We start from the raw sequence: 72,089 nt of genomic DNA on the forward strand, positions 1-72,089 counted from the left end.
AGACCCCCTGAGGAACAGTTCCACTCATTCTCTACTATAGGAGAGGAAGAATTGTATAAACTTGTTAAATCATCTAAACCAACAACATGTATGTTAGACCCTATACCATCTAAGCTTCTAAAAGAGGTGTTTCCAGAAGTCATAGGTCCTCTTCTGACTATTATTAATTCCTCATTGCCATTAGGATATGTCCCCCAAACCTTCAAACTGGCTGTTATTAAGCCTCTCATAAAAAAACACAACTTGACCCCAAAGAACTAGTTAATTATAGACCAATCTCGAATCTCCCTTTTCTGTCCAAGATACTAGAAAAGGTGGTATCCTCACAATTATATTCCTTCTTAGAGAAAAATGGTATATGTGAGGATTTCCAGTCAGGATTTAGACCGTATCATAGTACTGAGACTGCTCTCCTTTTACAGTTACAAATGATCTGCTCTTATCATCTGATCGTGGGTGTATCTGTCTATTAGTTTTATTGGATCTTAGTGATGCGTTTGACGCAATTGATGACAGCATTCTTTTGCATAGACTTGAACACTTTGTTGGCATCAGTGGAAGTGCATTAGCATGGTTTAAATCATACTTATATGACTGCCATCAGTTCGTAGCAGTGAATGAAGAAGTATCATATCGATCACAAGTGCAGTATGGAGTACCTCAAGACTCAGTACTAGGGCCGCTACTCTTCACGCTTTATATGTTACCCTTGGGAGATATCATCAGGAAACATGGTGTTAGCTTTCACTGTTATGCTGATGATACTCAGCTCTATATTTCTTCGCGGCCCGGTGAAACACACCAATTTGAAAAACTAATGGAATGCATAGTCGATATAAAAAATTGGATGACAAGTAATTTCTTATTGCTAAATTCAGAAAAAAAACAGAGGTGTTAATTATAGGACCTAAAAGCTCTGCTTGTAATAACCTAGAACACTGTCTAAGACTTGATGGTTGCTCTGTCAATTCTTCGTCATCAGCTAGGAACCTAGGTGTGCTATTTGATCTTAGAAAGCCACGTTCCTAGCATTTGTAAAACTATATTTTTCGATCTCAAAAATATATCTAAATTACGGCCTATGCTCTCAATGTCAAATGCAGAAATGTTAATCCATGCATTTATTACTTCAAGGTTAGATTATTGTAATGCTTTATTGGGTGGTTGTTCTGCATGCTTAGAAAACAAACTACAGCTAGTCCAAAATGCAGCAGCAAGTGGTTACAGTGGCCACCAGATCCAGTCTGTATCCAGATCAGAGGGTCACTGCAGTCACCCGGATCCAGTACGTATCCAGACCAGATGGTGGATCAGCACCTAGAAAGGATATCTACATCCCTGAAAGACAGCGGAGACTAGGACAACTAGAGCCCCAGATACAGATCCCCTGTAAATTTAGCCTGTCTGAAATCCTGTGCTGACCAGCTGGCCCCCATCTTCACACAGATCTTCAACAGATCGCTGGAGCTGTGCGAAGTCCCTTCATGCCTCAAACATTCCACCATCATCCCCATCCCTAAGAAACCCAAAATTACAGGACTAAATGACTACAGGCCTGTTGCTCTAACGTCTTTAGTCATGAAGTCATTTGAAAAACTGGTGCTGGCCCACCTGAAGGACATCACTGGGCCCTTGCTGGATACTCTTCAGTTTGCCTACAGAGCAAACAGGTCTGTGGACGATGCAGTAAACATTGGACTGCATTATGTTCTGCAACACCTAGACAGACCGGGGACTTATGTGAGGATCCTGTTTGTGGACTTCAGCTCGGCCTTCAACACGATCATCCCAAACCTCCTCCTGCCCAAACTAAATCAGCTCTCCATGCCCACCTCCGTCTGTCAGTGGATCAACAGCTTCCTGACCGACAGGCAGCAGCTAGTGAGGCTGGAAAATACACATCCAGCACCCGTACAATCAGCACCGGAGCTCCCCAGGGCTGTGTTCTCTCCCCACTGCTCTTCTCCCTGTACACCAACGATTGCACATCTAAGGACCCCTCTGTCAAGCTCCTTAAGTTTGCAGATGACACCACACTCATCGGCTTCATTCAGGACGGTGACGAGTCTGCTTACAGACAGGAGGTAAAAGAGCTGGCTGTCTGGTGCAGTCTCAACAACCTGGAGCTTAACACGCTCAAAACAGTGGAGATGATCGTGGACTTCAGGAGAGACCCCTCTGCACTCCCCCCACTCACCATCATGAACAGCACTGTGACTGCAGTGGAGTCATTCAGGTTCCTGGGAACCACCATCTCTCAGGACCTGAAGTGGGACATTCACATTGACTCCATCGTAAAAAAGGCCCAGCAGAGGTTGTACTTTCTCCGCCAGCTGAGGAAGTTTAACCTGCCACAGGAGCTGCTGAAAAAGTTCTACTCCACCATCATTGAATCCATCCTCTGCACTTCAGTAACTGTCTGGTTCAGCTCAGCTTCTAAATCTGACCTCAGAAGACAACAGAGAGTAGTCCGGACTGCTGAGCGAATCATCGGTTCAACTCTCCCATCTATTCAAGAACTGTACTTATCCAGAGTGAGAAAAAGGGCTGTCAAAATCACTCTGGACCCCTCACATCCAGCACACTCCCTCTTTGAACTGTTGCCATCTGGTCGACGCTACAGAGCACTGAGCACTAGAACGACCAGACACAGGACCAGTTTCTTCCCTCAGGCAATAAATCTTATGAACAGCTGATAATAACTGCGAACACACTACACTTTATATTTATATACACACACACTTTATTTATCTAACACACATACTTAGTATACACTTAACTTTTGCACACAATATATATGTACATACATAACTTCATTTTGTAATATACCTGCCTACAATTGTCATTTGTATATTGTCATTCACTATCTACTTATTTGTATTTTTGTAATCTTTTATTATGTGTTTTATGTTCTGTCGCTGTCATTCTGTTGTACTGCGGAGCTTCTGTCACGAAAACAAATTCCTCGTATGTGTAAACATACCTGGCAATAAAGCTCATTCTGATTCTGATTCTGATAAAGACCTTGTCTCAGAGGACCACCAGGACAATACCACAAGAAACAGATGATTCTTTTGCACAATCTGACTTTACTGCAGCCTGGAATTGAACTACTGGTTTCGTCTGGTCAGAGGAGAACTTGCCCCCCAACTGAGCCTGATTTCTCCCAAGCTTTTTTTCACCATTCTGTCACCGATGGAGTTTCGATTCCTTGCCGCTGTCGCCTCTGGCTTGCTTAGTTGGGGTCACTTCATCTACAGCGATATCATTGACTTGATTGCAAATAAATGCATAGACACTATTTAAACTGAACAGAGATGACATCACTGAATTCAATGATGAACTGCCTTTAACTATCATTTTGCATTATTGAGACACTGTTTTCCAAATGAATGTTGTTCAGTGCTTTGACGCAATGTATTTTGTTTAAAGTGCTATATAAATAAAGGTGATTGATTGATTGATTGACACTCGGGTGAAGAGAGGGGCTGAGCTGTCAACTGATCACCACCTGGTGGTGAGCTGGATCCGATGGCGGGGGAGGAAGCTGGACAGACTCGGCAGACCCAAACGTACTGTGAGGGTCTGTTGGGAACGTTTGGCCGAGCCCCCTGTCAGAGAGATCTTCAACTCCAACCTCTGGAAGAGCTTCGACTGGATCCCGAGGGAGTCTGGAGATTTTGAGTCCGAGTGGACCATGTTCTCCACCTCCATTGTCGCTGCGGCTGCTCGGAGCTGTGGCCATAAGGTCTCCGGTGCCTGTCGAGGCGGCAATCCCCAAACCCGGTGGTGGACACCAGAAGTAAGGGATGCTGTCAAGCTGAAGAAGGAGTCCTATCGGGCCTGGATGGCTTGTAGGACTCCAGAGGCAGCTGACAGGTACCAGCAGGCCAAGCGGACTGCAGTCCGGGTAGTCGTGGAGGCAAAAAATCCTGCCTGGGAGGAGTTCGGTGAGGCCATGGAGAAAGGTTGGCCTCGAAGAGATTCTGGCAAACTGTTTGACGCCTCAGGAGGGGGAAGCAGTGCCCTACCAACACCGTTTACAGTGGGGATGGGCACCTGTTGACCTCAACTGGGGATATCGTCGGGCGGTGGAAGGAATACTTCGAGGATCTCCTCAATCCCACTGACTTGTGCTCTGTTGAGGAATCAGTGGCTGGGGACTCACAGGAGCACTCGTCCATCACCCGGACTGAAGTCATCGAGGTAGTTAAAAAGCTCCTCGGTGGCGAGGCACCGGGGGTGGATGAGATCCGCCCGAGTACCTCAAGTCTCTGGATGTTGTGGGGCTGTCTTGGCTGACACGCCTCTGCAACAACCCATGGCTGTTGGGGACAGTACCCCTGGACTGGCAGATTGGGGTGGTGGTCCCTCTTTTCAGAAAGGGGGACCGGAGAGTGTGTTCCAACTATAGGGGGATCACACTTCTCAGCCTCCCCGGGAAAGTCTATGACAGGGTACTGGAGAGGAGAATTCGGCAGATAGTGGAACCTTGGATTCAGGAGGAACAGTGTGGTTTTCGTCCCGGGCGTGGAACATTGGACCAGATCTATACCCTTTCCAGAGTGCTGGAGGGTTCATGGGAGTTTGCCCAACCAGTCCACATGTGTTTTGTAGATTTGGAGAAGGCATTTGACCGTGTTCCTCGTGACATCCTGTGGAGGGTGCTCTGGGAGTATGGGGTCAGCGGCCCCCTACTTAGGGCTGTTTGGTCCCTGTACGACCAGAGCAAGAGCTTGGTTCGCATTGCCGGCAGTAAGTCAGACCTGTTCCCGGTGCATGTTGGACTCCGGCAGGGCTGCCCTTTGTCACCAGTTCTGTTCATAATTTTTATGGACAGAATTTCTAGGCAAGGGCCATAGAGTGTCCGGTTTGGGGACCATATGATTTTGTCGCTGCTTTTTGCGGATGATGTTGTCGTGTTGTCCTCCTCAAACCAGGACCCTCAGCGTGCACTGGGACAGTTTGCAGCTGAGTGTGAATCGGCTGGGATGAGAATCAGCACCTCCAAGTCCGAGGCCATGGTTCTCAGTCAGAAAAGGGTGGATTGCCCATTTCAGGTTGGTGGAGAGTTCCTGCCTCAAGTGGAGGAGTTCAGGTATCTTGGAGTCTTGTTCACGAGTGAAGGATGGAACGTGAGATTGACAAGACAGATCGGTGCAGCTTCTGCAGTAATGCAGTCGCTGTACCGGTCTGTCGTGGTGAAGAAGGAGCTGAGATGTAAGGCAAAGCTCTCGATTTACCGGTCAATCTAAGTTCCTACTCTCACCTATGGTCATGAGCTGTGGGTCATGACCGAAAGGACAAGATCCCGGATACAGGTGGCCGAAATGAGCATTCTCTGTCGGGTGGCTGGGCGCTCCCTTAGAGATAGGGTGAGAAGCTAATAGTTAAAAGGAAAACACATGGAGCACCAACTGATTTTGATTGAGCCACTGTCCGACATCAGCCATACATGCAGAGAGAACATCAGCAGACATGCTGATAGCAGACTGTTGTTAATGTATTACAGTATTAATGTATTAATTAATGTGGTTAAGATCCATAATAGTCTTTTTTTTAAGACATCATGCGCATCGACCCCTGTGACCCAGCATTCTACTGACAAATGTTCAGTCTCTGGACAACAAGCTCTGCGAGTTGAAAGCACAGATCTCTTTATAAGAGAGACGAGGAACTGCTACATTATTTGCCTCACAGAAACATGGATGTCCGTGGAGATTTCAGACTCAACCATCGAACCTGTGGGGTCCGCAGTGCACAGAGCGCACAGAGTGAAATACCTCTTAGGTAAAAGCAGAGGAGGTGGTGTATGTTTTATGATCAAAGAATCCTGGTGTGTGTGTGTGTGTGTGGGGGGGGGTCATGTGATGCCATGCAAGGGTCAGAAGTGTGAACTCTGGTCACTTTGCTTGTTTTCAATTTTTTTTGTGTGTCATGAGCCATTGATGTTTGATACACTGTTTCATAACTGTTCTATAAAGACAATATGTAAAAGATTTAAAAATCCTGAGGCTCTGGAGACGTTTACGTGCTCAAGCTGATACCTCTGACAGGGCCGCATACCAGGGACTAAAATTGCAGGGTACGGTGGGAGAAATTCCAAATTACAACTGTCCAGCATGTCTGTGATGCTGACGAAGGTCGTTACGGACTTAGAGGATCTTCCTGTAATACATCGATCAATTACGGCAATGCAGGCGAAATTCTCTGAGTTTGTTATGAGAATCGGGGACGTCCAGAAATGGATCGATTATCTGGAGTCATCAGAGAGGGAATTAGCCGCTAATCCGCTACAGACCAAGGCAGATTTGCAGTGCGTTTGGAAAGGTGGAAAGCTTTGAGATTCATAATCGGCAAAACAACAGTCGAATTGTTGGAATTCCTGAAAACGAGGAAGGGTGAGATATGCAATTCCTAGATGAGCTCTTTGTGATTCGGCTCGAAATAACAGGCCATAAACTGGAAATTGAGCAAGCTCACAGAGTCCCGGCTCGGAGATCCACAGAGAGAGACAGGCCCTGACCAATTCTGGGCAAATTTCTGAGATCTTCCGATAACGATCTTTTGTTACGTGAGGCGAGGAGTAAAGGAAAGCTTTCTTGGAAGGACCACAACATTTTCCTGTTCCCAGACTTTGCAAATTTGATAACAGAGAACAATGATCTATTCAAACAACACAATAAACACTTACATCAACATAAGGTCGCTTTGCACTGATGTTTCCAGCCAAATTGAGCACAGATACTAAGGATTAACACTCCTTTGGGGCAGTATGTGGATGAATCTACACATTCTTTGTGTTTATCTACCTATTGTCTGGAGTTTGTTTATAGATATTCTTCTGTTATATAATTCTTTCTCACAAAATTTGTATAGAAGCATCAGACTTTAGCAATTGATGGCAAAGTTGTCACGGGGGCTCTCATTGGAGTATCTAAAAAAATTTTCGTTTAGAAGGATGAAACCGGTTAGCACTGTTGTGTGTAGGGTTAATGCACATGTTTTTCTTTTTTCTTTTTTTTTTTTGGTTCAGGGTTTAGTTTGAGGTTTGATTTTTACACACTGTAAAAAAAAAAAAAATCTGTAAACTTCACAGTAACTTACAGCATCTTGGTTGCCAGTGAGAATGATAATTGACAAAAGTTCTGTAAATCAGTAATTACAATTGCTATTTAAAAATAAAGCAAACTCTTGCATGCTGTAAAATTGTTTTGATGGTGTCTAAACATTTGCTTAACTTCTTACATTTGAGTCCACTAAAACAAATATTTCTTAACGTAAAACTGTCATCGCATAATTTGTAATAATAAAACTACTTAAAAATGACAATAACTCAAATCGTTGTAGTTTATCATCAGCTATAGCACACATGTATGTGCTAAATTACTTAACCCTTAAGGCGCCAGGGTTTTTTGGAAAAAAATTATTTTGACATTAAGATTTCAAAAGCTTGTGGCTTGAAAGGGCTTAAAGATAGAGATCTACTGTCAATTAGAAAAATGTTTGGCATTATCGAAAGTGTATGTGGGGTGTAAATATACTAATCGAATTTGCATATTATGACATCACCAGGGGCGGCTATCTCGAATTTCATAATATTCAGGAAATATTAGATATTGAATTGATGTTTGAGCATATTTGCATGTTTGTGTGTGTGTGTGTTTTTATCCTCATTCCAAATTATCAGAAAAGAGGTCTGCCTCCCGTCTAGACCACATTAATTTTTCATTTCTACAGTCGGTGAGGCTTACCCATTCGATGCCGTGAGTATTGAGCTCCCGTCGGATGTTGGTAAGAGTCTCACGGCTAGACAACTTTTTTCATCCTTTGGTCAAAAAAGGCTTACCCATACGATGCCGTCAGTATATAGCTCCCACGGGATGCTGGCATGAGCCTCCAGGCCACAAACCCTTGCCTTTTCCTCCTACAGTCAGCGAGTCTTACCCGTTCGATGCCTTGAGTATTGAGCTCCCATCGGACACCTTTGAGAGCCTCCTGGCAACACAACTTTAACCTTTCCATCTTACGTCCAGAGAGGCTTAGCCGTTCGAGTATTGAGCTCCCCTAATCCCTACCCCGGACAGCACACCAAATATGCATTATAATACTTCAGCTAATTATATGTGAGCGTGAACTCGTGAATCAGCGAACAACATTTGCAACACATCCTCGCAGTACAACTTTGTATTAGCCATCTGGCGATTTTCTCTCCTAATTCTCTCCATTTAAACTCATGCTATGAAATTTATTGCTTCTGCATCAATGACATGAGAGCTCACTTGCTCTGCTATTTCCTCGAACACTTTGAACAGAAACAATGCATTATGTTGGTCTAGAATCAAAGTACTACATGTCTGCCATCTAGTGGAAGGGAATACAAATGAGATATTACACCACATAAGGAACTACAGTCTATTTTATTTAGGATGATGGCAAATTTGGTGCTTAACAAAGAGATCCTCACTGTATCGGCAACTCTATAGTGACTGAGTTTAAATAATTCCATAGAACATTAGTGTTTGCGGCTCATCATTGAGTGACGCACAGGCTCCACTCTCCAGCACAATGGTGACCCACAAAACTAAATTAACAGATCTCTCTTTTGCTAAATAATACAGTTCACTTACATAATTACTCTCCTTATAGATAACACCCACTGTTGTTATTTTTCTTATTTGGGCATAAAACTACTTTCTCAAAAACTTTTCTTTTTCATGATTGTGTAACATGATTGCACAATGGTATCATGCTGCCGTTGCTATTCCTTGGAACTCTCTTACTTTAATGGGTGTGCCACATATTTTTCACTCTCATGAAATAAATTAAAGTGCAAATTGTGCAACTTTACAGGTTACAACAGAACAGTGAACAGATCAGATAATACAACTCAAATAGGCTACAACATCCACAACAAAGACATTTCAAACAACTGTTCAGCAATTAAGGACTTTCTATGCAAAAAAAGCTTTGTACCAAAAGTGATTACAGCCAACTAGTCGAAATGTGTGTGCAATTTACCTAAATTACCTCAAAAACCAGGAAATGAAATGCCTTGAAGGCAAGACAACAATCCTGTGGGAGAGTGGAACTCCCAATGTATATGTATCTATGTATAAATATATACACTGCCGTATAATTATTATAAATATATATAATTTACAGATGTTGCTCCTATGGAAAGAAATTGCTACTTTTATTCACCAAAGTGGTATTCAACTGATCACAATGTATTGTCCGGAAATTAATAATGTGAAAAATTACTATTACAATTTGCAATAGATAGATGTCTTATCGGGCACATCTCACACACCTTACAGTCTAATCTAGTCAAGGCAAGTCTACTTTATTGTTAATTTCCACATGTACAGTACATACATACATACAGAGAATCGAAATAACATTACTCTCAGACCCCGGTGCATACATATAACATTAATATTATAGCCTAAAAATCTAGATCAAATATAAAATAGATACAATTATACAATTAGGGGATGTAAAAAAAAGGCATATAATAAAATTTAAAATAAAGTTCAATAAGGCAGCGCAAGGCAAATGACAGATAGAGAGCAAATCAATGAAGTGAACAACAGTGCAGATAAAAGATGTTTAGTGCAAAAAAAAAAAAAGAAAAGAAAAAAAATTAAGTCTGATTAAAGTGACAAGTGACAAAGGGCTCAAGAGCAATTATTTGGTTTAACTGACTGATGAGGTAATGGAATGACGTCAGTTCCATGCTGAATGAGGTAGTAAGGAGACCAATAATGCACAAAGTGACTGGTGCATGCCATCATATATTAGTGGGGGGGGGGGGGTTCATAGTTCAGTGGTGCCTGGGGCAGAAGAGGGGAGTGGGGGGGAGTTCGGGGGGAGTTTATTTTCCTGACAGCCTGGTGGATGAAGCTGTCCTTCAGTCTGCTGGTCCTCCCTGATGGCAGCAGACTGAAGAAGCTGTGTGACGGGTATGTGGGATCACCTGTGATGCAGAGGGCTTTGAGGGTGAGACGGGTTCAATAAATGTCCTGGAGGGAGGGGAGAGAGACACCAATGATCTTCTCAGCTGCTCTCACTATGCGTTGCAAAGTCTTTTGGCAGGACACGTTGCAGGTGCCATACCACACAGTGATGCAGCTCATCAGGATACTCAAGATGGTGCCTCTGTAGAAGGTGTACATGATGGGGGGTGGGGCTCTGGCTCTCCTCAGTTTGCGGGGAAAGTAGAGACGCTGTTGTGATTTCTTGGCCAGTGCTGCGGTGTTTTCAGTCCAGGAGAGGTCCTCTGTGATGTGCACACCCAGGAACTTGGTGCTGCTCACTCTCTCCACAGTCGCACCGTTGATGGTCAGAGGAACGTGCTGAGTGAGTGCTCTCCTGAAGTCAACAACAATGTTGTCACTGCACCACCTGGCCAGGCGGCTCACCTCCCTCCTGTAGTTTGTCTCATCTTTGTTGCTAATGAGACCTACTACAGTCGTGTCATCTGCAAACTTAATAAAGAGGTTGGAATTGTCTGATGGTGTGCAGTCGTGGGTCAGCAGAGTGAAGAGGAGGGGGCTCAGCACAAATCCTTTGGGGGGCCATAGTGTTCAGTGTGATGGTGCTGGATGTGTTGCTGCCGACCTGTACTGCCTGAGGTCTTCCAGTCAGAAAGTCCAATAGCCAGTTGCACAGCGAAGTGTTGAGCCCCAGCTGGATCAGTTTATCACACAAATGCTCAATGGGGATAAGATCCATAACAGTCTTTTTTAAGACTTGCAAGAAGTCACACGAATCGACCCCTGTGACCCAGCATTTTACTGGCTAATGTTCAGTTTCTGGACAACAAGCTCGGTGAGTTGAAAGCACAGATCTATTTCCAATGAGAGAAGAGGGACTGCTGCATTATCTGCCTTACAGAAACTTGTGGAGATTCCAGACTCAGCCATCGAACTTGTGGGGTTCGCAGTGCACAGAGCAGACAGAGTGAAATACCTCTCAGGTAAAAGCAGAGGTGGTAGTGTATGTTTTATGATCAATGAATTCGTGTGGGGGGGCGTCGTGTGATGCCATGCAAGGGTCAGACATGTGAACTCTGCAATAGTATCCATCTGCAGACCCGCAGCACAGCCGTTTTAGAACCGCCGTTTCAGAACCGCTGTTTCAGAACCGGAAGTGAGGGGCGGAGCTATTAACACCTAGAAATGGCGGAGAGCACGGTGAGTACTTTTGCTGTCATATGGTGAATAATTTTCATTAGTTTTCACAAGTTTTTATTAGGTGTTTATATTTAATTTGTGATTGGCTTCATTGTCTTATTGAATCTTCAATTTGTTGTCGTTTTTAAGGTGTAGAAGTTTTCTGCGGATGTTTTGATTAATCTCGTGTTGTAAATGGGCCTTGCATATGAATAGTTTGTTCTCGTTTCACCTGTTGTATGCATTGTTTGTGAAATAATGTTACTGTATAGTTTAGCTATTTTAATCCCATTTGTCGTGCTTTCATCTCTTATAGAGACATATAACTATTCAGAATGGTGACGCATTACCTGAGCTGCAGCAGTGCAACAAGTGTTGCAGCAATTATCACTGCCCTTTTTGCGCGGCCAGCGTGTTTAAGCCAGCCAAACTGGTCAAATTAAAAACCCATCTTCAAAGCCACTTTAACAAGGCAGTAGTCTGTGGAGGTATCTTGATTTGTTTAATATGTACTTACAATATATTATTGTGTAATAGGTTACCAATTTACTTATTAATTTATTTTAGGCTATACTATACACAGATGTGGACTAGGATGTAGACCAGCTCTACATCACCACTGTCCATACTGTGAAACAACAATTTTAAAGAGAGGTGATTTTGAAAAACATGTACAGGTTTGCAAAAAAAACCCACCTCCAACTTCAGCCACAATTCCATCTCCAACCACTGCAGCATTGACCACACCAGCTGTGAGAGGGACACCATCTTCAACCATTGCAGTGCTGACCACACCAGCTGTGAGAGGGAAACCATCTCCTACCACTGCAGTTCTGACCACGCCATCTCCAACCACTGCAGTGCCAACTACACCAGCAGTCTTCTCAGGAAGGGTTTGTGTAAGGCCTGTGATCAGAAAAAGATGCCCAGTTTGCAACATCCTCATTAATAAAAGAAACCTAAAAAAGCACATTGACCGCAAACACACAGGAGAGCCAATACAGGACATTAATGCCACATCCCATCTTGAGAGCCAGTGCATCGATAGGACAAATGGCATATTTACAGTAAAGTTACAAAGGGTCACAGTGTTCCTCTTCATATTCAGGTCAAGACATGGGGAGAACATCATAAGGTCATTTGTGAATCACATGAATGTCAGGTCAGTATGGAAGTTGCACAGAGAAGTGGCCTGTCATCATACCAGTGCAAACACATCCGCTCTGTAAATTACTGTGCATCCTCTGCAGAACCAGTCTCCCTGAAAGAAGAGATTTTATCCGAGATGGTGAAAGCAAAGTGGTTTAGTAATGAAAAGAAGAAGATTTGCCTTACTCGGCAGCAGCATGCTAACAGCAGTCACATACCACTCTCTGTTCAAACCTCGATCGGCACCCCTGAAACAAAGAAGTTCATTTCAGTATTTGAACCCAGTGTCTCCTATTACAGAAGGTTGGGGCGTGTAATGGTTGTATATGACTCAAAATTAAACACATGGCATTGTCCCTGTGCCATATTGAGGCGCTCATGTGTGCACAAATATATTGCAAAATGGCACCTTTTTCAGACACAACGCGACTTGTTTCGAACAGTCTTCAGCAGAGAAGAATCACCACGCAAAGAACCATATGCACAGTCTGAGAAGGATTTCAGAGAAGACAATCCTGTTTATCCTCCAAAACATCAAGGGTTAAATAATATGGTATGTTACATTCTTCAGCACAAGAAGATTCCTGTTGATCTACCAGATGATGTGCGGGTACCATCACCAGACAAAGATTACCCAAAAATCCTTTGTCCAGATGAATGTGTCTGTCAGATTTGTCCAGGTGTTGTTCCCCTCAGTGAACCCATCCTAATTACGAAGAAGGCTAAAATACTCACAAACTGGTCCATAATTGAAGGTATGATTTGGTGTTATTTAATTGTATATGTGGTATTCAGCTAAATTGTCCTCTGATGTGTTACTTGTTTACATTTTTAGATGTTGCCATTTACTGTAAGCAGTGCCCACTATGTGGAATGTTCTACCGTTATCAGGAGTGGAAAGACCACCTACATAACTTTGATGACCACAACATCCTTGCAATACCCTTATGCCTAACCTTGAGAAGCCTTCTTCAGGTAAGTTTTAACTGAAATCTGTGGTGTATGTGTTTATGTATGTTACTCAAAACTTGTATGTTACTTCCAGGTGCATACATCGGTGAGCAGAGCAGTAAATTATTTGGAAGATTTGACAGGTTTGAAGTTTCCGGCACCAGACACGGTTCTTCATGCCTACTTGCATTTTGAGGCCCTTGTGGAACATGAGTACAGATACTCATGTATTACCTGAGGTGACCATCCCCCAGTGGTGATAATGGATCTACACAAAAAGGGTGTTTTCCATTTTTCTGTTTATTATAATCATGTTCACATCCATGTTTGTTTAATTAATTAATTCATTCATTCATTCATTTTACATGTTTTTTCCACACAGTGTAATACAGATTTTTTTTTTTCAGCAAGTGACACAGAGGAACCCCCTGAAAACTTCCGAGGGGACGTCAATATAGAAACATTCTGGGAGGCACTATCCAAAGAAATGATATGTCGTGGATTTGTTGCAAGTATGTGGAAAATGATTTTTTATGCACTAAAGCACTACAGCTCATTATGTTTTTAATTCTGCTGTTATAGGTGGTGCACAAAATCCATTTGCAGTTAAACCTACGTATCACTTCTGGGCTCCTTGGATTGGCAAGAGGACACGTCGTTCAGACAATGTGCTAAACACAGAGTTTGAAAAGTTCATTCTTCAAAGTCTGCCTCAGAGACTGCAGAAATTACGGTGACAGAGGAGAGGCTGAAAGAAGAACTTCAAAAGCAGAAGGTTTGTTTGTAATGTATTTTTTTTCTGTAATGAATACTACTATTATTTATATTTATATATATATATATATATATATATATATATTTACATATATATATATATATATATATATATATATATATATATATATATATATATATATATATATATATATATATATAACACACACACTATATTAAATAATATACTTTTGTAGGTTATTGTTATTCGGAAACTATGCAAAGAATGTGGTCTGGACTCCACTGGCTCTCGGAGTGACCTCCTCCTCAGATTGTCCAGTGAAGTGAAATCGAGGCAAACATATGATAAAATCTTTGAAAAAATCTGGGGTGCCTCTGGTGAGCTTATCTAACTTTTGATAATACAATTAATATATTGGCAGTACATGGATGTTCAAAACTTTTATTTTATTTATTTTTTCCTTTTAAATTGTTTGGGGTTTTTTTCCCCTTTTTTTTTCTTTCCTATATTAGGAGGCTGGGGAGTCATCATGTGCCCATGTAGTGTAGTTTACAGTTTAAAATGCAATCTTCGAGCAGAAAGCCCTCGAGATTTTGTTGATCTTCTGTTCTCATGGAAGCACATGCCGAACATTATCATTTATGACTTTGCACGCGGTTTAGCAACACATGCCAATCTCAGGGCACCAGAAAGCATTCCTATTCATCCACATGAGGGACGCTTGGCAGAACCCACTCAAGAAAACATAACACTTGCCAGATCTGGAAATCTGAAAGTGTCCTTGCCTTGGCTGGAGGAAAAAAAGAGTGCAAGTGATCCTCAAGGACACCCACTGACAGGATCTTCTGATCATTACATATTATCTGAACGTTTTCACGAGAACAATACCAAAGACAGTAGAGATGTTCCGAGGAAGATCACTATAGTGCCTCAACTAGCTGGCAAAATAAATAGCCAGGTTGCAGAGCAACTGTTCTCAAAGATGAGAAAAAATAACTACTTCTTGAACATGTCTCAGCCATCAACACACCTCTTTCAAATGAGGACCATAATTCACCACTATAACGAAAACAAGAACAACAAAGTGAGGACTAGATTAATGAAGACATTTGGATCAAAGTTGGTGATGAATATGCATGGACAGGCTGTGCTGGGTAAGTTAAAATACCTTTATATTAAATACCTTTTTTTTTTTTTTTAGTGTAAATGCATAAGCCAACAAAAGAAATATGTTTGTGTCTAACTTGTTGCTTGTTTTGTATTGTTAAAGAAAATTCGGACATCTCTATAGACGAGCTAGTCCCCACAGACATTGAGATGGAGCATGTTACCCCGACATCAATGACGGTCCAAACCAGTAGTAAGTGTAAACCTGTATAAGTTTTAATATATCATAAAGCTGTAATGCATAAAGTTGTTGTATGTAATTTTCAAATTTTTATTATTACAGCAGAAACTGAAATGGTGTGTAATTATAAATGCCTGTCTGCCAGTAGAGATTGTTGGGATTGTGTGCCAACTCATAGGCAATCAGTAATGGTATGTGAAAGGTATTCGGTTTTATTTGATGTTGCAATGGAAAACCAAAAATGGTTTTTTAATCATTTTTTTTCTTCTCTCTAAGCTTGAATGGGCTTTGGGGACAGGCGACCAAGATGAGACAATTGCTGAAGTTGGAAACGTGGTTCTGAAAAGAAAAGATTTCTGGACTCTCGGTCTCAATGAGCAGTTGGAGGCAACAGTAAGTTGATACAAAGTAACATACAATAATATTAAGAAATGACTGTGACTCTTTACAATTTTCTTTTTAAAAAATTCATATTGCAAACAGCTGTCTTGAAGTAATTACTTTGGTCTCTATGGAACGAGTAAGTATTTGTATAAAGCTGCAAATAACCTGAGACATAGTTTTCTAGCTTGTTTATAGTCTTACATAAGTACGTTATGTTGTAGGGAATGGATGTGTGGACAGCTAATGCATATGTTGTGGTGACCTGGTTGCCTCCAAATAATCTGGACCCATCCTTGTCATTTCCGGTGAGGCCACAAGGTTACATACCATTTACAGCAGTGACCAATTTTATTTTAACCATCTGAATGTTTTTTTTTGTTTGTTTTTATATATATGTATTGTTTACAGGATAACATTGCACTAAAAGACTGCATTATCTTCCCTGCTTGGAAGCCAGGACACTGGATGTTGTGTGTATGTCATTTGTGATCTAGCTATTTAACTTTCAAAAAAAAATAACTGTCAAAATTTTTTTACTGTGTTTGTCTTATCACAATTCAGAAATACAATTTCTTGATTTGGAAGAACTAACATTTTTTTGCAGGTCATGAAGCCAAAAGATAGACACATGTTCTTCCTAGATTCAACCAATCCATATGGGTTGGGTGATGGGAGATATATGAAAGCTTTCAGGTTGCAAAAATAAAATAGTGAAAATGTTCAAGGTTCTAAGTTCAGGCTTGCTGTTCAAGGTTCGCTGTTCAATGTTTGTGTTCAAGTTTTGCTGTGTTCTGTGCAAGAGTTTAATAAGCTTGCTTAATGGTTACTTGCATGATGTTCTGTCTTTGCATGGTGTGACAGTTTTTACAAGAAAGACCCAAATACTGTTGACTGCTATGGTTTCAGAGCATCAAACTGTATGTAATTTTGCATATTAGCAAATATGTTTATTATGTGTATTTTTGTTGCAGCAAGATGACAGCCAAAATTGCACCTGGAACATGGATGCTAATAAAAAACAAGGTTGGTTATAGGAAGTATGCTAAAGTTGGGATAGTGGGAAGTGTCAAACATTGTAAAAGTTTTTTTTATATATATATTATTATTTTTTTTTTTAGGATATCCCCCAACAGATTGGTGGTGTGGACTGTGGAGTCTTCATGTTGATGGTATTGTTTTATTTATAACTAAATAATTACACCATAATTGGTTTATTTATGAGGAACAAGGCAGGTTTTTTTATTATTGTTTTGCATTTACAGAGAGAGTGTGTGTGTGTGTGTGTGTGTGTGTGTGTGTGTGTGTGTGTGTGTGTGTATAATTTGTTTTCTTTTTTTTTATTCCAGTATGCTCTACATCTTGCCTTGGGAGCACCCTTTGATTTTACATCTGTAAGTAATTATAAAGGTAAATGTGTTTAACTGATGTTGTTGTAGCTGTTAATATTTTAATATTTCAGTTATTTTTTTTCCTTTTTCTTCCAGTGTGACATGCCAAAGATTCGGAGATGGTGGACTCTAATTCTTTTAGAGAACTTTGGGGTTTTCTCTGAAAGGTAAATACTGGACATTTCCTCCAGCCCACCATTACATTTGCACCCCCTTCTGATCATTTTTAAATGAACCAAAATATGTATATTACAGTGCAGATACCCTTCAAGAGGCTCTTCCACACAGAGAACCAGCTGAGCTTAGCAGCAGTGAGGTATGTCTCAGATATAAAGCCCATATATACACACATATGTACAGTTGAAGTGGATAAAAACCTTTCATCAAAGTTGTATTAAAATCAAAACAATAACCATTCTTGTCTTAGGACAACTTACTGATTAACTCTTTTGATCCACTTCAAATGTTGACTAATCACACACAAATACATATGTAAATACATAAATGCATACATATATAAACATCTATAAGAAATGTAAAAATAAATTTTTTCTTTAATATTCTGTAATCAAGGAGCTACCAGTAATCCGAGACATGGCAGAAGCTGTGAAATGGATTGATTCCAATAACCATCTGCTCAGAGGGCCGTTGGAAGAGCCTCTTTTCCTCACCATGACTGAGGAGGAAAAGGAAAAGGCCCTCAATGATCTCAGTGAAAGCACAGACTCTTCGAGGGAGCCCTTTACGTTTCTTTTTCAGTTCAGGGATGACATGGAATTAGTTATACAAGAATGTCATGACAAAATGGGCTTAGAACTGTTCATTTGATACATTTTAATTTAAATTAATGCCATATGGTCATGAAAATGTGTGAATTGTTTGTTTTGTAAATTGTCATTTTCATTTTATACAAAATTGTCATGGCAAATTGTTTAGCAAGTTTATTCCATAAACTTTAATTATCTAGTTTTTGATTTGTTTCTTTTAAAATTTTGTGTGTTTGAAGATTTTTACAGCAATGTTTTAATTTTTTTGTAGTGAAATGCATGATACACATGTTCTTTGCTTTGAAGTATATTTTTTTATGTTGTGATTAAAGTATATTTCATATAAAATGCCTTAAGTTTCAATTAATTTTTATTATCTCGAACTCGAGGAAATAGCTCACGTAATGCAATTAAATGAATAAGTATATACAATTATATTAAACAATTTTTTTTTAATGTGTCGTTGTAACATGCGCACATAAATTATAACGTTTCTTATGAATAAAAGCCAATTATACTTCAAAACCGTGGGTGGCGCTGCTCTGGTAAGTACGTAAGCTCCGCTCCTCGCTTCCGGTTCTGAAACAGCGGTTCTGAAACGGCGGTTCTGAAACGGCTGTGCTGCGGGTCTGCAGATGGATATATCTCGAACTCTGGGCATAATTGACAAAACAATGGCCGAATTGTTGGAATTCCTGAAAACAAGGAAGGCCGAGATATGCAATTTTTTTTTTTTTTTGGCAGGACATTGAAAGGATTATCATCAGCTGCACTTATAAAACAGCCGGCTCACAGAACATTTATTCGACTACCCGTGGAAAATGAATGGATTCTTAATTTTATTTCCTAATTTATAGATAACACCTGCTGTTGTTGTTTTTCTTATTTGAGCATAATATATGCTCTTTGTCAAGAACTTTTCTTTTTCATAATTGTGTGACATAATTGTGCAATGGTATGCTGCCCTCGCAACTACGTTGCTATGAAGAAGTTAGACAATTAGCTAACAAACACACATGAAGCAGTTTATTCTTTACAGGGTGTTTACTTTTGCTCCTTTTCATTTGGAAAACTGAAATACAATAAAGAAGAAATGAAATTACAAATTGTTCATGAATTCCTTCCATATACACATGAATATGAGCGCGTACATTCTGCATGTATGTATATGTGATTGAAATCTTCCTCTCATTATCATTTCATATTGATTACGATCTTCACCTTTAAGTAGTAACATTGTCTTGGCACATAACACTCTAACAGATTGATTAAAAATAGTAAATAACTCACAAGCATATTGCATGTTGCTGCACATTGCCTGTTGCCGAACTAAATTAACACTGAGCATATACAGAGTAATAAAACTGCAGTATTGAAAATCAATCAATCAATCAATCACCTTTATTTATATAGTGCTTTAAACAAAATACATTCCGTCAAAGCACTGAACAACATTCATTTGGAAAACAGTGTCTCAATGATGCAAAAAGGCATCCGCAGGAGCCAGCCATACACCATGACCAGACAATGGCATTTTTTTTTTTACCATCATTACTTAATAACAGCGTTTACATTTGAATATGTTTACAAGTTAAGTCATTTCTCACAAGATAGAAGGACAAATATGCTTGAAATAGGTCTAAGATATACTTAAGCAAACCCTTGTTTTATTGCTTTCACTTCAATTTTACGAACTTTCCCATCAGCACTTGGAATGACCTTTGTAACAAATCCCATGCAGATGTTGCATAGGCCTTTTGAGTTAATAACATTCCTGGAGTAAGAATCTCTGTTTTTTCGCATTCACTAGAAATAAGAACTGTGCATTCATTATAGCTGCTATTGCAGCCATCAGTTTAGTGAGAGGCTCGTTTGTAAGTCGAATGTTTGCTAACAGCATTGCATCGAGAATGCATCTGGCTATACCTATCATTCTCTCCCACACTCCTCCCATGTGCGACAAATGGGGTGCATTGAATGTACAGGTGCGTCCATGGTCCAGTAGGTAATTCTGAATCTCAAAATCTTCAGTGTTGATTTTGAGGTCCTTGCAAACTGCTATAAAGTTTGTGCCTCTGTCACACCTGAATTGCTTGACAGGCCCACACCCACAGAAACATTCTCAAGGTGTTTATGAAGCTTGAAGAGGACATAGATTTGAGTATCTCTATGTCAAGTCAGGTCACCTTTATTTATTATAGAACTTTAAACAAAAAGGATTGCCTCAAAGCAACTGAACAACATTAATCAGGACACAATGGAGAAAAAAATCTAGGGAGAAACCAGGCTCAGTTGGGGGGCCAGTTCTCCTCTGGCCAGAAGAAACAAGTAGTTCAAATCCAGGCTGCAGCAAAGTCAGAGTGTGCAGAAGAATCATCTGTTTCCTGTGGTTTTGTCCTGGTGCTCCTCTGAGACAAAGTTTTTACAGGGGCTCTAGTTGTCCTGGTCTTCGCTGTCTTTCAGGGCAGTAGAGGTCCTTTCTAGGTGCTGATCCACCATCTGGTCTGGATACGTACTGGATCTGGGTGACTGCAGTGACCCTCTGATCTGGATACAGACTGGATCTGGTTGCTACGGTGACCTTTCAGTATTTGAATGAGCTCCTTTTACATTATACTCCACTATGTCCGCTTCGTTCTCAAAACTCAGGCAATTTGATAATATCTAGAATATCAAAATCAACTGCAGGCGGCAGATCCTTCTCCTATTTGGCGCCTAAACTCTGGAATAACCTACTTAACATTGTTCGGGAGGCAGACACACTCTTGTAGTTTAATTCTAGATTCTTTAACCTGGCATACACATAACATACTAATATGCTTTTAATATCCAAATCCATTAAAGGATTTTTAGGCTGCATTAATTAGGTAAACCGGAACCGGAAACACTTCACATAACATCCTATGTACTTGCTACATCATTAGAAGAATGGCATCTATGCTAATATTAGTCTGTTTCTCTCTTATTTCGAGGTCACCGTAGCCACCAGATCCAGTCTGTGTCCAGATCAGAGGGTCACTGCAGTCACCCGGATCCAGTACGTATCCAGACCAGATGGTGGATCAGCACCTAGAAAGGACCTCTACTGCCATGAAAGACAGTGGAGACCAGGAAAACTAGAGCCCCATATACAGATCCCCTGTAAAGACATTGTCTCAGAGGACCACCAGGACAAGACCACAGGAAACAGATGATTCTTCTGCACAATCTGACTTTGCTGCAGCCTGGAATTGAACTACTGGTTTCGTCTGGTCAGAGGAGAACTGGCCCCCCAACTGAGCCTGGTTTCTCCCAAGGTTTTTTTCTCCATTCTGTCACCGATGGAGTTTCGGTTCCGTGCCGCTTTTGCCTCTGGCTTGCTTAGTTGGTTGGGGTCACTTCATCTACAGTAATATCATTGACTTGATTGCAAATGAATGCACAGACACTATTTAAACTGAACAGAGATGACATAACTGAATTCAATGATGAACTGCCTTTAACTATCATTTTGCATTATTGAGACACTGTTTTCCAAATTAATGTTGTTCAGTTGCTTTGACGCAATGTATTTTGTTTAAAGCGCTATACAAATAAAGGTGACTTCGACCTCGAAATAAGAGAGAAACAGACAAATATTAACGTAGATGCCATTCTTCTAATGATGTAGCAATTACATAGGGTGTTATGGGAAGTGTTCCCGGTTCCGGTTTACCTAATTAATGCAGCCTAAAAATCCTTTAACGGACTTGGATATTAAAAGCATATTAGTATGTTATGTGTATGCCAGGATAAAGAGATTGGTTTTTAATCTAGATTTAAACTGCAAGAGTGTGTCTGCCTCCCGAACAATGTTAGGTAGGTTATTCCAGAGTTTAGGCGCCAAATAGGAAAAGGATCTGCCGCCCACAACTGATTTTGATTTTCTAGGGAGTTTTGAGAACGTAGGGGTCGTAGAGGAGTATAATGTAAAAGGGGCTCATTCAAATACTGAGGTGCTAAACTATTCAGGGCTTTATAAGTAATAAGCAATATTTAAAAATTTATACGATGTTTCATAGGGAGCCAGTGCAGTGTTGACAGGACCGGGCTAATATGGTCATACTTCCTGGTTCTAGTACGAACTCTTGCTGCTGCATTTTGGACTAGCTGTAGTTTGTTTACTAAGCGTGCAGAACAACCACCATATAACGCATTACAATAATCTAACCTTGAGGTCATAAATGCACGGATTAACATTTCTGCATTTGACATTGAGAGCATAGGCCGTAATTTAGATATATTTTTGAGATGGAAAAATGCAGCTTCACAAACACTAGAAAAGTGGCTTTCTAAGGAAAGATTGCGATCAAATAGCACACCTAGGTTCCTAACTGATGACAAAGAATTGACAGAGGAACCATCAAGTTTTAGACAGTGTTCTAGGTTATTACAAGCAGAGTTTTTAAGTCCTATAATTAACACCTCTGGGTTTTTTTTCAGAATTTAGCAGTAAGAAATTACACGTCATCCAGTTTTTTTATATCGACTATGCATTCCATTAGTTTTTCAAATTGGTGTGTTTCACCGGGCAGCGAAGAAATATAGAGTTGAGTATCATCAGCATAACAGTGAAAGCTAACATCATGTTTCCTGATGATTTCTCCCAAGGGGTAACATATAAAGCGTGAAGAGTAGCTGCCCTAGTACTGAGCCTTGAGGTACTCCATACTGCACTTGTGATTGATATGATACATCTTCATTCACTGCTACGAACTGATGGCGGTCATAGAAGTATGATTTAAACCATGCTAATGCACTTCCATTGATGCCAACAAAGTGTTCAAGTCTATGCAAAAGAATGTTGTGGTCAATTGTGTCAAACACCGCACTAAGATCCAATAAAACTAAGAGAGAGATACACCCACGATCAGATGATAAGAGCAGATCATTTGTAACTCTAAGGAGAGCAGTCTCAGTACTATGATACGGTCTAAATCCTGACTGGAAATCCTCACATATACCATTTTTCTCTAAGAAGGAATATAATTGTGAGGATACCACCTTTTCTAGTATCTTGGACAGAAAAGGGAGATTCGAGATTGGTATATAATTAACTAGTTCTTTGTGGTCAAGTTGTGTTATTTTGATGAGAGGCTTAATAACAGCCAGTTTGAAGGTTTTGGGGACATATCCTAATGACAATGAGGAATTAATAATAGTCAGAAGAGGATCTATGACTTCTGGAAGCACCTCTGCTGGTATAGGTCTAACATACATGTTGTTGGTTTAGATGATTTAACAAGTTTATACAATTCTTCCACTCCTATAGTAGAGAATGAGTGGAACTGGTCCTCAGGGGGTCTATCGTGCACTGTCTGATGTGATACTGTAGCTGACGGCTGAATGGTTGCAATTTTATCTCTAATAGTAGTAAAGTCATTACTGCTGTGGTGTTGGGAAATGTCAACACTTGTTTAGGCTTTATTTTTCGTTAATTTAGCCACTGTATTGAATAAATACCTGGGGTTATATTTGTTTTCTTCTAGAAGAGAAGAAAAGTAATCAAATCTAGCAGTTTTTAATGCTTTTCTGTACGATGTTACTTTCGCGCCAAGCAATACGAAATACCTCTAGTTTTGTTTTCCTCAAGCTGTGCTCCATTTTTCAGGCTGCTCTCTTTAGGGTGCGAGTATGCTCATTATACCATGGTGTCAAACTGTTTTCCTCAAGGAGAAAATTTATTTAAAGTGCTAGAAAAGAGAGTCCATAGTTTCTGTTACATCATAAAGTTGTTCTGAGGTTTTGGTTATGCTAAGGAATTTGGATACATCAAGAAGATAACTTAAAAAGCAGTCTTTTTTGTCATTACTTGCATACTAAATTCAAGAGGTGCAAGGTAAACTGTGCTCCTCTATCTGAAACCAAATAGAGTGGAGTACCCCATCGAGTGAAAATCTCATTTACCAGGATATGAGCTATCTGTGGGGCTTTGGCTACATGAAGAATAAAAAAAACTCAACCCATTTTGAGCAGAAGTCTACTATCACCAAAAGATACTCATTTTGCCTTGGTCTTTTAGGAAATGGTCCCATCAGGTCAACTCCTAGCATATATCCTGGCTCTACAACTGGGGTGTTCTGCAAGTAACTAGACAACTTGGATATAGAGGGTTTATACATCTGGCACAATTGCCACTTTTTACAGTGCTTCCAAACATCTGAGTGTAGCAAAACGTGGCTCGACTAGTAGTGACTATGCCACCCCAATTTACTGGGGAAATAATCTAATAAACGGGACGCAAATCCGTTTGCTCAGGAGAAATGAGTTTATTTACAAGCAATTTTTATTAAAGAAAACAAATAACTCACAATAAAATTATCGATCCGTAAACAAAAAGACAAACAAACAAGTAAATCACTGCAGGGGCTGAGGCACCCGACAAGCAGGCTAGCTATAGCTGCACACAGCAAGGAAAACACGATTTTAAAAAAAGAAAATCACTCCACTACAAATTGTGATCAGAGATAACACTGATAAATACAAAAAAAAGAAATAAGATAAACAAAGTCATGAAACCAAAGAAAACACATTCAGGCCCACTCGAGCCCTAAAACAGCTCTCCTGAACAGCAAATGGGATGGAATCACAGCAATCAGTTCGATTTCCTCCAAAGCAGCAGACGTGGCTCAAATAGCAAGTGGTTCTGATAGCAAGTTGTTAATATAGCTGCTCAACCTTGCTTTAAAGCAAGCAAAGAGATTTCCTAAACACAAATATTTATTAATCATCTAATTAAAACCCATTTCAGACTAAAACGAGAAACGATAAAAGAAAATTTACTCACCCTGATTTAATATCGGCGCGCGCACACACACGTAAATCACATGCACACAGAAATCATACGATGGGTCCGTTAGTGAGTCAATAAACAGCTGGTAATCCAACGCGGCTATTAGAAGATGCCACACCGGTGGAAGCCCCGAAGGCACGCCACACTAAAACGTATTACAGATCATTCAAACAACCAAACTTCCCGAAAAGTTTCGACGGTACAACATTAAAACTTACCACAATGTGAGTGTCACCGCGAAAACGTGCATGGCCTCAATGGCCGAATGTCACACTAAACAAATACAAATAAAGAAACAATGTAACACCACTTAATACTAAAATCAAAACAACCAGCTGCACAGCTACCACACATACCTCCACGATCTCTTGGAATGAAAACAAGGGGGCAGGTTTTCAACAATGGCGCATCCCAGGAGGCATGAACACAGAGTCTATATACGCTAAGGGCGGTACCCCATTGGCCAAATACATAATGAGGATGACGAGGCAACGAATCACTCACATCACCACATGAGCATAAACTGGGCCAATACACCATATCCAACAAATTTCAAAAGGATTTTGAGCCGACCAAAGTGACCACTCAAAGGACTGTCATGGGCATATTTCAAGTAGTCTTTACTTAAGCATTCTGGTTCCACCTATTGAATTTTCTGACCTCTCTGTCCTTTAGGGACACTGCAGAATAAAAAGCCATTCTTTACAACATAATGGATTCTTGATGGATTGATATCTGTTTGAGTGCATGCCTTATCGTCTAGTTGCTTTATTTCAGCATACTCTTTCTGCACTTTGGCAATTTCCTCCCAATCCACAGATAGACTTGATGGTGTTACTAGTGAACTTGCAGACCTCACCTGCCGCACCATGTTCACCATCGCTTTGTCTTCCAGACTTCGGGATAATGTATTCGGGACCACATTGCATTGACCTTTGCGATATTGAACTGCAAATTCGAATTCCTGCAGCCGTATAGCCCAACGGGTCAATCTTGATGATGGTTTGGGGTGATTAAAAACCCAAGTCAATGCTGCATGATCAGTTATAACTTTAAAAGGTCTACCCTCCAAGTAGGGTCGCCACTTCTACACAGCCCACAAAACAGAACAGCACTTTTTCTCAGATACAGAGTATGCTCTTTCAGGCCCCTGAAGTAAGAGTGAAGCATAAGCTACAACGTGTTCATCTACATCCTGAGTCAAAACTGCTCCCAGTCCTTTCTCAATTGCATCTGTCTGCACCTTAAATTACTTGGTAAAGTATGGGGAAATCAGGACAGGGGTTTGAGTTAGATCATTTTTAATTATTTCAAATGCCTCTTGACAAGATTCTGTCCAAGCCCAAGTAACTCCCTTCTTTTTTAAAGAATGTAGAGGGGTTGCTTTTTCTGAAAATCATTGTACAAATTGGTGATACCACCCAGCAAGTCCTAAAAACCGCTGCACATCCTTCAGAGACAAAAGCAGTTTTACGTATGCTTTCTGGCTCCAGTTCCACCTGCCAGTATCCACTTTTGAGATCTAATGTACTGAATATTCTTGCTCCATTTAAAGATCCCACAATGTCCTGGATTTGGGGCATCGGATAAGCATCCAAATAAGTTTTTGAGTTCAATCCACGGAAATCTATACAAAACCTAGATCCTCCATCTTTCTTGGGAACAATAACAACAGGAGAAGCCCATGGGAAGTTGTAAGGTCGAATTATATTATTGGCTAACATCTCCTTAATATCTTTGTCAATTAATTGTTGTTTCTCCATAGATACATGGTAGGCTCTCCTACGGAGAGGAATTTCATCTATAGTGTTGATGCAGTGCTTGATTACAGAAGAGTGTCCAACCACATTTGTGCAAACCATAGGCCATTCACTCATCAGCTTCTCTAAATGATTATGGAACTCTGAGGTGGCATCTGCTTGGAGAGCTAGCTGTTGAACAGCCAATGAGACTTATGATGTTACTTCTTCATTAGACAAAGCCAGATAAAAGGACACCAAGGAGTCAGAAATGGATTGGGCTGGCAAAAGGGGAAACTTCTCACTCTCAATTTCATCTTGCGATATTATGCCATACCTGGCCCTTCAGAAATCCAGCATAATCCCAGCTGAAGTTAAGAAATCCATTCCCAGAATTATTGGCATTGTCAGATCTGAAGTTAACACATACAACATTAACTTTAGCTTTATTCCTTGCAACTCACATCCCCAGTTAGACATGCCTATGAAAGAATGCGTTCTGAATACAATCTGCACTGCATTTCTCCAGGATGACAACCCGTCCTTTAAACTCCTCTATTGCTGCCTGTAGGTGTGACGTGCCTCTGGGCCCGTATTATTATAATGATTGTTGGGGGTGGGGTTTGGAGTTAGTCATAATGTGAAGCACCAGCAGAGAGTGATAAAAGGTGATGGATGTCTGACTTAAGTGTTTTTTGGTTACCCCTTTGTTGTCTGTTATTCTGGGTTGCTACTTTATTCATTTATTATTCGTTTTCTCCATGTATTAGTTTAAGTTCGGGTAGTTCGCAAACCTGTATTTTTTAGAGTTTATATTTTGTGGAAATTATGTAGCTTATTCTTTATTTGTGGATTTTCTAAACAAAATTTCTGTAGTGGTTATTTTTATTAAATAAATATTTTTAAATTCGCTTTTGTTATCGTTGCCTCCCTCATTTGTCGTGGCTTAGAGCCGTGACAAATATGGGAGCACGTCCAGCCATTTGTTGTAATCAAGAACACCGGTTTGTTATTATCTCTGACTCTGTGAGCAAGTATTCCGCATACGCTGTTTAGTTTGTTTGGGAGGCTTCGAGTAACAATTGATTAGGGAAGTAGCATTTGGTTTTGGTTATATTTTGAATTTGGGAAACATTGGGTAAGTTAATATTGTTGCTGTTGCATATTGATTGGAATGTAGAAGAGATGAATGTGGTAATTCTTATTTTTTTAGGAATTAGTTTAGTTTGTTTGCTAATTTGTCAGGTGAAGCAGAAAAGTTAAATATGACTTCCAATATTGAAGAGTTAATTCGTAATCCATCGGAAGATCTTTTAAATGAGTTTTCAAAGGATCAGTTGTTAGCACTTGCGAGTCATTATAATGTTGTGCTTTCTGTTGGAAAATTTAATATCGTTATTGACAGCTGCTTTGATAGAACAGAATGTTCTTGAAGAAAAACAGACGGTGTCTACTGTTCAGACAAGCAGAATGTATTTGACTTATGAGCAACAGAAGGATTTACTTTTGATAGAAAAAAAAATCGAACAGCAAAAAAATGAAGCAAGACATGATATTGATAACAAGAGGTTGGAGCTTGAGCGTTATAAAATGGATTTGATAAATGCTGAGAAAATTTCTAGAGGAGCCAGGAGATCTTCTGGTGAGGGTAGTGACCAGGATCTCCTTGATTTTGATGTTGTCACAAATTTAAAACTGATACCCAAGTTTGTTGAAAGCGAAAATGATTCCTTTTTTTCTTTGTTTGAGCGAGTAGCTGGTACTAGATGTTGGTCTGATTCAGAGCGTGTTTTGCTATTGCAATGCTTTTCACAGGAAAAGCTCAGGAGGTTTTTTCTTATCGCTAAGTACTCAGGATGTGGAAAAGTATGAATGTGTTAAATCAGTGGTTTTGAAAGCTTATGCATTGGTACCAGAAGCGTATAGACAGTGATTTAGAGGTTGGTAGAAATCTGAAAGACAAAAACATGTAGAATTTGTGAGCGAAACTCAAATTAATTTTAATTGCTGGTGTTCTGCTTCTAATGTCGACACTTTATGTGATTTAAAAGAGATGGTATTGTTAGAGCAGTTTAAAAATTCAGTGCCACCCCATATTGTTACTTATGTAATTGAGACTAAAGCTTTTACAGCATATGATGCTGCAGTCCTTGCAGAGAATATGCTTTAATTCACAAAAATCGGTTTGGACCGAAGGCATTCAGAGAACTGAGACAAGAACCGGGTTGGGCTGTACATGATAAGAGTAGGGAAAGTCCTGATGTGTTTAGAGGGAAATTGTTACATTCACCTGGGGAGATTGAATTTGTTGACACATGCAATTATTGCCAGGCTAAAGGACATTGGAAAAATGAATGTCCAATGCTAAAAGCCAAAGTTCAATATTCATCAGGAAATAGAAAGCCCCAAAATATGGCTTTGGGAGCTAAATCAGTAGAACTAGTGACATCCATTCATCCGTCGTTCGAACCAGCCATCGAAAGTGACTGCGGAACTTTGAATTCTAGTTTTTCTCCTTTTTTACAGAGGGTTGTGTCTCATTAGTAGGTTCAAAAGAGAAAAAACAAGTAAAAATCCTGAGAGACACCGGTGCGACAGAATCGTTTATCTCTGAAAATGTCCAGTCTTTTTCCAGTGAATCTTATACTGTAAGTAATGTTTTGATTAGAGGAATAGGGCTGAATGTAGTATCTGTTCCTCTACATAAAGTGGTGATAGTTTCGGATCTAGTTGAGGGAGAAGTAAAACTTGGGGTACGTCCCTGTTTACCAGTGGTAGGTGTAGACATTATTCTTGGAAACAATTTAGCTGGAGGCAGAGTGTGGTCCGCTGGTTCCCCAGCTTTGATAGTGTCTCCCTCTTTATTGACTTCAGAGGGGTCAGAGGATGTAAGTGCCCAGAATTTTCCAGTAGTAATTGTATCTTCTGTTGTGACTCGAGCTGGGAGTAAATCTTTATCTTGGACTCAGTTAGTTGTTAAGGAGATGGTAAGACACTGAATAAAATACCATCAGTTTTGACTATCTTGCGTAGTGATTAACACCTAGAGCCCAAGAGATCTCTGCATTTGTTACTCCGTCAGGCCTATTTTCCTATAAGGTTATGAGTTTTGGCCTGAGAAAGGCTCCAGCAACGTTTCAACGATTGATGAATAGTTATTTTTGGCCTGGAAGGTTGTGCAGTTTATCTAGATGATGTAGTCCTCTATAGTGACACTTGGTTAGAGCATCTTATTTGGCTTAGAGCTTTGTTTGATCGTCTGGTTGCAGCTAACCTTACTGTTAATTTGAGTGAATTTGCCACTGTAATCTATCTTGGCAAGGTTGTAGGTCAGGGTCATGTATGTCCTGTTCGAGCTAAAGTGGCTGCAATTGATCAATTTCCTACTCCTACAACAAAAAACAAAAAAAAAGTTGATGAGGTTTCTTGGGATGGTTGGATTTTGTAGGGGGTTCTGTCAGAATTTTTCTACTGTAGCAGCTCTTCTTACCAACCTGCTTCGCAATAAGATTAACTTTGAATGGTTAAGTCTCTTCTCACTGTGTCTCCAATTTTGGTAGCACCTACACTGGATAAACCCTTCAAATTGCAAGTTGATGCTAGTAATGTGGGAGCTGGAGCTGTCTTACTGCAGGCCTCAGAGGATGGTGTCGACCGTGTGGTGGGGTACTTCTCTAGAAAGTTTAATGCTTATCAACTTAACTATTCCGTTATTGAGAAAGAAGCATTAGCTCTGATTTGGGCTTTGATCCATTTTGAAGTTTATGTGGGTTCAGGTGTAGGAACATTGGTGATCTTTACTGATCACAACCCTCTAACATTCCTTCATCCCTTGCAGAATCCAAACCAGCGACTCATGAGATGGTGTATCTTCCTACAAGGGTATCATCTTGACATAAGACACATCAAGCGTACCGAAAACGTGATTGCGGATGCACTATCAAGAGTATAATGTGTGGAATGTGTCGGGTTTTGTTTTTTTGTCCTACTTGTGTCTTCTCCTAGGTGCCGAGGTGGATGAGTATTGGGGGAGATGAGTGGATTCTGGAAGATGCTGTGACATCAGAGTTATCTGGGAGTTCTGTAGTGTAGTAAATATTTGTGGGTTTTCTTTTATTTGTACATCCCAGTTTAGATTGGGGGGTGGGGCTTGTTTTTGTTTTGGGTTGTAATTCTGAGTGGGGGTACACTTCAGTGTCCTTTGGCAGTCCCGATTATGGGATTGTTAAGGATGCTGAGTTTAGTGTTTAAAGCCGCCCCGAGCTTGGCAAGCCACTGAAGACTAGATAGGCTTTAGGTAGTTTGTATTGTTTAGTTAGGAGGTTGGGATGTACCCTATTGGAATTATGTTTGTACATATATATATTTTTTGTTTGTGTTGTATAGGGGTTTCTCTTTTAAGGGGGTGTGTGTGACGTGCCTCTGGGCCTGTATTATTATTATAGTGATTGTTGGGGGTGGGGTTTGGAGTAAATCATGATGTGAAACACCTGCAAAGAGTGAAAAAAGGTCTGACTTCAATTTTTTGGTTACCCCTTTGTTGTCTGTTATTCTGGGTTGCTGCTTTATTCATTATTTTATTTATTACATATTTTTATTTATTCATTATTCGTTTGCTTCACGTATTGTTTTAAGTTTGGGTAGTTTGCAGGCCTGTATTTTTTGGAGTGTATATTTTGTGGTAATTATGTAGCTTATTCTTTATTTGTGGATTTTCTAAATGGAATGTTTTCCGTAGTGGTTATTTTGATTAAATAAATATTTTTTAATTTGCTTGTTCTCGTTGCCTCCCTCATTTGTCGCGGCTTAGAGCCGGCCGTGACAGTAGGGCCAAGTTCAAGTCAGCTTCCTCCCTTTCATCGGGTAGTAGAGGCGTTGTAGAACGAAGTGGTGGGTCTGCATCTACAATGGATTCATCCTCTTCAGAATTAATATACAGCTCACTCAATGTATTTATGAGTTATTTAACAGGTTCTCTTTTCGTCACAAATGGGCCAGCTGTAAAATCAGGATTGGGCACTTCCATTTCTTATTCTGCACACCAGAGTAATTAAGAATGAATACAGATTTGTTCCTGTTCGGGCGCCATCTATAACTGGATCTCTGTCTCTCAAACACAAAAACAGCTATAAAATTTTTAGAAGGAGAGATCAACTGTATTTCTTCATATTACACCCAGCTACATCAATAAAGATTTCTCTCAAACATGTTTGCCAATTAAGTTTGTGTTTTCATGCAAACATAACATATCCAAAACCAACAATTGTCAATAGAGTTCTATTCTACAAAGATTTCCATTGACACCATACATGAATAACCCGTATTCAATTAAATTAAAGTTTATTTTTATAGCGCTTTTCACAATACAAATCATTACAAAGCAACTTTACAGAAAATAATGTTTCTACAATACTTAGTAATAGCTTATAAGTAGTGACTGTCAGTTTGTGCACGTATGACAGGATTTTTAGAAAAATTAATACAAGACATAGTCAGCCAGACAATTAACATTATTAATATTATTAATAATTAATTATTATACGATGCAGTCACACTTGTAGCAATATTTGTTAATTCTGTTTGTTGATTCAGGGTTAGCATCATCTTAGGTCCTCTGAAGTAAGGATGATCTCCAAGGGCAGAGAAGGAACACAAGGCACACCATGCTGTCCTCTATCTCACTCTACTACTTCCTCAGCTTTTATAGCACCCATGGAGCACACTATGACCCCCTGGTGGTGAGGAAGAAAACTATACCCATTAAACCCTTGTACAGTTCATGACACTGTTAGAAGGAGTCGACTGTCTCTTTTTTCTTACTCTTACAGGGGGCGCTTATTCCTATTTTGAATGCAAAATTCCCTCAATGATCTGATGACCTTGTGCAGAAGTCCCTCAATGAGCTGAGGAACTTGTGCTTCAGTCCAGGTCTTTCCTCGAGATGTTTTATCATTGTTTTTGACATTTACCTTTTTAAATGATGGCCCTTTAACTTCGGCTCCACCTCCTTTAGCCCAGCAGTCTTTTATGATGTGGCCAGGCTTTCCACAATTGTGGCAGACCTTCAACATCTTATCTGCATCGCTGTTGGATTGAACAAATGCCACTCCTCTTCGATTTGGCCTGTTTCCTTCATCCTTGTCTGATCAAATAGCCATCTCTAGACGACCAGCCCATTGCATAATTTGGTCAAATGATTCTCCTGGATTGACTCCAAGTAATAAGGCTTGTTGATATTTTGTGCTAAAACCATCCACAAGTGTGTCAGTAAACTGTACATCATCTCTGTCTGGTTCTTTCTTAGCACAGCGAGACCATCTTTCATAAGCATTCCATTTACGCAGGGCATATTCATCTGGAGATTCATCATCTTTTTGCTTAATCAATGTAACTGATGGGAAAGAAATCTTACCGCTGCCCAGGATATCTTAGATTTCCTTTTGGAACTCATCTAAGGCTCTCCAAAGACCCAGGGGTTGTCCCTGGCCATCATCCCACAAGTCACAAGTGTTTGGATCTTGTCTCTTCAGAGGAGGCAAAGCTGTAAGAATGGCTTGATGTTCTCCTGGTGTGAATGGTCTATCTTCCTTCATCATATCAGATTTAAAATTTTTCCTTTTCTAACAGCAGGTGAAGAGAATTCAGGACCAACCTTATCAGCTGCGATCATGTCATCTTCTCTTGTCTCATCACCCCAATCAGAGGCAGGTGCTGAAGTATATCGCGACATGTCTCTGTTTGGCTGGGCTGTTTTGGATCTGGTTATTACTGGAGCAGCCTGTGCGTATGGAAATAAATATTTTGTCAACTGGCCCTCCATTTGGCTTACTAGAAACTTTACATTGTCCAGGCAAAGTTGGATAAATTGGATTGTATGGAGGAGGCATTACAGTTTTTGCTGAGTTTACTGGTTCTTGCAAATATTTTCTTTCAGCCTCGGCTATTATATTTGTCCAGTCTGTGAATCATCAATGATTGTGTTATCTTTTTCTGAACTTGTTATGTGCTTAAATCTGTGGCTCCATTGCTTCAAAAAGTGGAACTGGACTCACATCTGAATTGCAACAAATTCCACCTTGTTTAACAATCTATTGAGCTGCCAAGATGGGAAAGGCTTTCAACTTGACAGTATCTTTTTGGATGGTGAACCATTTAAACTGTTTATCCAAAGAAGCATCAACATTCAGTCCTTTCTTCAAAAACTTGGCTCGCTTCTTGTTCTTCTTTTCCAAGTACCAAGCAGATATGGTTCTGCTTTTGCAGCCAGTCTCTGTCATTTTTGCAGAGGATCTGTGTCTCAGGCTCTCAGCAGCAGGGATATATTTAACTCTGTGTGTATGTGTGAGTGTCTATGTGTGTGTATGTAAAAAAATAAAACAAAGAAAGATAAAGAGAACAAAGTTAAATCCTAAATATTCTTATAATTCTAATCGACACTCGACAGGGCATGCTGTAGAGTAGGGTACGCTGGCGCGTTTTGGCTGCCGCTCCTCTCTCTCTCTCTCTCCGTTGTGATGCAGCGTGCTTTCTTCATGTTTGCCTTTAAATTGTTTTTCTTGGTGTTGGCTTGGTTGCTTTCTATCGGCTCTGTGGACTCACAGGTAGGCTTATTGGGAGCTGGTGCAGACGAGGCTTTAATGAACATGGCCTTACAGTACACCTCTCGCCAGCTCTTATCCCTGAAGTGGAATTACTACCTGTCGGGGGACACCTATGACCACTGTGGCAGGGCTGGATTACTGGGGCCCAAGCGGTATATGGTTTTAACAGGACGATGGTTTTCATTTTAATCAGCTGACTCCAGCGGGCTTTGGACTCATTGACGTTTCATGAACTACAGGTAGAGGTGGTGGTATTATAGTTCTTTACAAACTGCAATACAAGATTCACCCTGTGTCCGTTCCTCCTTTTAAAACTTTTGAATGTCTTGTTTTAAATGTGTCTGATACTCACTCTGCTCTCCATTCTTCCATGGTCACTATCTACCGACCTCCTAAACTGAATAAGGACTTTCTGTCTGAGTTTGCTGATCTTCTTTCTATATTGTCCATCAGATTTAAGAGAATTTTAACTCGCATGTAGATCAGAAAGCCTGTCTCTTGGTCAAAGATTTTCTATCACTCTTGGACTGTTTTAATTTTTCTCAGTTTGTAAATGTCCCCACTCACTGTAAAGGACACACGTTAGATTTAATTATTGCAAATGACTCATCTCTTTCTAATCTCTCTGTTGTGGATGCTGGACTTTCTGATCATCTAGCTATCTTTTTTAATATTGAGACATTTCATTCTAGTAGAGAGACTTCACGAATTATTTCTTTCCGTAAATGGCAATCAATTGATCATGTTACCTTCGCAAACTCGATTGTCTCTTCTTTAGTTGGCATGTCTTCTTCTCCTCTTGAGGATAAAATCTCAGCATTCAATAATGTCCTCATAGCCAATTTGGACATCTTTGCACCCATAAAAACACGTAATGTTTCATTTGCACAGTCAGCCCCCTGGTATAATGGTGACTTGCGTAGACAGAAGGCTGTGTGTCGGAAATTAGAGCGAAAATGGCGTCACTCTGGTTTAAATGTGTTCCACCAGGCATGGAAAGATTGCTTGTCGTACTACAGAGTAGTCATTGAAACTGCAAGATCTGCCTATTTCTCAAACATTATTGATAAAAATCAAAGCAATCCCAGGAAGCTCTTTCATACAATTAAGAGTCTGCTTAAAGCAGATGGGGTCAGTTCTCTGATTTTATCTGACGGGCTGTGTAGTGAGTTTCTCAAATCTTTCAGTGAAACAATTTACAATATTCACACAAATATCCATTCTTTGCAGTCTGCAGATCTAGCAGTTAATACTCCTAGGTTCTCTGGCATTCCTTTATCCAAATTTACTTTATTACAACCTGAGATGCTCTGCAACCAGGTTTCTGGTATGAAAGCTACCACTTGCATACTTAATCCCATGCCTGGTAGCCTGTTTATATCCTGTTTTGGTCCTTTATGTCCCTCAGTTCTTGCTATAATAAATGACTCTTTGTCAACTGGGGAGGTGCCAGCAGCACTTAAAACTACTGCGGTTACTCCCGTTTTAAAAAAGCAAAATTCTGATGTGAAAAATCTGTCAAATTATCGTCCAATATCAAATCTATCATTTCTATCTAAAATCTTGGAGGCTGTGGTTGCAGCTCAATTAAACAAACACTTAATTGAAAATAAACTATTTGAGCAACATCAATGAGGATTTCGAAAATTACACAGCACTGAGACTGCATTGATGAAAGTCGCTAATGACTTACTAATTGCCTCCGACTCCGGTTCCACGTCCATTCTCATTCTCTTGGATCTCAGTTCAGCCTTCGATACTACTGACCATGCCCTACTACTTAATCGCCTCGAACATGTATTTGGCTTGTCAAAGACTGTTCTTGACTGGTTCAAGTCCTATTTCCCTGACCGTAGTCAATTTGTTTTTATGGGTGGTTATAGGTCCAAGGTTGGTTCTGTTCATACGGGTGTTCCACAAGGGTCAGTCTTGGGTCCTCTACTCTTTAGTATGTACATCTTTCCACTTGGTCAATTATTGCAATCTTTCAACCTTAACTATCACTTTTATGCTGATGATACACAGATTTATATCCATACTAGACCGGGTCAGCAAGTGAACGTTGGGCATCTTTCTAACTTTATTGCTCAAATAAAGATTTGGATGTCCAATAATTTTCTATCTCTAAACGGCTCAAAAACAAAAGTCATGCTCCTTGGATCTTCACATCAACTGCGAAAGGTTAGGTCTCCTACTCTGTCTGTTGATGGCGTTGCACTGGAGTTTAAGTCCAAATTAAAAAAATTGGGTGTCATATTTGATGCCACGATGTCATTTGAGCCTTTTGTCCAGAATACAGTTAAGACATCATTTTATCACCTCAGAAATATAGCCCGGCTACGTCCTATGTTATCCTTTTCGGTAGCTGAAAAGTTGATTAACTCTTTTGTCTTTTCGCACATTGACTACTGCAATGGTCTTCTAGCTGGGGTATCTAAATCATAAATGGATAAATTGCAATATCTTCAAAATTCAGCTGCTAGAGTACTGGGGTCTGGGGTCATGGCCAGGGACCATATAACTCCGGTCTTGGAGTCCCTGCACTGGCTACCTGTTAGGTACCGTATTGATTTTAAAATCCTTATGCTGGCCTATAAATCTCTACACAATCTGGCACCTGAGTATTTAACTGACTTATTAATCCTCTACACACCACGTCGCAATCTGCGCTCCTCTCAGAGTTGTCTTTTGGTTGTTCCAAAGACACGGCTTCATACGTGGGGTGACCGAGCATTTTCTGTCTATGCTCCTAAGCTCTGGAATTCTCTCCCGGCCAACATCAGGGAAGCAAATTCATTAGTGACTTTTAAATCTCTTCTTAAAACATTTTATTTTAGGATTGCTTTTACATAAACTTTATTTTATGCGTTTATTTTCTTGTACTTACATTGTGTTTATTCATTTGCTGTTATGCTTGTCTCTAAAGTGCTTTGAGAAAGCTGCTTTTAAAGGCGCTATACAAAATAAATATATTATTATTATTATTATTATTCCCTTTTTTTCTTTTCAGTTGAGCTGACCTGTCTCTTTCCCAAACATTGAACAGCTTTACTGTCCAAATCAGAAAGCCCACGATTCTAGACACTATAATTCATAAAGGTACCTTTTTACTTTAGCGTTTTTAAACATTTTAAAGTTCTCAAAACGGCACTACCTTTAGCGCAGACCCGCCACTTTAAACCGCTCCTAATCTTACAACTCATAACTTTCCCACAATTCTTCTAAGTGCAGCTTTTTAGTGGATAGACATGTTTTAGAGTTTAACCTGCCCCTTTTTGCAGACTCGCCACATTCCACCACTTCTAATCATACAACTCATAGTACTTTTCCAAATTTATTCTAAGTGCGGCTTTTTAGTGAATAGACATGTTTTAGAGTTTAACCTGCCTCTTTTTGCAGACTTGCCACATTTTACCACCTCTAATCACAGATAATTGCTAAATCGCATTACGGCTTATTCTGAGAAAAAATTTGACTAAATGGTCTTTTACTCCAAAAGATCCACTTTTACCCCAGCTTCATTCAAATAATTTGGAGGTCCACTGATCAGAACAACCCTCCGTCTCGAGTCCAGAATACGATTGACCGAATACGTAGGTTCCCCGTCTACGAGTCGCGGCTGTGTGGGAACATGGGCCGGCGGATTAAGGTAAGAATGGAAGACAGGTTTTAATTTGGAGACATGAAAGCCGGGGTGAATTCTCCTGTACGCCGGAGGAAGTTTGAGGTGGACTGTCACTGGACTAATTATCTTGGTATCAGTAAACGGGCCAATGAATTTGGGAGCTAAATTATTATATACGGAGTGGAGCGGAATATTCTTGGTAGAAAGCCACACTTTTTGACCCACGATATATACAGGAGGCTTTGAAAGGTGGCGATCGGCTTTAGCCTTAGTGCGCGCCCCCACCAGAGGCAGAGTCTCACAGGCTCTGGTCCATGTGCCGTGACACCTCTGGATGAAGGTGTGAGTGGAGGGGAAGGGCAAGGGTTGCACTCTTGCCACATATTTTTCATTCTCATGAAAAAAAGTTAAAGTGCAAATTTACAGGTTACAACAGAACAGGGAAAATATGTCATCTGCCGTGGGCATAATGTTTCACAAGCAGATACTCGTTCTCTGTTAGCTACATAAGGTCTTGAAGCTGCTTTTTGTGGATTACTGCACACACTGACTCCCAGTCACCGGTTGAACCAACTCCTGAACTGAATATACAACAGTTTTTTTCTCTTATCTCTGCAGTAAGTATTTATTTGATATTCTTGATTGTAGAGATAGTGATATTTTATACTGTATGTTAAAGCAGCCTAAAGAACTGTTTCTTTATATTTTCTCTTTACTTTTACATCTTTACACCTTTAAGATACCATCACAGCTTAACTAAAATGACAAAATTGCTTCTATACTTGATGCTTAGTTTGTTGGGTTTGCCAATTATAATGGTGCATGTATTTAAAAATGTGTATTGCCAGAAGATGATCTGATGTTAAGACAATATATCAAATTATTTGCTCTCCTCTGAACCAATAACGGGCCAGAATTCCCAAGCACTAATTCATACAGACAAATGAATTTGAATGAAAACAACTTTTTTGGTGTTCTACATACATGTACATATTACATTGTTTCTTTCTTTAAAAATTCAGATCTTCCCAGCTCCCATTTAAAAACATGGGAAACGATACTTCACGCTCAAATACCCACGTTGCCAATGCAACTGGGAAGCATATTCGGATTTTCTATGGAGTAGATACAATGAGGCTGGAAGAAATGGTAATAAATGTGGGAGCAGGGATAGAAGGTAAAGCATCAAAAACTGAGCAATCAGTAACAGGGACGATTTCCAGCGATGTGAAGATGGTTTTTAAACCAGACTCCCGGGTCCGTTACATTCACGTGCCGCAGAATGAGACATGTAACTTCGCAGGAGAAGGCACCATCTATGCCACTGTCCTTATGGAAGATGAAAAGGATGAAAAAATCTGCAATGGTGTCATTTGCCAAAATTTCAAGATCCCAGACGACCGGTCTTTTATCGTGACTGCCAATCATACCATCAAATTGCAAAAGTATGGCGCAGGCCTTTGGATTGATGAAAGTGGCAAGAACCATCACCCTTAACTTTCCTCTTCATCCTCCTCCGTAATCTTATTGTGTTCTTATTTTGATAAGCAGATAAGATGGCCATTTTGGCAAGGTTAATTGGAATAGTAATAGTTTAGATCAGTGGTTCTCAGCCTTTTTGATTCCATAATGAAACTAAAGCCACAAGTCTACTTATGCTTAATTTGAAAATTCATAATATAATCTATAAAACTGTGAATTTTATCAAACATTTTCTAAGACCATGTCGTGTGTTATTAGAGAAGGCTAATAAAAGGCTAATACAATTGATTTATGGCCCCTGTGATCTCCTGTAAACTCTCCTGTGTGCTGTCTCCATATGTTTGGCTACACAAACTGCCTCATTCATAATTCTATTGTTCTTACAAAACGAGCCTTTCACACATCGGCATGAGACATTATCCGCATAATTCTTTTAACATTATTCTTTAGTTTTTATTCAGCCATTATTAGCCTTTGTTCTGGTATTTCAAGGTTTACTAGGCCACATCACTTCAATCCCAATATACATTTACCCAACTATTATAAAAACTACTATAAAAATACAACAAAACATTTTCTTACGACCTTATGTGAATTATTATGACAAAATGCATTATGAAGAAGAACCGCACCTGTTATATAGTATGGCAAGCCTTTTTTACTTTTTTCATTCTCAGGATATGAATTCTTAATATCAACAATTAAATTTTCACTAGATAAAATGTTTATGCTTGATATCAGGAATTAGATTTCTACTAGTAACCATGTTAATTCTTGATATCAACAATTAAATTTACACTAGTACCAACTCAAATTCCTGATATAAAAAATTACTTCAGCACTTACAGAAATACATTTATCATATCAAAAATGAAATTACAACTAGTAATACACATACAGTACATCTTGATATCTTAATTCTGATAACTTAATTCTTACATGTTAAAATTACATTTTCACTAGTATAAATGGTTATTTAAGATATCATGAATTCCTTTTTGGATATGTGCATAATTTAAATGACTACTGCTTTGAAATATTAAAATAAGAGCATGATATTTTTACATGCTGGAGAACTGGGATGAAATGTGAACAAACTGAAAGAAAATGTGCCATTGAAAGGACGTACCATAATGGCTTTTGTGGCCAACGACATCTACATACCATAGAGGCATGTCTCAGAAATCTGTCAAGAGTTGCCAGGCTGTTAGGAACAGAGACAGATAATGAACTTAAAGACTTGCTCATCGACCTAAGGAGGAATTTGCTGGCGCAAACTGTAGAGCAAGACCAGGCCTACTCTGCTGGGAGTGTATATTCAAAATGTGCGATCTGTTAATTGAGAACATTTATATGGAGCCTGAACCTAACCCACTAAATTGCACATTAAGCCTTTTTTTACATAGAAAGAAAACACCTAATTAATGAACTAAGACAGCGTTAAGAGTTTATAGTGAGTTTAGAGTTTATAATGTTTTTTATATTTTTGTTGTGAGTGTAACAATAATTAAAATAACACAAGGAGCAAGAAGTACATTACACTAAAATTATATATATATATATATATATATATATATATATATATATATATATATATATATATATATATATATATATATATATATATATATATAATCAATAGCCCTGCAGTAAGTAGTGTGATATGTTTTGCATTATTGACACACTGTTTTCCTATTTAATTTTCTTCTGTTGCTTTGACACAGTCTTTTTAGTTTAAAGTGCTATATGAATAAAGGTGACTTGACTTGACATGTTTATGCGGCACAATTCTTTTACAATTACAATGAAGTGCACTTACAAGTGTAAGGGGTGTAAGATGCCCTGCGATTCACTGAACGAGCCATTTAACATCAAATCTGCACTGGATATTAATATCCAAACTATAGTGAAAACACTATTAATTAGCACAGTAACAAGATCGGCAGTTTAAGAAATTAACTTGTAAGCACAAAACACAAGATACTTCTCTTTTCAATAAGGCTTTATTAGATAAATCTAAGACATATAAACTAATCTAACACATAAACGCACTCACACATTCACACAAGTTGCAGGAAGATTGAAATTTAAGGAAAAATGAGTTTAAGAGACTGAAAATGTGGCATCCCAACTTTACAGCAATACGTGAAATTGCATAGACATGAACAGCCATCAATCACTTAATTAATCCTCGCATTGAGTTCCTCAATTAGGTTAAAATTATATCAGATACACCAGTATAGATCAGAGTCTGGAGGTAAAGTAACTTGCATCTCCTGTGTAAAGGGGTTCCCTTCGTTGTCATTGAAAGGTGGTTTCCCAATGTCGCTGATTGGCTGGAAGTTCAGTAGTCGTTGAATTGACGTCTTAGGAAGCCCGTGGTGGGGCGTTAGCTGAAGACGCAGAGTTGTGTGGGCTGGTTGAAGTTGAACGGGCACTCGAGGTCAGACTCGGAGACACGGCGTTACAGAACTTAACTCAGAACTCTCAAAGGGAAAAGAAAAGATACAAAAGTTAAAGAACAGAAGTAAAGTTTGAGGAGACTACGTGGTGTTTCTTCTCATCGTGCCTAAGTAGCAGCAGGTGTGCAGGCTGAAGCACGCTGGAAACGCGCTCAAAGAACTCTAACAGTGTTGATTAAAAGCATGACTAGAAGCAAAGCTAAAAGCTAAATGATGGCATGTCTAATAGCAAAAACTAAGAAGCAAGGCTAAAAGCAGGATTTGATGGGGTCCTGAGTATTTAAACTGGCCTTTTGGCCACACCTCAAATGTTGTCTTGACCGTTAAGCAGATGGACATTCTGGGTTGCTCATCTTCATTTATTCATCGGAAAACTAAACATGCTATGTAAGGAAAGTCTATTTCATTATTCTGCATCCATACTGTCAAAATAATGTGTTTTTAATATTTCTTAGATCATGAGGGGATTGCTATGTGCAGAAGGGCTGTTTGTCCAGTGATGTAGGGTTCAAGAACCTCTCACCCAAATCAATTCAACTGCAGCTGCACATAGATGGAATAGTGCCATCTCCATAAGAGTTTACCAAGTTCCTCATCCAAACAGTTTATGGCACATAGACGGAAATAAGCATTTGTTTAGGTATTACACTATTCATCCCCACCACAATAGAGTGCCGGAACTATGACTGTAATTTGCCACGGGTTCCTACAAGATTTTCCTATGGGGTTTTATAATGGGGTTTTGACATAAAAGTTACATTTACATTGACATTTATGCATTTAGAGTATGCTTTTAACCAAAAGCGACTTACAGTGCATTTAGGCTATACATTTTTTACCAGCATGTGTGTCCCCTGGATTTTAACCTACAACCTTTTGCACTGCTAACTCAATGCTAACGCAGCTGGTCCCTCCACGGCTGGTTCAAAGCATGTTAAAATAGGTTGCATGTGCAGCAATGCATTAAATTATTACTGTTTGTAAGTAAATAGTTATAATTATTTTTGTTATTTAGATCCCAATCCCCCCCCTTCCGCTCTTTTTCTTCAGTTAACAGTTTGATAATTATTATGTTTTAATAATTTGAGTTTCTTTAATTACTTTAATCACTTTAATTTGAGTGATGATTGTATTCCGGAAAATTTCACTATTTTTACGTTTCAGTAGTTTTTTTAAGGATCCAGCATTAGATTGTGACAGTGCCTGCGTGCATATGAGAGTAAACGCAGGTTTATGTATTTGGAGGTTATGTATTGGTCCTAAGCATATTTTCAAACAGCTATTTTTTCAACTATATATTCAACTATATTTTCAGCTATATTTTCAACGGCGCATTCAAACAGCTGAAACATAAAATACATATTTTTTAGTCATACAGATAAAAGACATGTGTTTACTTTTATTTTTGCACTCTCAAAATAATAACAGAACATTTGTGATTTTCTAAAATAAAGGAAGTATGCACATTTAATTAAAACTGTTACTCATTTAAATTTGGTTGTTTTGAGCTGTGCTAATATGTTTTTTAAATTCCAATGAAAATTTCATATCTGGAAAACCATTTTAGTCCAACTGCTTTTATCAGATTTTGCGTGGTTTAGTTCACTTTCTCACACTATATAAAATGTGAATATGTTAGACATTGTTATATAAAACATTTTGAAAGTCACTGCAGAAAAAAGATTGTGTTGTTGCAAAGTGCAGGTCAAACAGATAAGTAAAATAGCCTGTATTGTAAGAATAGTTGAAGTGTGTGTGTGTGTGGGGGGGGGGTATATTGTGATTGTCAAAACATTTGGTAACTGAATTTTATTAAGTTGACAACATTTTACAATGTTTACATGGCTATTGTTTTTAAAACACAATTTTTACAATTTTAATTCATAAGCTGGATTGATTAAATTCCGTTCTTAATTCAATATTAATCCATTTGGATAATGATCAGGTAATTACATGTACATTTTTATCAAGAACTTATGCTGTAAACATACAGGGAGCCAGATATTATTATTAAAGGTTAAAATTTACAATTCAATTGAATCTAATGAAGGTTTTATAGGGGTGGGTATCGTTTGAATTTGAACAATTCCGATTCCGATTTCGAGTCCTTGTTTCGATTACAGTTCCTAACGATTCTCGATTCCAATTCTTTTAAGAGGCAGGGTCAAAAAAAAGTTTAGGATATTTTAAATGATCTATCTTTCTGAAGGAAATAGTCTCCACACCCTTGCTCATGCATTATGAGGCACTGCTCAGTGTGAGAGTTTGTGTGAGGGGGCACAGAGCATCTGGAGGGCTTCCAAAAGCAGGTTTGGATACTAAAGAGCACTCAATCCTCTGGTCACATTCACAAGAGCATCTATTTGATTTATCACTGAGAATAACACCCCATATCTCACTTTTTCATCAATTTTAATTCTATGAACCTTTTACTTTTTTCTTTTTACTTTTTTTAAAAACGTATTTAGAGATACGACAAACTCTGAAATCACCGCGAGTGTCATGCGCGATTCCGTGTGTGATGAATGAAGACACGCTTCTGTGCCATTCATTAACACAGACACGCAGAACATGCAGGATTCATATTTAAATAGACTTTTACGGCTTAATATTTTCAGATACTAGTCCATATCACTATTTGATGTAAGTGCAATGACCAACTTTTTATTAATTTATTCAAAATTTGGCAAATTCTGTTACATTCCGTGTTAAACTGTAAATTCCGTTTTTATGACTGGATTCCACGATTCCGTCCACGTTTTCTGCATTGCGGAAATCATAGGGTCCTACAATAAGAAACAACTTGTAAAACCCAGTATAGTTTAGCAGCAGGTACAGTATAAAATCAGAAACAGTTCTTGTTCAGGAAAATTATCATATCTGCCTTCTCAGGCAGGATGCGTGAGCATTCTGGACAGATTCATTTATTATCTCCTGCTGTGGAGAAAACATGTTCGCTGGGTGTAGAAGAAGTTTGAACGCTTAAATAGGAGAAAAAAAGAGGCAGCGGAGTACGGTCGGCCCAGCGCGTCAAAAACGGGGCACATATTTCTCTCCATGAACTTGGAGGTGCATTATCATGTTCGACGTGCACCCTCCTATGCACGAAACAATCTTAATGCAAATGTTGCATTTTGCCAAGATTTCGTTCTGTTTAGGAAATTGAAACCACACTTAGAACCGCCGACGCATGCTATCCATGTTCGACTCGCTTCTTTGTTGGTGTTCAGCGGTTTCTTCTTCTTCCGGTCGGCGGACTAGGAATCGAAATGTAAACTTTTGAACGATTCCGGGAAAATCACAAAGCTTCCAATCGATACTCTATACTCGATACCCAAGCCTACAAGTGACAGAACATAAAATCTTTCACCTTAAGTTTGCGTGTTACCAGATGTTCATGCACAGACAAGATTTATCTTTCACGGTGTCTATTTTTCAAACAGGTGACCATCACACTTGTCATTAGAATAATCCCTTATGACATGATATATTACAAAACAGATGACAAGTCACAGCTGCCGATGATTCACAGATGTTGTAATTTCACAGCTGATGACGTATAAACATGATTTATTACAAACGGATGTCATATCACATGTTGTAACAACATCTGTGACCATTAAAAGATCAAAAGGTCAATGTCGTGTGGGGGAGGGTTAAATGTCAAATGTCAAAGTTATCAATCAAATTAGGACAGCCGGTGTAGTATAATAAGTACTTTGGTCCACTGTGTTTTTTGAAAACCAAAGTCATTGCACCCCTTTACCAAGAAATCTTGGAGCACATAATGCTTCCTTCTGCTGACCAGCTTTTTGTAGATGCTGATTTCATTTTCCAGCAGGATTTGACACCTGGGCACACTGCCAAAAGCACCAGAAGTTGGTTAAATGACCATGGTGTTGGTGTGTCTGACTGGCCAGCAAACTCCTCAGACCTGAACCCCAGAAAGAATCTATGGGCTATTTTCAAGAGGAAGATGAGAAACAAGAGACCAAACAATGCAGATGAGCTGAAGGCCACTGTCAAAGAGATCTGGGCTTCCAGACCACCTCAGCAGTGCCACAAACTGATCACCTCCATGCCACGCTGAATTGAGGCAGAAATTAAAGCAAAAGAAGCCCCTACCAAGTATTGAGTACAGTAAAAGAACATACTTTCCAGAAGGCCAGCAATTCACAAAAATATGATGTAGTGAGGTCAAAGGTTAGAAACTAAAAAAAAGAGCTTGTTATACTGCTGTCAGTCCTGTATTTATACGATTATATTCACACGCAGTCTAGTTATTTACGAGAGTGTCTGTCACATCATACATGTGAGAGAGCTGATCGGCGCTGCACAAATGTGCTGCTTTGGTAACTTACAGCAACATCGAGATGAGCTGTTTGTCAGCTGAAGGTTTCTCCTCTCCACCCTTAAAAGTTGCTGACGGTTAGTGAAGATTTTACGAATGAACTTGCAGCTCGATAGGACTGTTGTCTTTTCAAAAGTACAGACTTTTCAGTGTTATGGACATGGCAGTCGCGTTGGTTGCTGTTGCTATCGTTACAGGTTTGAATCCTGTTGCACTTTTATACATTGAAGTGTTCAAGACAATACAAGACTCAGACCTGTGAGCAGAGCTGAGGAGTAACTGATTACATAATCAGATTCCAAACATTAAGTACTTGTTAAAATTACATATTAATGCACTCATAATCAGACTACAGTTACTATTTTATTGATTACATATTATTCACACAATAACAATAAATTATTAATAAATTCCTCTTTTTCATCTTTTAAATGATCCTTTCTAAAACAGCCTTCCGCTTATATACATTCAGAAAGTCTTCCAGTTTTGAGTACATTCTTCCTCCCTGCCCACTGTTCCTTAAACAGTTCTCTGATCGTCCTCTATTATTCGCCACAATAATCCTGGAACATGTCTATTTTTCGACCCCACCTAGAGCTTCTTGTAAATGGTACTGTCGTGGCAATTTTTTCAATGCAAGAAACAGAGAAAGTCCTCTATGTTTTTTAATTTCTTGCAAGAACCAACTGTCTGAAGCCAACCTGGGGTGCGTTTCCCAAAAGCATAGTTGCTAACCTGTTAGCAACTTACTTGGTTGGCAACTTGAAATTATATTGCAACCAACAAAGTTGCTAACTATGCTTTTGGAAAATGCACCCCTGAATGACTGTATGACTAAGAGTAACACTTTGACTCAGTATTTATTTACATTTATTTATTCATTTAGGAGACGCTTTTATCCAAAGCGACTTACAGATGAAGACAGTGGAAGCAATCAAAAACAACAAAAAGAGCAATGATATATAAGTGCTATAACAAGTCTTAGTTAGGTTAACACAGTACACATAGCATGGGATTTTAAATAATATAATACATATAAAGAAAACAGATAGAATAAAAAAATAATAGAGTAGAACAAGCTAGTTAGAGGTCTTTACACATAAACACATATATATAATTGCATAACAAATGAAAATAAAAATAGAATACAGAAAGATTTGAAAGGTAGTTAGATTTTTTAAGAATAGAATTAGAATATTGAGTGATAAAGTTAGAGGGTCAAATAAAGATGGATGAGATGTGTTTTAAGCTGATTCTTGAAGATGGTAAGGACTCAGCTGCTCGGATTGAGTTGGGGAGGACGGAACATTTAATTTAAAAGTCCGTAAAAGTGACTTTGTGCTTCTTTGGGATGGCACAATCAAGCGACGTTCACTTGCAGAACGCAAGCTTCTAGAGGGCACATAAGTCTGAAGTAACAAATTTAGGTAAATGGGTGCAGAGCCAGTGGTAGTTTTGTAGGCAAACATCAATGCCTTGAATTTTATGCGAGCAGCTATTGGAAGCTAGTGCAAATTGATAAACAGAGGTGTGATGTGTATTTTTTTTGCTAAATTAATCTTGCTGCCACGTTCTGAATTAATTGTAAAGGTTTGATAGAATTGGCTGGAAGACCTGCCAAGAGGGCATTGCAATAGTCCAGCCTGGACAGAACAAGAGCTTGAACAAGGAGTTGTGCAGCATGTTCCGAAAGAAAGGGCTTGATCTTCTTGATGTTGAATAAAGCAAATCTGCAGGATCGGACAGTTTTAGCAATGTGGTCTGAGAAAGTCAGTTGGTCATCAATCATAACTCCAAGGCTTCTAGCTGTTTTTGAAGGAGTTATGGTTGATGTGCCTAACTTGATGGTGAAATTGTGATGGAACGATGGGTTTGCTGGAATCACAAGCAGTTCTGTCTTGGCAAGGTTGAGTTGAAGGTGATGGTCCATCATCCAGGAAGAAATGTCTGTTAGACAAGCTGAGATGCGAATAGCTACCGTCGGATCATCAGGATGGAATGAGAGGTAGAGTTGAGTGTCATCAGCATAGCAGTGGTATGAAAAGCCATGTTTCTGAATGACAGAACCTAATGATGCCATGTAGACAGAGAAGAGAAGAGGTCCAAGAACTGAGCCCTGAGGCACCCCAGTAGTTAGATGTTGAGACTTGGACACCTCACCTCTCCAAGATATTTTGAAGGACCTATCTGATAGGTAAGACTCAAACATTGAATTGTGGTTTCTGAGATGCTCTTTGCCAGTAGCATTGATAGGAGGATCTGGTGATTAACCGTGTCAAAAGCAGCGGACAGATCAAGCAGGATATAAGTACTGAAGATTTGGATTCTGCTCTTGCCAGTCTTAGAGCTTCAACAACTGAGAGCAAGGCCGTCTCAGCTGAATGTCCACTTCTGAAGCCAGATTGGTTGCTGTCAAGAAGATTGCTGTGTGTGAGAAATGTAGAGACTTGTTTGAACACAGCTCTTTCAAGTGTTTTTACAATGAAAGGAAGAAGAGAAACTGGTCTGTAGTTCTCTAAAAGAGATGGGTTGAGGTTTATTTATTTATTTATATCCTAATCATCTCATTCAATCTTAATGCATATTTAACATATGTCTCCCTTATTGGAGGATTTCCCCTCGTCTAGGTTTTCTAAGTTTTATATACAAATCATATTCTTAGAAGCTGGGAAATAGGGTCGCTAAAAAAGCTATTTTTTTTGTCTCATTCTTATCTTGCACCTTTGACACATGGACTGCTTTTAGCACAATTGGTAAAGCATATAATAATGTAATTCCCTCTCTACTCTCTCCCCACTCAAAGTAAGCTCCTGGTTTAAGCCTCATCCAATATGTTCCAGTGCACCCCCCATCCCCCCTGGAATAAAAGACAGGCCCTTCTAGAAAAAAATTAAAATTTGTATTAAGTTATATTATTTGTGATATATTAGTTCACCATTTTTTGTTGATGGGGTGCCTCTCCACTAGCAGATTAAATGCCATGTCCATTTAATCTGTGACAGCGCGCTCCATCGGCCGGGCTTTCGGCTGTTTAGAGCGGATCGCAAAGCAGAATTAACAGGGAAATTGCGTGGCGGCGGGACATGCTTTTACATCAATGAACGGTGGTGTACAGATGTAACTGTGTTAAAGAAGATGTGCTGCCCTGATCTAGAAATGCAGTTTTTCAACTGCAAGCCGTTCTATTCGCCGCAGGAGTTTCACTCGTTCATTCTGGTGAGTGTTTACATTTCTCCGCAAGTGCACGTGAGCTCAGCTTTACAGAAACTCGCTGATCAGATCACAGAAACAGAACAACAACACCCGGACTCTTTTTATCATTCTTGGGGACTTGAATCTCTCCCGTGAACTGCTAAAATACAGACAGCATGTTACATGTCCCACCAGAGACAGTAATATTTTGGATCACTGTTACACCACAATAAAGGATGTATATCACTGTTCCATGAGCAGCTTTTGGACGTTCTGATCACTGTCTGGTTCATCTTATACCGACCTACAAGCAGAAACTTAAATCTGCTAAACCTGTTTTAAAGACTGTGAAGAGAAGGACCAGCGAAACAGAGCAGGATTTACAATCCTGTTTTGACCTCACTGATTGGAGTGTTTTTGAAGCTGCTACCACCGATCTGGACAAACTCACAGAGACTCTAACATCCTATATTAGTTTCTGTGAGGATATATGCATTCCTACCAGGACTTATTTAACATTCAACAATGATAAGCCATGGTTTACAGTAAAACTCAGACATCTTCGTCAGGCCAAAGAGGATGCCTACAGAAAAGGGGACAGAGTCTTGTACAATCAGGCCAGGAACACACTGAACAAAGAGATTAGATCGGCTAAAAAGACCTACGCTAAAAAGTTGAAAGACCAGTTTACTTCCAACGACTCAACTTCAGTTTGGAGAGGTCTGAGAGCCATCACAAACTACAAGACACCATCCCTTTGCACTGAGGCTAATCAACGATTTGCTAATGACCTGAATGAGTTTTATTGTAGATTTAAAACCCCAAACACCCATTCTGACCATCTCCCTACACATCCGTTAACACCTCCTGCAATCCCCATCTCCACACCCCCTGCTCTTCAAATCTGTGAAGATGTTGTGTGCCAGGTCTTCAGGGAGAACAAAAGAAGAAAAGCACCAGGCCCAGATGGTGTTACACCAGCCTGTCTGAAAATCTGTGCTGACCAGCTGGCCACCATCTTTTTACAGATCTTCAACAGATCCCTGGAGTTGTGTGAAGTGCCTTCCTGCTTCAAACGCTCCACCATAATCCCCATTCCAAAGAAACCCAAGATAACAGGACTTAACGACTACAGACCTGTGGCTCTAACGTCTGTCGTCATGAAGTTGTTTGAAAAACTGGTTCTGGCTAATCTGAAGGGCATCACTGGACCCTTACTGGACCCCCTGCAGTTTGCCAATCAACATGGGATTGCACTTCATCCTGCAACATCTGGACAAAACAGGGACTTATGTGAGGATCCTGTTTGTGGACTTTAGTTCGGGTTTCAACACCATCATCCCAACAGCCCTCCAGACCAAACTGACCCAGCTCTCTGTTCCTAGCTCTATCTGTCAGTGGATCACCAGCTTTCTAAAAGATAGGCAACAGTTAGTTAGTTTGTTTTATTTAGAGCTTGACAAGGCAGGATATTGAAGAACAAAACCCTGAAATGTATCAAAAAGAACACAGACTCAAAACAACCTTATACAATTAATAAATAAATTAAACAAAACAGGCTTCAAACAAAAAAACAAAACAAACTGTCAATTATTTATAAAACAGTTTAAGAGCACATGGAATAAAAGAAAGTTCATGTCTTTTTGATTTACTCCTGGGCACAACAAACTCCCTATGCTGCCGTAGTAGGTAAGTAGGTTTTGGAGCCACAGACAGGAAACAATGCAGAGGTGATGATCTGTCCTTGAGTAGTTTTTAAAAAGTATGTATAGTGGCCTTGTCCCGCCTCTCATTCAGTAATGGGACAGAAGAAGTTGGAACACCTATTCAATGTTTTGGACCCTATCTAGCTCATCAGAGAGACCTTTAGGTAGTCCACTCCATACCGGGCTAGCGTACTCAAGGACTGGCCGTATAAATGTCAGATATACTTTCATTAAAACAACACTAGTTTTTAGCAACACAGAGATAGTGTATTCTAGGACGCACCTTCGAAATCATGTACTTAACATGGGCATCCCATGACAGGTCAGAAGAAATTTGGTTTAAAGATGGAAACTATGCCAAATGCATATCCTGATATTACAGGAGAGGGAGGGCAGGGAATGTTTTCATATTTCCTGGTGCTAATGATCATGTCCACTGTCTTACCTTTTTTCATTGCCAATGAAAATTCCTGTCCCCAATCCGCCACTAAATCCAAGGCCTTCTGAGTTAATCCTGGTAGGGATCCCATAAAAAATTCAGCAATTGTTAAATCATCAGCATATTTGACCGGAATTAGTGAGGGAGGCAGAGTGGAATCCAAGCTGTTTATGGCGATGACAAAAAAAGCAGAGGGGATAGAAGACCCCCCTGAGGGACACCAGCTGCAATTGGATAGGGGTTAGACACACAGGAGCCCCACTTCACCTTTTGCTCTCTGTTACTCAGATAGCTCCTTACACTGAGCCAGAGCGGTCATCTGACATTCATGTCAGCTAAAGCATAGAGCAGTTGACAATGATCAATTGTGTCAAAAGGTAGAGTAAAATCAACGAAAACAGCATGGATGTCAAATTTAGGATCGATTTTAAGTGCGTCATGCCAGGATTGCAAAATTTGAATCAGAGCTTATTTTAAAGTTTAAATTGTTCTTAAAACTGAGTTGTGTCATTATTAACTTGGGGAAAGACAAAGACAGTTACTTAAGTGGAGAATTTTCATCCATCCAACTGTAGTTGAGTAGGCCAAAATTTTCCTAGAATTCATCAAATATCTCCTCAGAGTAATTCCATCCAGATGTCCTGATGCCCAATTTAGGAATAAAATCACACCATTAGGTGATCCATTCGTGCATTTCTAGACTATGTTAAGTTAGTATTGTTTAAAAAGCTAAAAAAAAGGAGCTGCAGCTGCCCTTAAAAGAGCCACCTAGTGAGAATTAGTGAGACTGGGGAAATTCTTTTCAAACAGCTGCTCCACCAACACTGGTGCCCCTCAGGGATGTGTTCTCTCCCCTCTGCTCTTCTCCCTGTACACCAACAACTGCACGGCTAAAGACCCCTCTGTCAAGCTCCTGAAGTTTGCTGAAGACACTACAGTCATCGGCCTCATCCAGGATGGTGATGAGTCTGCTTACAGACAAGAGGTTGAGCAGCTGGCTGTCTGGTGCAGTCTTAAGAACCTGGAGCTTAACACGCTCAAAACAGTGGAGATGGTCGTGGACTTCAGGAGAAACCCCCCTGCTCTCCCCCCACTCACCATCATGAACAGCCCTGTGACTGCAGTGGAGTCATTCAGATTCCTGGGCACTACTATCTCTCAGGACCTGAAGTGGGACAATCATATTGACTCCATTGTGAAAAAGGCCCAACAAAGGTTATGCTTCCTTCGCAAGCCGAGGAAGTTTAACCTGCCACAGGAGCTGCTGAAACAGTTCTACTCAGCCGTCATTGAGTCTGTACTGTGTACTTCAATAACTGTCTGGTTTGGTTCAGCAACAAAATCAGACATCAGAAGACAGAGAACTGTTCGGACTGCTGAAAGGATTATTGGTGCTCCCCTGCCCACCCTTCAAGAACTGTATACATCCAGAGTGAGGAAAAGGGCTCAGAAAATCACTCTGGATCCTTCACATCCAAGTCACCCCATCTTTGAACTTTTGCCATCTGGCCGGCGTCTCAGAGCCGCAAACACCAGAACAGCAAGGCACAAGAACAGTTTCTTCCCCCAGGCAATCTACCTCATGAACAGTTAAATGTTCCCATTTATGCTTATGCAATAAAAATGTGCAATATCCTTATATTTATGTGTTACCCTTCCATCCTATTATTAATAGTTAATAAGGTAGTTAAGTTTAGGTCATGGGTGGGATTAGGAATGTTGAAAATGGTCATGCAGAATGAATGTTTTATAAGAACTAATAAACAACTAGTTAATAGTGAGAATTGGTCCCTATGCTAAAGTGTCACTCACATTTCCACATACATTATCATTAAATCCATAAACAGGGCTGAGGGGAGGGCGGTTACTCAGGAACTTAAACGAGGTGAGTCTAAGCATTAAAATTATACACTTCTCAAAAAAGCTGACATGGTGGTGTACAAAAAGATTAGAAACAATATTTATTGTCAAAAACACCAAGCAGATAAACATTTATCAGACACTTTTATCCAAAGCGACATAGAGTGTATTTAGGCCATACTTTTTTTTATTTATTTATTTTTTTTTACCAGTATGTGTGTTACATGGGGATGGAACCCACAACCTTTCGCACTGCTAATGCAATGCTCTGCCACTAAACAACAGGAACAATGGATCCACTTTATATTAAGTGGCCTTAACTACTATGTACTTACATTTTAATTAATAATTTAGTACAATGTATTTATTGTGTACATACATGTTTTTACATTGTACTTATATTTAAAAAAAAAACTACATGTAATTACATATGTATTATAATTACACCGTTGACCCATACTTTACACCTTAACCCACCCTTAAACTTATCCATACCTCCAACCCTCTCCCTAACCTTACCCCTATCCCACCTCAATAGCAGCAAAAGTGTTTTACAATACAATTTGAACACAATAAGTACATTGTACTGTTTTTTTTTTTTTTTTTTTTTTTTTATGTAAGTACATAGTAGTTAAGGCCACCTAATATAAAGTGGGACCGGAACAATAAACTTGACTTACATGATTGGAACTGAGGAAGAGTCATAGTATGTGTTATATGTCTGACATAATGGGGCAGGCTGCTGTAGATATATCAAATAATGGCCAAATCAGATGTTAACATCATGCTAACATCTGATCAAATTTTCCATATTTTGTCATATAAGAATTTTTTCACAAAAAAAGATGAGAACTGAAGTCTGCACAGATGTTCTACTAATAGCCCAAAAACAGAAGTTATATGGATCCAAGTTCTGCTTTATTTTAAAGCAAAATACAAGGAACCAAGTCTTGCCAATTTACAAACAGAAGAGACCAAACAAATGCTAAAAATATGTGCCTGTGTATGTGGGAGAAATGATTGCAAGAAACAAGAAACACCCAAAAACTTTTTGAGAGAGAACTGTGAGGCAAAATCTAGGAAAACAAATTTAAAACAAAAGACCAATTCAACACAAAGATCAAAGTAACTAAAACATGATGAAGATCGGTGTACTGTTGAAGATGTAAAGTAGAAGCCATCTTCATATGGTGCTGTCCTGTCGAGCCAGAACATAGTCCCTTGGTTTCTGTGGCCTTTGGCACAAATGGTATGCAAAAACACACACCACTAGAATAAAACATGAGGATGCTGCAGCTCCCACCAACCACACAGACTCAGAGCCTGTAGAGAGAATCAGAAAGAAATTGAAGCAGACCAGTTTAAATCTATCTAAATAGACATTTTAGATGAATCATTTACAGGTTCTCAAATTTTTCTTTTTCAGTTTTAATGTGTGAAAGATAGGGAATGAATGAATGAATGAAAAAACTTTATTTCGAACATGTAAAAAAATAAATAAAATACAAACAGTCATAGTCATAATGCTACTATTATTTCTCTCTTTTTTTTCTTTCCATTTTCCCCTTTAACATATACATGTCCGAAAAGGAGTAGGAAGAAGCATAAGCTTATTCAATCCTACCCCTTCTCCACTACTTTTAATAATTAACCGGTTGGCCAGACAAATGAAAAAAAAAATTATATATATATATATATATATATATATATATATATATATATATATAAATGAAATGTCACCTAATCAATGACCTTCTTCCTCTCTATACCTTGCAGAAAACATATTTTTAAAGCACTTTTTACACTTAATCATACTTGGACATTGTTTAAGTTCTGAACTTAATCTATACCACAACTTCACTCCACATATCGAAACACAAAGACTTATTAATGTTTTACGGACACAAAACTGTTTAAAATTGCACTCACTCCTAATGTTATTTCTCCCTTCTCTATTAAGAAACAGTTGTTGAATATTGCCAGGGAGTAAGGTGTGTTTCCTTTTTTGTTCATTCATTATTCTATTTCGGAATGAAAGATAACATTTAAAAAAGGGTGCAGCTTGTTTTTTTTTTTTTTTTTAAGAAAAAAAGCAGAAATGGCTATATTTTGTTTTCCAAATGTATTGTTGTCATCAAATAATCGTATTAGAAAATTGGACGAAAAACGGAAAAAAAAGGTCAGTGTATCTTTTGGTCATTTGATTTTCCATTTTAAAACAAATAAAGATAATAGGCCTATATGATCTACAACGACATGAAATATGCTGATTTTTAGACTATTAATTTTATTCTATGCCTATTTAGGGGGAAGTCGTGGCCTAAGGGTTAGAGAGTAGGACTCCCAATCGAAGGGTTGTGAGTTTGAGTCTCGGGCCGGATGGAATTGTGGGTGGGGGGAGTGCATGTACAGTTCTCTCTTCACCTTCAATACCACGACTTAGGTGCCCTTGAGCAAGGCATCGAACCCCCAACTGCTCCCCGGGCGCCGCAGCATAAATGATGAACACTGCTCCGGGTGTGTGCTCACAGTGTGTGTGTGTGTTCACTGCTCTGTGTGTGTGCACTTTGGATGGGTTAAATGCAGAGCACAAATTCTGAGTATGGGTCACCATACTTGGCTGAATGTCATGTCACTTTCACTTTCACTTTTAAGAAAAACCTCACAGGTAGCCTAACATGTTTTCATTCACTATTACATACAGCAACTGAAGCTTTATCTTGTAAAGTGTAGTCTGCTGCACTTCTCCACACTCTCCATCCCGATAACAGAGGAAAGAGCTTCAGCTCCATCAGTTTTGGTCATAAGACACCCTAAATAACATGAAAACCTTACAAAACTCAACACAATGTGCTTTCTGCCATCTCAGTCTACATGAACTTCTTTCTGAAACGTCAGAAATTAACCATGTTTATGCATCAGACGAACCATGTCTAGCTGGACATGTCTACTTACAATAAGCCATTTAAATAGAAAAGTAATAATAATAATTTAAGTTTAGGCCTATGTAATTCATATGAAACCAAGAGAGGTGCAGTGTTTCCTGTCTGAGCTCATTATGTGTGAACTCAGCCAATCAGGATGTTTAGCGCTTTAGACCCACCACTGAAAGTTCCGGAAGTTAAAAAAAGTACCACCTCACCAGCAAGGACTTTCTGAGGGGCATTTTTTTCCCCGGAACTTTATTTAGTTCCTGGTTCCTGCGGTGGAAACACACCTAGTACCAGCCCAAAGTCCCTAGTTCCTGGGTAAAGTTCCTGCGGTGGAAACATGGCATTTGTGTTCTAAGGCATTTGTGATTTCCTCAGTTGAATCAATTAATGCCAATGATGTTGAACTATTTCATCTAAATCCATATTTACTGTCAGAAATTATTTTTTGTTTATCTAGAAATTTGTCTATTGTCTATTTTCTATTGGAAAATAGTTTTTCTAAAAGTTTGGAAAATTGTGGTAATAATGAAAAAGGCCTGTAATTTGTGAACTTGTTTCTGTCCCCAGTCTTATACAAAGGAACAAATTTCGCCATTTTCATTTTGTTTAGGAATTTGCCGGTGTGAAATGAAAGATCACAGATATATGTTATTGGTTTAGAGATCCCCTCAATTACCTTTTTCACAATTTTCATATAAAGTTCATTACAATCGGTAGATGTTTTCTATTTAAAATTATTTAAAATAAATTTTATATATTTTAATATATAATATTATTTCTTTTTCTTCCACCTCTGTAAGAAACATTTAGTTGGGATTAATTTTCTATTAAATTTTCACTCCAATCTTCAGATAACAATGGATCTGGAATTTGGTCCCACACTCACCAAAAAAGTGTTTAAGCTATTAACCACATCACCCATATTGTCCTTTATAGTGTTGTTATCAATAAAATAATGAGGATAACTGCGTTGACCACAACTGTTTGCAATTATACTGTTTAATATGTCCCATATTCCTTCAATATTATTTTTATTCAACAATTTACTATAATATTCTTTTCTACCTACGCGTAAGATATTGTTTAACTTATTTTTATATATTTTATATTTATTTTCAGCATATTTTGTTCTTTGTTTTATAAATTCTCTATATATGTTTTTTTTTTTTTTTTCAAGCATTTTGTAATCCTTTAGTAATCCATGGTTTATCTGTATATTTTCGTTTTCTATGGTACTGACTAATTGGCAGTGGTGTCAAAAGTACTGGCATTCATTACTCAAGTAGAAGTATAGATACTAGGGTTTAAAAAGACTTTTGTAGAAGTTGAAGTATCAACTCAAGCTTTTTACTCAAGTAAAAGTGTAAAAGTACTGTTTTAAAAAACTACTTAAAGTATAAATGTAAAAGTAATGTAAGGGGAAAAAAATGCCATTAAGAACAAAAGCTTAGGCCGCACCACAGGGGCCTATTGTGTACTACCCCACCGCCTCAAAAAACATTTTTCTAAAGGCCATAGGCCATAATGACTATAATGTTCATGTTGAAAAATTTGGAATGCACTAGGCTTCCTGTTTCAGCCGCATATATAAAAATACAAAAATGGTGTGCACATCCCAAACATCCAATTAGGACACAGGTGCAAGACAACTAAATGATATAGACAAATAGAGAAGTGAAGTCTGAACACTACTGAAAACTACTGCTCCAGAGGAATTTAATTAATCAACGTTTCGACCTTCAGGTCTTCCTCAGCCGCATATATGCCCATTTAAAATGAACGCACTTTAGTACAATGCAAATACATTAAAGGACTAGAGATATGATGACTAGTTGCCAATAAGTATTGTTATAGTGCAAAAAGTCAAACTTCAGAGGCTTGTCATCAATAACTTTTAATGGAATGTTTATGTACATCCATGATTAGCTGCAGGAATCTGCGAGGGCAATGGACAAGAACATTGGTGCAGGCTTAATAACAATTACACTTGTATGGTTGTCTATATACAATAAATATTATAGTGCTGTCAAAATGAATGATTACTCCAAGTGATTAATCAAAAACTAAAAATGAAAAAGAAATCATAATCCTGATACTTTCTTGATTGATAGCTTCTTGTATTTGGTACATACGTCTGCTATGTCCAGTGTTCGGGGGGTAACGAGTTACAAAGTTGGTATAGCCAACTTATCACAACATTGTCAATCGCATCGTCAATTGAAAACGCTAATTTATTAAAACATCTCGCTACCGAACTACCTACAGTAGCTTAATTTGTGGAGGACGAAGAAAAAGCACTCATTTGGTAAATGAGCCAGTGAGAAATAATAACTTTTAAAAAGGGTCCAGTGCCTTTTCAATACTTTTAAAATGGTACCGGCTCCTAAACGGTGCCTGAACCGATACTTTAAAAAAAAGAAACACAAAAAAACTATGGATAACTTTAAAGAACATTACAAATATTTAAAATAAATCCATAGCTTGTTGTGCAAGTTGTGCTTCCCTTAATCTAAGGCTAATAAATGTATTTCACAATCTGGGTCATTATTTAATACAAAAGCACACATAATGTTTCTACTGTATCTCTGTCACTCACTCTGATATAAAAGTTAACATGAGTGTTGTCTGTCACTGTCTTAAATCAGTTCTGTGAATTACTGTATGGTCATTCTTTATAAAGTAGCAACAATATCGTTTTTAAAATACAGTACTGTGCAAAAGTCTTATGGAAAAATTAGTATTTTCTCCCCAAAAAGGGTTTTGAGCCAGTTATTTATATCTTTTGCTGTAGTGTGTCAGTAGGAAATATCAGTTGGTCATTAATTTTAGTAATAATCTAGTGCGATTTTGAATGCACAAGCAGTCTGACAACGGCAAAATGAATGTTTGGAAATGTAAACTGATATTTTATACTGACATACTACAGCAAAATATATAAATAACTGTCCGAACACCATTCTTTTAAGTGAAAATACTAAAGTGTCTAAGACTTTTGCACAGTAGTGTATGTATAAAGTACGTATGATTAAATTAAGTATATTTAAGTAAGTGTAATTAAAGTATGTGTTCGTTCATATGTGTTAGCCTAAGGGCTAGATTTTCGCAGGAGAAAACGGCTGTGGTTTGATGAGCGAAAACTTTACAGATGAGAAACCGACTGCTACCTCGTGACTTTTTGTAAACTGTATTTATGACAAAGAACTGCACAGATATGGATATTCTAACAATCTATCGATAAACACATACCTTGTGTCCTCCGCAGGGCCGTCGCCAGAACAAACCAAATGGGGGGGCACACTTTTTTTAATGATCTGAGACAGACCATAACATAAAACCATATTAGGCTATAACTAAAATAGACCACAATAGTCTTGTTTTGTTCAATTATTCAAATAAAATACTTCACCGTTTGATATCAACGTCTCTGTTTATTGTCTCTTAACATTTCCAAAACCGCCAAAAATGTATTCTGAGATCGCATGCAACGCGCTCAGCTGCGCGAAGGAATTGCGTATAAACAATACTGTATGCTTAACTAAATGAATTGCATGATTTATATATACATATACATATACTTACACACAAACTGCATATTGTAATTTGAATTAATAAAACTACTAACACAAAAATAACATATTGAAAGTTCTGCTGCTGGAGACTTGCCATTGGCTGTTGTATTTGAATAATTAATGAGGTAGGTCTTTGCAAGGTTTGGGTGCTGTTTTGGGATGTTTTAACAGTCATTTATGAATATAATTATATTTAAAATTATGTTCTGTGTAATAATGCGTTGAATAATGAATCGTCTGAATCATTTCTGAAGGTAATGTGTTATGCATTTCTAGTGTTACCGTTGTAGTGATTACTGTTCCTGTGAGCCAAGTTCTGCTGAAACAACGTCATTACTGCAATGATTTTAATTAATAACATTCAATATCAAACGTCTTTCTGCGCGTTCATACCGGCGGCGTCGGGAGCGTCAAAATTCACTCTTGCCGTTATCCACACGACGCTGCAGAAAGATTCGTGAGCGTTCAGATGCTCTGATGTAGTCCGAATGCTTATTTCGTATTAACAGTAGATGCAAAGCAAACAGACTTGTTGATCTTATGCAGACTAACCACAAGGAGGTTAACGTTACGAGTTGATCTCATTAAATGTTGTTATGGACGAAATATTAAGATCCTTTACTTAAAATGAACGATCTCAGACACCTTGGTCCACGTATCACTTTTAATTATTTTTTTATGCCCCTGTACGCAAACAGGGACACATCATAGATTACTGCAAACGCGAAACAGCAATAATTAACCTGTCTTCTATTTTGCTTGGGAACTAATGTGATCGGAGCTGCGTCCTCTGGAATCCTCTCAAGCGGTTGACTTCTACGTTCCGATTGGTTGCTGCCCAACCTCGTCATAGCTCATTACCATAAAGTTGCCTTGATTTAAACTCTGCTCGACGCTCTCAAAGGCCAAGTCGCGCCGCGCCGCTCCTCGCTGGTTTACATTGAAAATGAATGACTTCCGGCCACTTTGACGCTCTCGACGCCGGCGGTGTGAATGCACTGTAATACAAGTTTGGTTAATTGTTCTGTGCGTTACGTTTAGGGGGGCACAAAAAGTCATTTGGGGGGGCACTGCCCCCCGATGCCCCCCCTTGACGACGGGCCTGGTCCTCCGTTTGTTTAAGTGCGCATGCGCTGCTCCGTTCGTGCTCTGCGCCTCTGCGGATTGAAGAGCGCGCTCAAAGACGGGAGGAGACCGGTCTGACGCTGGTTTCATGTGAAATTTAAGCGGACTGACTCTGAGGCGATCGGATACCGGTTCCATACCCAACCCTACTTTTAAGAAATATATATTTTGATAAACGAACCCAAAACTGTCTATGTCCTGGCTGGACTGTGATGTGATTTGTGTCACGTGCAGGTGCGATGGATCGCGTAAAGACCAATAGGGTGTCGGAATGGTATATGTTTATACTTCTCATCCAACCACAATCAAATTCACTCCATCCGGATGGCGCGATTTATCTGGATAGGTTTTTTTTTTTTTTTGAATGATGACAAGCCGGAATGAAAACAAGCAGAATGAAATACCAGTAACGAAGCTATTTTTAAAATGTAAGGAGTAGAAAGTACAGATACTTTCCTGAAAATGTAAGGAGTAGAAGTAAAAAGTCGGCTGAAAAATAATCACTCAAGTAAAGTATAGATACCCCAAATTTCTACTTAAGTACAGTAACGAAGTATTTGTACTTCGTTACTTGACACCTCTGCTAATTGGACAGTTTTTATCATACAATGTTGTGAATAGTCTTAAAAAATGTATTATATGCAGTCTCAACATCAATTTCTATGTAAACAATTTCCCAATTTTGTGATAGTAAGTCATTCTTTAAAGCATTCATCATTTCCTCTGTCCACACTCGACTATATTTTAGTTTTTTTCTCTGGTTGATTTCTCTAATAGTTATTATCATAGACTGTGAAAACTGGCAGATGATCAACAATGTTGTTGATTAATAATCCATCCACAGTATTGTTTTCAATATTGTTGGTAAATATGTTATCAATTAAGGTGGCACAATGAGGTGTAATTCTACTGGGTCTGGTAATTTTAGGGTATAAACTCATACTGTACATTGTATTAATAAATTCGTCAGTCCTTTTGTGCTTGGTTGGATTTAGTAGATCAATGTTAAAATCACCACAGATGAAAATAACTTTTTGATTAGTTCTTGAAAAAAATCCTTCAATCAAGTCCTTGAATACTTCCAAGCATGTGCCTGGTGCTCTATATATACAACTAATGATAACATTCTTCTTTTTTTCCTTACAAATTTCAGTTGTTATACATTCTAATAAATTATCTATCACAGTTGTCATACATTCTACCACCTTATAATTCAAGGTTTTATCTACATATACAGCCACTCCTCCTACACTTTTATTCTTTCTGTTTGTACAATTGAGTTCATACCCTTCCAGTTCAAATGTAATACCTTTATCAACATTTATCCAAGTTTCAGATATGGCTATTATTGTGAATGGGTTTTGTAAATTGTTTCAAATATTCCTTAATGTTATTAAAATTAGCATACAGGCTTCTTCTATTGAAATTATCAGGATTAATTATATTTTACTATCCATTTTAATGGACTGGTTAACCCTTGTGCATTGTTAAAATTCACTACCCTTTCATTATGTTCGGGATGAAAACATCCACTACATTAAACTGCTGTAAAAATGTATCATATATATATATATATATATATATATATATATATATATATATATATATATATATATATATATATATATTTTTTTTTTTTTTTTTTTTTTTTTTTTTTTTTTTTTCAGAAATCTATTAATCAATCTCTGCCTTTTTCAAAACTAGTCACAGGCCTATCTAAAGGGTTAATGGTCCCACCTCGTGATCAACCATAAAAATTTTACCTCTTCCCAACAGGGAAAACCACAAACAATCAAGAATGCATGATTATATGGTGTCATGGCTTTGCAATCAAAAAATGTCATTATAATGGAAGTCAAAGGTGCAAAAACAGCCACCAACAACAAATGAATTAAAATCTATCATGCCCAAGACTGTGATAAAAGGTAAAAAAATATATATATATCCAGTCCACAATCACTTTTTATATTGAAAATAAGTCATTTTGTATGTTTTTTTTTTCCAAATCAGTGACAACATTTATGAACTTGGTAATTAAATAGTTTAAATTTTTAAATAGTAAAAATCTTAGATTTATTTTTAAACATTTGGTAGTTTTGATCAGAAATGAGGTTGATTAATAGATTATGCAAAAAAAATTGCAAACAATATTTATCTGATACATTTTTACAGCAGTTTAATTTAGTGGATGTTTTCATCCACGAACATCCCGAAAGGGTAGTGAATTTGCCCACAGTGTACCGTTGAGTTTTTGAAAAATTTCAAATTTCAAAAGCATTTTCCCAAAATATGTATCAAAATAAGATTTGTCACCAAAAATCAATCCATTAGCTCAAACACAGAGAAAGTTTCGACCAAATTAACTCAACTTTACCCCCTAGTGGACGAAAACGTCCCCAACAACGCATAAGGGTTAAATTGTTCTTCTGTATAGTAACAGCAGTAATTGTTGATATTGGAGAAGCAATTATTCTCCGGATCTATAGCATTTTCCAAGTCCAATAAATTATGGTCAGTGTATTGAAATGTTCTCAGTTCCAATTTATCAATATTTTGATTTATATCATTATTGTCAACAAATGTAAATGAATTTGTCATGGAGTAGGCAATTTTTTTCTAGAAACATTTTTTTATAGTGGTTGAAAGTCTCTTCACAATCTGATAGCAATCAATAATTAAATTGGTCTAAATAGGGTTAGGACCATAAAACATCCTTGCAATCACTGTGTTCGGTCCGAATCCTGTGATAGGATGTCATACCTGCCTGTCAGTCTATGTATTGGCATCCTTCCATGCAGCCAATAGTGTGAGTTTGGAGCATGGCTACTGTAGCAAGTAGTGAACGTTACAGAAGTGACTGATAAGATACAAAGAAGACTTGCCAAAATAAACAGAGGTAGTAAACAGAGTAAAACAAGAGTTAACATTGTCAGAGTTGGAGCGAAGGAATTTGATGGCATGGTCGGGATAAAGATGACAACTGACAGAACAAATGAAACAAACGTACTTCAGGACATTAAATACGTTCATGCAATGTTGTAATTCTAAGAAGACCAAAGATGACGTTCTGCTCAGAGTTGTTCCAAGTCCTCAGACTCTGAATCATGTGTTTCTATCTCAACTCTATCAACACAGAACTCATAATTAATAAACTTGTAAGCCTCCGAGTCCTAGGACATGAAACAGCTCCAAGTAGAACGTCACCTGTCGTAATCTCAGAATTACGGTAATTATGACATAGTGTGAATACAGCTACAGTAATATCCTAAAGTAAGAGATTTGTGGCTGTTCATTTGAAACCTGTGTTCTAAAGGCTGCATTTGCAGGAGACCAAAACGGTGCTGTACTATAAATGAACGGCCAAAGCTCAAAGTTTTCTGATTTTAGTTGAAAATGGTGACATGTAAACAACCCCTAAATATTGGCTATTTATATGATCCCATGTGAGTTTAAATGATTTCAAATTAGCACTAAGACAGAAGCATGCAGTAGCCCCTCAGATCAATAGGTACCCACCTTCAAGTTTGATTCGAGTGATAACTTCCTGTTTCTGGTCTTCATTTTGACATATGCATTTCAATTCTGTCCCATTGTCCTCTTCCATAAGCTCAAAGATAACCAGCTGCACCTCCAGATGCTTGCCTGAGAGACTTAAAACACATCAACTCTGTGTGAGGTTAAATTCTACATAGTGCAGAGTATTGGATGAAAGTATTCTCCATTATTGTAAGGACTCTGGTCTCCCAGTTTTTATCCTGTTCTTGAATTTTGTTTAGCCTGATTCACTTGTTTCTTTTTTGCCTGCTCTCTTCTACTGAACTCTTGTCTGGTTATGCCTTGACTTTTTGTCTTTGTTTTTGTTTTTTTCAAACTGTATGTGCTAGAGCTCTCTGTCCAATCCGTGTTGCCCTGTCTGTGCTTGGAGCCCCTGCTCTCTTGCCTCAGTCAAGTTCAGACTGTTCTCTTTTTGTCAACTTTCTGGGCCTGACCTTGCCCTTGGCAGTACTCTTTGGCCTATCTGCACTTTTCACACTGCTTTCCCAGCTCTGAACTTTTCCTGGCCCCTGACCTTCACTCCATCTCTACCAGTTCCTCCTCTGCCCCAGTACTCTGTGGACTATTTTGTGTTGCAGAGCACTAAAAGTAATTTGAAAGTGTGTTAAATGGCAATAATTATATAAGACAGTATGACTGATGGATTGGCCATCTGTACATGGCATTTCCAGCGGCCTTAACAGCGTTCCTTTGACACTGCAAAAAACGCGATTTGGGTAACGGATGGGACTCAAGACCAGACTCGAAGTATAAATGTTCCATGAACATAACGATATGGTCAAGTCTCATCTTAGTCATAAAGCATTTAGACTAAGCCTTGACTTGACCTGCTATTGTGTTTCTGGACTGGTGAACATTGTGTTTGCTGCAGAGGTCTACACTGAATCATTCAGACCCCTGGTCTCTGTCTTGACCCAGACTCAACCTAGCCTGGTCTCTGACTCAAATGACCATCCATCCATGCTCCAAATCATGTGTCCTGTGTACTGTAGGGTCATTGGGATGCTGGAGCCTATCCCAGCATCTAGGGTCATAGGAAGAGATGGGCAGATGGACTGACACTGACAGTCATAATTTCACTCAAACCTAATGACTAGTTTTCAGTTCACCTAACCTGCATGTCTTTGTGGGGATATACTGTTCTTCATCTTCTCTACAGACCACTGTGTAGATGCTCCAACATAAAAGTATGAATTATTCTTTAGTTTTATCTAGTTTATATTGAGCTGGTGCAACAAGCCCTGCCTGCCCATGGACTCTCTTCTGCCTCACCATCACTGTATTCTCATCAAAGTGTCTAGACCATTCGCTCATGTGCTCTGGACTGTCGGTTGTCGCCCTTGACCTTTTTTCACACACAGTTTTCAATTGGATCAATGCAGACATCAAGGTTACCTCTTATCTGTCTGAAAAGCCCGTCCACCCAGGTAAGAGTTTTCAACTGGCTGGTTATTAACCATCCATGTCACAATTGTGGACTGAGCTTGCTGGTTTCCAACAGACACCATGCATTGGATCACCAAACGAGCACCTGCAAGTTAACAGCACTATTAAAGGTTGGTGATTAATCACTACATAACAGTAAGAAAACAAACATTGACCTTATTCACTCACTGTGGGAAGGTTCTAACAGAGAATGAATAATTCAGCACTGAAAATCATATACCATTTTTAAATGACCAGTTCAGTCCTCATGGGTGAAAGAGAAAGCCCTTTGTGGAGAGTACCTGAATTCAATCGAATGTGAGCTATCAAAATGTATGTTTGCCTCGTGACTATTTATTATTAATTTTAGGGAAATTAAAGCTCATGCTCAAGTCCTCCATCATGCTGGACAAACCAAATCTGATTACCGGACTTATACTCAAGGATTATAATAACATGTTATTTCAGTGTCTTCTATATAGCCTATTTTTTCACTGTCCATTATTGTGCTGTAAACCTGAAAGTTGTGTCCAATCCAAGCGAAACTGGCTAAGCTCCATTTCAAAATTAAAAGCAGTATTACAGACTACTGTCATGCTATAATATGGAGAGTGGCATGCAATGTGTGACCTGCATATAAATATATTATCAAAAAAATCAAACAATAAACCCCTGTAAATCAATAAAGTTAGCGGTGTAGACTCACCAAAATGACTTTCAATGAAAGATCCATTAGCAGGAAAGACAATGTAAGGGAATGGATGACTTGATGCTATAAGAAAACATTGTTAAATTACCAGGGAGTAGAATTAAAATAGTTATTTTAATCCGTTTTAGATCAATTTGTTGGTTAAATACTGCTAAATATCTCTTATACTTGCATGTGAAAGCACTGAGACTGTTAGAGGTGACCGCTTCTGATACTGGGACTGAAAAAGAAGATATGTCAGGTTGGGTCATCATTTGCTCAACTATCTGACAGGTTTAGGAAGAAAGAGAAGCAGTGGCAGAACCATCACAACGTAGGGAATCAATTTACTTGTCACTTGAACTCTCCAGGTCCTGCTCACGTTATACTGGGTATTGTTGAAAATCACACTTAGCCTACAAGTGTAGAAGCCCTCATCTTTCACAGAGATGTTTTTGATGGACAGAATTATGTCTCTCTTGACTGTATACTGTCCTTTGCTGATAGGGAGAGCTGTGCTCTGAAAATCCTGTAAATGATTACATTTTAGAAACATTTTTGTTCTCTCAATTCAAATATTTATTTACATGTTTTCCACAATGTTCAGTGACCTACCTTGTACCACTTTGGACTTTCTGATCTTTTGAAATATTTTAAATGTGGACAGACGATCTCTGTATCTTCTCCTGCGCGTGCGGTGTAGGGCATCACAGTAATGTTGGCCTCTTCTTCCTCGTAGATCATTACTGTAATACTTCCAGTGAGGCAGAACGTGTTGCTCCTGAGGGTGAAATGCATTAACTTCATTTAGACCAGCATTCTAAGAACTTCATTAGTACTTAGACATATTTTAGTTGCCACCTTTATTGGACTTGGATTAAAAAAAAAACATTTAAAATAATAATAATAATAATTTTGTTTGCAAGCCTGTGCAGCACAACTGCCTTCTCCAGGGTACAACATAACACAGATCTCTGATTCATATACATGTGAGAAAGTAGAGCAGATGTGTGGGTGGTATATTTTTGAATTTCTAATTTACTGTTTATTAAAATAATAAGGCCTAGAATATGACAAAAAACACAGATATCAGCACCCAGATGACGGAATAAATTACTGCGTATATACAACATTCGCGTTGAACAAGAGTGAATGATTTGTCCAGGGTTTTTTTTTCTCTCATGTTTTTGTAATGTCTGGGAAGCCAGAATGCGCATGCATCAACAGAAACATTTATTAGCTGAACCCTGTTTTTTCACGTGCCATGTATAGCAAGCCATATTACAGATGATATGACAGACAGGGGCACTGCACAAGATCCCGGGCCCTATGCATAGGCAGTCCTGGTTTTCAGTCTAAAACAGTTCAAGTATAAATGTCTCGTCTGTTTTGGGAGGTGCGCGCGCAGTCAGCGGAGGCTCGCGCTGCGGTGCTAGGCGAAATTATAAAGAAAGCGGTTGTTTTACAGATATTATATGTAAACTATAGGCTATTTGATTGGACAGATATACCCCTCTCCCTCCCCTAGACACAATTTACTACACACAATAGGCTCACTCATGGTGCATTTTAAATGAATAAATAATAATGAAAAAAAAATATATATATATATAACTACTATGTACTAACATTTAAATTAATCAATTGATACATTGCACTTATTGTGTACATACATGTTTTTACATTGGACTTATATTTTTTTAAATACTGCATGTAATTACATCTATATTTAATTTGTCTAATTACATTTATAATTAGACAGTTGACCCATCCCTTAAACCTATACCCATACCACCTAACCTGTCCCTAACCTTATCCGTATCCCACCTCAATAGCAGCTCAAGAGTTTTGTAATACAGTATGAACACAATAAGTACATTGTACTTCTTTTTGATGCTGCCGGCCCCATGTTGTGGAGATGCAACTAGTAATCAGTGGTTAAGTTTTATTTACAACACTGTTCCAGAACAGTTCAAGCCAAATATTCAGATGTGTGCAGCACATTTTATGGAGGATGAGGACTGTTCCCTGATCCTGTAAGTGAAGACTGCAATGGCGTCACAGTCTGTAAGTACAGTACGTTACACATGTAAAGGATTTATCACTGATGATTCACACTTGAGTTTCGAGCAGTGTAGAGCAGCGGTTCTCAATTCCAGTCCTCAAGACCCCCTTCTCTGCACAGTTTGCATGTTTCTCTTATCGCTTCAGATTGTTCTATTCGAATGTCCTGTAAGTGCTCTGCGAAGTGGACATCAGAGGAATGCCATGATTCCAGTTCGAAGTGAACATTCAAAGTGCACTGAAGTGTGCGAGAGGTGAATTTAAATTTATGTGAGGTATATGATGTCACACTTGTCTGTGTGTGAAGACATTGTACATACAGCACAAATGCGTGAATGAATGTTCTGAAGTGAAGTAACTTAAACAGGTTTCCCTGCTCAGGGAGTAGGGAGCAATCAACACTATGTAGGGACCATGTCAATGGGAACACAGTAACTGCACGGAGCTCACTTTTAACAAACTGATTATCTGAAGGACTGGGATCGAGAAACCACTGGTATAGAGTAGAGCTTGTTGTTTCTCCAATCACAAATGCAGATATGGTTTTATGTTCACACAGCGCGATGCAACGCAATGCATAAAAAGACAGTATAAGTCATTATAATAACTAATTAAGTTCCCACTGGATGCAACTAATGGCTTGTTTGTAATGGGTTTTATTGGTTTTGTCTTAACATTTCTGTCACACACTTGAGGTATTCAGCCAATCACAACGCACTGGATAGCTGGCCAATCAGAGCACAGAGCAGGTCTTAGGATGCTGACAGGAGCGAGTGCCCCTGTGTCAACAAGCTTGGACCCCCTAAATTTGGAATTGTATCACACCAAACAATTTTGGGTGTAATGTGCAGTTTGTCTTGTAGATGGCAGTAATGGAATAAAGTAATTCATTGTGCCATAATATTTATGTCAAAAGTAAATTATTGAAAAGCCAGAACACATACAAAGACTGTGTGCTTCAGAGAGAAAGATCTTCACATATTCATCAAAGCTATATCAAAAAAAGATGCAGATGACGAAAACATTTAATTTCAGTCATGTTCACATAGTGAGAAATGCTATTAAGCTATCCAAGTGTCCCCTCTTGCTTATATTAGACGTTATAAAACTACATATCAAACAATCATAACTTTGTAAAGTTAGCAAAAAGTCACCAGCTACCAGACAACATATGTAATAAGTTAAAGAAATAGTAATTTATATTGTCTGGTTTTGCCCTACATCATTTGCGTGACTTTTTATTAGGTGAAATGAAGCAGTGCAAAGCAGGCCTGCATAACACTGGTTGGGCAAAGGGTAGCATGTGAAAACTGCATATTAAATTGCCAACAGAAAATACAACACAAAGAATCAATACACAATTCTACTAAAGCATTGTATAAATTAATTTTAATTTCAACATTTACTAATACATTATTAAAGTAAAAAGTTTTATCTGTTAACCATACCAGCGCTAATAGAAATTAAGATGAATTAATACTGTACAAAGTGTATTTCTCATTGTCAATGTTAGTCAAGGCATTGCCAAACGTTAACTAAAGTGTACTGTATGTAAAGCATTACTTAGAGGATGGGGCTTTGCGGATGATCTCATAATCAAGCGTCTCAGTTTGTGTTCAGAGTCGAGTAGTGTGATGCCTCGCCAGCAGAGGGAGCCCTCGCCCTGGTTCTGACTCCCTCTGCTGTTTCTGGGATCACTTCCTGTTTGGCAGCATTGTAAGCATGGTGAGACCAAACAGGCCTTGTGAAGTATTGCCAGTATCACTGCCTTACAGAGCGTTCCAATTGTCTTGTTCTGACTGCTGTGTGTATGATTTATCACCTGTTTCTCTGGATTTCCCTCTTACTTGTTTGCTTGTTGGACTGATTATTGTGATTGTGACTTCTTGGCCTGTGATGATGGCTCTGATTTCTGCCCTATATTTTGAATTGTTGAACTGTTTGCTCGTCTGCAAAGAGATTCTGACACAGCCTCAGCCTCACCATCAGTACAAGTAGATATCAAGGACCATAGAAAAAAGCGCAGCTGCAAATATGCTTTTACTATACTTTGTTGAGGAGAAAAATGGAAGCTTTAGCCTAAGTTCTGCCAGGAAGACTCAATCACTTCGTCACTAATTACCTTCATCATTATCCAATCACGTCTTTATACTCCTGTATAAAAGATCGTACTTACACATGTTTGAGTTCGCAGATGCCTACGCGACAACATAGACAATTTCTTTCCACAAAGAACGCATCTATTTAGCAGATCAAACACTGTACCTATGGTAATATGCTTTAAACACATTTGTCTCAGAAGTTTCTAATCTATAAATCGATCACACGCTAGGTGGTCCGAATTCAGAGCTAAGACTTACATTTTATTTGGGAAATCCAATATATACTTTCTAAATTCTGAATGAGGTTTGTTTCACTATTTTCAAATCCAACTTTCAATGTTGTTAACATGATCATGGGTGGGACTAACAGAAAACAGACCAATCATCATTATTTACAAGCGTATGGTATGCATTTCGGAAAAGGGAAAAATAATAAACTGCCTGTAATTGACCATGAAAACTCACGTTAAATATATTTTAAAGCAGATATATGAAGTTATAGTGAAACTATACATTTATAATTATTATCTTTTGATAACATACATCTGGAAAATTATCAGCTTCTCACTGGTGCAAAGACAATATCTGGTAATGAAACATTTATTTGAAATTGTTTTAGCTCACTTCTAGATATTATAGCGATAGATGACAAGGTATATAAAAATCCTAAATGAATAATGCTGAATGAATAATCCTGAATGAATAATACTGAATGAATAATACTGAATGAATAATACTGAAAGTAGGCTAAGATTAATTTTTAATTTCTGCCCCCTAAAAGCACAAGTGGCCCTTGTCACATTGATAATCTGCTTTCATAACATCAAAACATTCATAAGATAGATAACTCATATAAATATAAATGCTTTAAGTGCAAGAGTGGTGTCAACTACTGTAAATACTAGCTTCATATTTCACTCCCAAAGCAAAAGGTAGAAAAAATGTAATTTTGACCTTCATTTAACTATTTTTCTGCCTTTGATTTAAGAGTAAAATATTATTTGTATTTAGTCTACTGTAATATATTAAAAGAATGCATGTTATTTCAGTGAAGGTATGTTTGTGTATGTGTGAACTCTGACCTGAAGATGTAGGTGTATGTCCCCGAGTGTGAGGGGTGAGACGGGAGCAGCAGGATCCTGCGCTCGCTCAGCATCACTCCTTCAATCCTCTCACTCCTCAGGCTGCGGTGATGGACATGGAAGCTTGAGCTGTTGTCCACTCGCAGTCTCCTGTAATTAATCGCATCTTCAAGAAAAGGGAATCTGATGATAACTGCTTCACCTTGAACTCGATAATCCGGGATCTCTGGACCCACAAGCACACAACTGTCTGAAACAACCACACAAGAGCTTGTGAATCAGCAAACAGTAATACTGTCTCAACATCACAGTTTACTGACTCAGGACATTCAGATGCTTTCCTCTCAATAACAACACAGCAGTTAAGAAAGAATCTGA

General features: G+C 38.7%; 2 protein-coding genes and 2 long non-coding RNA genes across 4 annotated transcripts in view; 2 read left to right on the plus strand and 2 right to left on the minus strand.

Annotated features, from left to right (window-relative positions):
- Positions 1-11,183: 11,183 nt before the first annotated feature.
- On the plus strand, positions 11,184-15,393 carry LOC113052865 (uncharacterized). The gene is made up of 8 exons (XM_026217301.1): positions 11,184-11,198; positions 11,855-12,070; positions 12,226-13,081; positions 13,162-13,301; positions 13,372-13,504; positions 13,685-13,789; positions 14,526-15,167; positions 15,284-15,393. Exons 1-8 carry the CDS (start codon positions 11,184-11,186, stop codon positions 15,391-15,393), a joined length of 2,217 nt encoding a protein of 738 aa, XP_026073086.1.
- Positions 15,394-24,230: 8,837 nt separating this feature from the next.
- On the minus strand, positions 24,231-25,121 carry LOC113053796 (uncharacterized). Its single transcript, XR_003277320.1, has 4 exons — positions 25,068-25,121; positions 24,930-24,984; positions 24,706-24,856; positions 24,231-24,624 (listed from the first exon to the last, which is right to left on the minus strand). It is a non-coding gene; the product is annotated as an uncharacterized LOC113053796 (long non-coding RNA).
- Positions 25,122-38,186: 13,065 nt separating this feature from the next.
- LOC113053673 (uncharacterized) lies at positions 38,187-39,446 on the plus strand. Its single transcript, XR_003277275.1, has 2 exons — positions 38,187-38,293; positions 38,699-39,446. It is a non-coding gene; the product is annotated as an uncharacterized LOC113053673 (long non-coding RNA).
- Positions 39,447-53,775: 14,329 nt separating this feature from the next.
- The window catches only part of LOC113053674 (interleukin-1 receptor type 2), a 19,788-nt gene continuing 1,474 nt past the window's right edge, over positions 53,776-72,089 (minus strand). Inside the window, exons 3-10 of the mRNA XM_026218858.1 lie at positions 71,712-71,961; positions 67,079-67,244; positions 66,815-66,992; positions 66,657-66,704; positions 66,482-66,547; positions 65,746-65,881; positions 64,312-64,445; positions 53,776-54,491 (exon numbers count right to left, since the gene is read on the minus strand). Coding sequence (XP_026074643.1) covers positions 54,352-54,491; positions 64,312-64,445; positions 65,746-65,881; positions 66,482-66,547; positions 66,657-66,704; positions 66,815-66,992; positions 67,079-67,244; positions 71,712-71,961 — 1,118 coding nt within the window. The 3' untranslated portion in view covers positions 53,776-54,351. The remainder of the gene's footprint in view (positions 54,492-64,311; positions 64,446-65,745; positions 65,882-66,481; positions 66,548-66,656; positions 66,705-66,814; positions 66,993-67,078; positions 67,245-71,711; positions 71,962-72,089) is intronic.

Source organism: Carassius auratus, chromosome 34 (assembly GCF_003368295.1).
Source record: "Carassius auratus strain Wakin chromosome 34, ASM336829v1, whole genome shotgun sequence".
NCBI lineage: Eukaryota > Metazoa > Chordata > Actinopteri > Cypriniformes > Cyprinidae > Carassius > Carassius auratus.

Bases quoted from the DNA above. Each gene is read 5' to 3' on its own strand.
- LOC113052865 (XM_026217301.1), top strand. The intron at 13,302-13,371 runs GTAAGTTTTAAC...TGTTACTTCCAG, and splicing joins CCTTGAGAAGCCTTCTTCAG to GTGCATACATCGGTGAGCAG. The intron at 13,790-14,525 runs GTATGTGGAAAA...TTCCTATATTAG, and splicing joins ATGTCGTGGATTTGTTGCAA to GAGGCTGGGGAGTCATCATG.